Source organism: Cuculus canorus, chromosome 19 (assembly GCF_017976375.1).
Source record: "Cuculus canorus isolate bCucCan1 chromosome 19, bCucCan1.pri, whole genome shotgun sequence".
Taxonomy (NCBI): Eukaryota; Metazoa; Chordata; class Aves; order Cuculiformes; family Cuculidae; genus Cuculus; species Cuculus canorus.
In genome coordinates, this window is record NC_071419.1 from 9523973 (window position 1) to 9596061 (window position 72089).

The 72089-nt window shown below is 44.9% G+C and overlaps 1 protein-coding gene across 1 annotated transcript; it reads left to right on the forward strand.

The window, feature by feature from the left end:
* The first annotated feature begins 27513 nt into the window (after positions 1–27513).
* On the forward strand, positions 27514–41540 carry TNFSF15 (TNF superfamily member 15). Its single transcript, XM_009557070.2, has 4 exons — positions 27514–28160; positions 35777–35828; positions 36436–36483; positions 39370–41540. Exons 1-4 carry the CDS (start codon positions 27963–27965, stop codon positions 39789–39791), a joined length of 720 nt encoding a protein of 239 aa, XP_009555365.1. The 5' UTR covers positions 27514–27962; the 3' UTR covers positions 39792–41540.
* Positions 41541–72089: the final 30549 nt, after the last annotated feature.

The window sequence follows — 72089 nt, forward strand, 5'->3', positions numbered from 1 at the left end:
GCTACCTTCTCCCCCAGCTTCTCGGGGAGCATCATGCAACTGAGTGGCACCCCATCTCGAAAATGGAGCCAGACAGAAACTCTTTAGCAGAAGGGCACTGGGACACAACCACCTGCTTCCTCTTCTTAGGAGAAACTCTTGTAGGAGTTAAAGAAAGAAGAAAACTGTTTAGCAAGTTGAAAAGAATGATCTTTCAATGTGTCTGAGCTCAGGATGGATTTTGGTTGGGGTTTTCCAAGGAGTCCAAAACAGTAAATGTACAGCTTTCTTAGAAATTCACTGACATTTGAATAGCAGCATTTCAAAAATATCATAGTCCTGATCATTCTCAGCTCTGTGGCACTGACCTGAGGGCAGGGCTTCTTTTGGTGCTGGTGTCAGGGAATTGCACTGTTGGGTGCTAATGGTAAAACACCCTTGAGGGTAAGAGTGTGGCAAATCCCATCCTGGTGTGGAGCTGGGGACATCCAGGGATGATCATAGAATGCTTTAGGTTGGAAAAGACATTTAGAGGTCATCCAGTCCAGCTGCCTGGCAGGAATAGGAACATCTTTAACCAGATCAGTTTGCTCAAAGCCCTGTCCAACCTGATCTTTAACCTCTTGAGGGACAGGGGCTCCACTGCCTCACTGGGCAACCTGTGCCAGTGCATTACCACCCTCATTGTAAAAACATTCTTCCTTGTTTCCAGTCTGAATCTTTCCTCCTTTAGTTTAAAACCACTTCTCCTTGTCCTATCACAACAGGTCTTATTAAATGTCTGTCTTAGCTTTCCTGTAGCCCCTTTCAGTCCTGGAAGCTGCTCTAAGGTCTCCCTGGAGTCTTGTCTTCTCCAGGCTGAACAACAAGAGGGAATGGCCTCAAGCCTCAAGTCAGGGGAGGTTCAGGCTTGATATCAGGAAAAAGTTTTTCACAGAAAGGGTCATTGGGCACTGGAACAGGCTGCCCAGAGAGGGGGTGAGTCACCTTCCCTGGAAGTGTTTAAGGGATGGGTGGACGAGGTGCTGAGGGGCATGGTTTAGGGAGTGTTAGGAATGGTTGGACTTGATGACCAAGTGGGTCCCTTTCAACCTAGTGATTCTATGAGTCTATGATTTTATGATTCTTACACTATAAAGCAGGCAGTGGGGCTGGCCAGGCTCACCTGTAGGCAGATGTTTTCCCGGCCAATATTAAGGCTTACTTTTCCTTCCCATCCCTTACCAAATCTCACAGTATATTCTGCTGTTTGTTTCTGGTTTATCTCAGACCACGCTTTGACAGCAGGGGACAGCAAATGGACAACAGAGCTGTGCTCAGCATCCAGTCTAAATCCATATGCAGCACGTAAATACATCCTCTGCAAGCTCCCACAAGTCAAAGGCAACCATTTTAGGCTCTCTCCATGTTCACAAGCACTACTTGAGGTGTATCCTCCCCCTCAACGTCCTCCAAAAGCACTTGCACAAAATGAGCTACCCGCTATGAAAACATTTGCCAGCATCCTATCTGAGGTTTATGTTTCCTGATCCACAGTAAAACACACTTAACATTACTTTAGCTCTGCATCATCAGATAGATGTTACAAAAATACAGCAATGGCATCAACAGAAGAACTTATAACAATGACAGATAAATCTGTAGAAGGCACAGAAGCCTTTAAAAAGCATGTTTTCAATATTGGATATGTATGAAATATCCCAATGGGATATAGCCTCTGGGACTCGAGTGGTATAGGCAGGTCGTCTAGTATCATTGGTCAAAGCCCAAATAGAATCATAGAATTGTTTGAGTTGTAAGGGACCTTAAATATCATCTAGTTCCAACCTCCCTGCCATAGGCAAGGACACCTCTCACTAGATCAGGCTGCCCAAGGCCCATCCAACCTGGCCTTGAACACCTCCAGGGATGCAGCAGCCACCACTGCTCTGGGCAACCTGTGCCAGTGTCTCACGACTCTCATGGCGAAGAAATTCTTCCTTATGTCTAGGCTACATCTGTCCCTCTCCAGTTTATACCAAATGCAGAACTAATCCAGCATGGAAGCTTAGAGCAAAGATAGATTGGAGGCATTTTAACTGTACATCACATGTCAGATTACATGTGTCAACCACGAATAAAGAGATGTCTTCCTTGGAACAAATTACAATGAACAGTTTAGTAAAGAAGTTTAGTTCTGCTAGCGCCTACGGTTCTTCTTAAGCTGAAAGTTAAATCACAGTGCATTCCTCTGTTCGAAGTGTTGCTACTTAATTGTGATTTCTAATAATCAGTATATTTCAGTCTACTCAAAATTATATTTGACATATGGATCATCAGAAATTTTAGGACTCAGTATAATGAGAAATAAGGAATGGTCAAAAAAATCATAGACTCATAGAATGGTTTGGTTTGGAAGGGACCTTAAAGCCCATCTAGTTCCAACACCCTGCCATCGGCAGGGACACCTCCCACTGGATCCAGCTGCTCCAAGCCTCATCCAACCTGGCCTGGAACACCTCCAGGGATGGGGCAGCCACCACTGCTCTGGGCAACCTGGGCCAGGGCCTCCCCACCCTCACAAGAAAACATTTCTTCCTGATATGTCACCTCAATCTCTTCCCTTTCAGCTGAAAACCGTTCTCCTTTGACCGATCCCTGCACTTCCTGATCAAGAGCCCTTCCCCACATAAGCTAAACTTATACTGAAAAATATTTATCTGTATCAGAGAATGGAAAGTCTTTCATAGCCTCTTCTAATTATTTGCTAGAAAATTTTAAGAAAAAATAATCACAGGTCTTAAGTAATCGTAAGGACTGAAAAGACTCTCATCAACTTCCCCTGGAACTGCTCAATGTCCTAAACCTTCCAAACATTTATGCATTTATTCCTGCACTTCACTACAATGTTTCATCACCTTTCTTGCCCTTTGGTTTTCTTTTTATTACGAAAAAGGAAAAGCACCCCTCCTTTCACCGTTATCAGGCATCAAACACAGTTTTCCAGCTTCAAAAATCATTTTGATTCTTCTATCGTCTCATACAAAGTCCTCAGCCTCCCTGCGCTGGAGAGCTGCCACGGCACCATGTGGAACCATCCCAGCCCAGGCTGCGGCTGAACCTAGAAGAGCAGCTTTCCTTGCTGATTCTTGGCTGCGACACAAGCTCAGCGCATCATCGGTCTGTGACAAGCCATTAATGAAGTCATACATCTTAGTTTTCATTACACCCAAGCCTGGACATACCCAGGCCATGGCAAGGAGCGGAAAATCCCTAAGGCTGTGTCTTTCCCTTCCCCTGATGAGCCAGATGCCACCACCCAGAGAAACTCTTTGGGACCACTGGCGCTTCTATCATTGTTGTGGGTGGTGTCCACAGCAGGAAGAAAGGAGATTTTTGCACCCTGTCTCCCGTGCATGGCCCAGATGCAGTGGGTCAAATGAAGCAAAGCAAAAAATTACCAACTCAAGGTTCTAAAAGAGGCCCTGTAGGTTTCCAGATAAACCAAAGGAAAATCCAGGTTCTGATTCATACAGTGAATCACTTGGGTAAGAAATGGGAGGATATCACTCAAGGCAGACCACTGAGAAGTGATATTTATAGAGATTTTATCAGGCACCAGTGTGGCTGAAACCTATCACAACTCAACAGCAAGGCTTTCATGGCAACTTACACGCCACGCAGGAGAGGACCCTGCAAATATATCCAAAATGTCTTATCATCTCAGTGATGGAAAGAAGCCTTTGACCAAGTCTTGTGCAAGCAGAAGATGTATTTGGACTCAGGCAGTGGGGAACCCTATAGTCTCTGACATAGTAACATTTGACATAAGCAGGTGATACTTTGCTTAAAGCAAAAGGTGACTAGAAAATGAGTGTTCTTTGTAAGACATGACCCAGCAATCATTATGCAGTCTGCTAATAGGTCGGTTAAGTGTGTTCTCTCTTTTTCAGGCTTTATTCTGTGACAGAGGAGCCAATGATAATATCTTTGCAACTTTCTACGGAAAGCAGAAACGAGGGTGAGAAGCGCCAAAGGGAAGACCACAACCTCAGGAGCGAAAATGATACGTCTTAACATTTCCCACACTCCCCTTTTACATCTGGCTTCTTGCTGAGGATCGAAAAAAACAACTTACGTAATCTCCTAATAGCACAGTGACGTCCTCACGGTGCAGGTCTTGCTCATTGCTGCTTCACATGTGTTTAGACATGCCTGTAAGGTACAGCATTTGACTTCTGCTGCCTTCCACCACAATCACAGTGCCCTGAAACAGCTTCTCCCCTATGCAAAGGGCTTGAAACATTAAAGAATAAAGAATCTTGACCTTAATCAAATATGCACAAGAACAGCCAACAACCCACTTGACGTTGCTTTACGTTAATATTATCATTAACATCTGTACAAGATCCCAAGAACCTATTATGTTTCCCACCATAATTTCTTTCATTTGTGCTTAAATCTGTGCTGTGCCCATTAAGGGGCCCTGGACATGCCTCCTGCTGCCCTCGGCCACTTTATGCAACACACAGATTGTAGACTTTTTAATCAGAAAGATGACATTTGACCAGACACTACCAGATATTGCAAAATGGATGGGGTTTCGCCAGGGATCTGAATGACTCCAGGACTGGGCCCAGTCCAGAAAACAGGCTGACTTTGGCAGGAAGGGAAGATCAGCTTTTGGGAGAAAAACTTTAAGGAAAAAAAAAAAAAAAGGCTGAACATAGTTAAATAAATCACTTCACCTGGCCGTTGGGTTTAGATCCATCCTAGCCAGCATTACATAACTCAGCATGCCACCACACTGCACATACCAAAGAGGAGGGGAGAAAAGCAAGAGGATATTTTAGCTCTGGAGACACGGTTTCGCTACCTCTCCTGAATCCTAGTTGCCCCTGCTGAGCTCCCAGAAATGGTCAGCATTTTCCGTGCTTGCTTTTCTGCCAAAGGGACTTTGATTTCTTGGGAAATCTCAGATCTGGAAGCACTGAAGGAAGGACTCATCTTCCCCTGCCCCAGTGAACTCCCATCTCCTACAGCTGCTCTGTGCTGCTGGTGACAACCCATCCACACTTCATTCCTCATATCCTTCCAGGCCCTCGCTGCCATGTGCCTAGAAGGTGCCAGCTACACCTGGTACCTATGCTCCTGCAGCAGGGAAATCCATCTGCCATCTCACAGCCCACATGTTGAGTGAAGCTTCCTGGAGAAAGGCTGAGCGTGCTCTATGTATGTAGCTCAGTACGCACACAGTGAATGTCTCCCTTGCCCCAAAGGACATCAACAGGAGGCTGATCTACCCACTGCCTTCTCAGCAGCTCTGCCCAACGCACACTACCAAGGGCAGAGAAATCTCATTGGCCCCTGAAACTCCTCTGTGTGTTCCAATAGGTCTCTGCAGGGCTGCTTGCAAGATGTGCAGGCAGAGCTCTGCGAAACCCATGTTTCTGGTGACTCATGGCAGCTGCTGTTGCTTTTGCTTCTGCTTTCTCCATCTCTGCTCGTGGTCATTGTTTCAGAATTAGAAAAATGAAACAATGACGTATATAACATCGCGTATTGCTGCCCACCCTTCTGACCAGCGTTGCTTCTGTCTCGTCCTTGCTCCCTCTTAATGGCATGTGGCCATGTCTCCTCTTACACTGAGCAATTGTTAGCATCGCAGCTGTATCTCAAAAGACATAAAAACATCTCCCCAGAAAATCACAGATAAGGCAAATTAACGAGTATATAAACTTTTATGCAGTGATAAACAGAATTATGTGTCAAGAAAGCATTGGTCCCTTCTCACAGTTAAGCTATGCAAATCTGGAAGGAGTTAGCTCAGGAAAAGCAGGGATCTGACTACATAACTAGGGATTAGTTTTCACTTTGCATAATATCTGATGTGAACAACTTGATACTACAATGGTGCTATTTAAATTATTTTTTAAAATCCCCTCTTTAATTAATGAATCCTTGGCTGAAAGTTAAGGAATCATATTTGTACAGGCTGAACTAGATCTTTGGGCATCTCTAGCCCACCCCCCTGCTAAAAGCAAGACTATCACCAGTACTAGATCAGGTTGGCCATGGCTTTCTCTAGTCAAATCTAGACAGCTTCCCAGGGAAGGGATTCAGGCACCTCTCCCCTTTGCCAAAATAAACCATCCGAGCTCCTCCAGCCTCTCTTCACGGGTCATGCTGCCCAGGACCCTGGGCACCTTTGTAATCCCCGTGGAAAGTGGAGAAGGAGATGTTGATCTCTTTTCCCTGGTATCTGGTGATAAGACATGCAGAAATGGTTCAAAGCTGTGCAGAGGAGATTTGAACTGGGCATTAGGAAATATTTCTTTATACTTAGAAGAGTGGCCAAACACAGAGGCAGGCTTCCTAGAGAGGTGGATGATGCCCTTACTTCAACTTTTAGTAAGCCCTGAACTGGACCAGATGACCACTGTAGGTCTATTCCAACTGCAACAGTCTATTCTATTGTATTCTATTCTGCCACAACCGGACATCATATTCCAAGTGCAGTCTCATCCTCACCAAACCAGGGTGGAGTGTCTAATGCCCCTCAGTCTGCTGGCCACCTTCCTCTTAACTTCTAACAAGACATAAAGAAACTGTCTTGTTTCATCATCCACACCTACAATCCCACGCCCTAACTTGGCGTAATGAGGCCCAAGTCTATACTTCATCCAAAGCTGTAGAATATCTTCCATTTATTTCACTGGATTGCACTCAGGCACTCATATATTTCTGCCATTGCCACAAACTTGACCAAACTGCCAGCTGCCACATGAGTTTGACTTGGTCTTCCCTAGACATTAGGGTTTGCCCTTCCCTGGCCCAAATGAACAGTATCACCCTGTTGGGACTGTGGAGAACATTCTCTCTCACTGTATCCCTCTCAAGCATGGGAAGAAGTTTATTTTAAATCTCATTTTCCTTTGGCAGCTATGGAGCTCCCTGAGGCTGCAACGCCCACATCATTCCTCGGTGTCTTGTTTGTCAGAGAGATGCAGAGCAGTTTCTCTGCATGGAGGTGGCCTTCTTGGCTGCCTCTAGACATGGTGGAGGGGAGGAAACACTTTGCAAAGGGTGTGTTGAGGCAAGCAGTGGGACTTTCAGCCCATGTGGTCACATGCTTCCAGATTTTCACTCATTCTTTTTTTTTTCCCCAATTATGTCTTTACTCAAACCATATATAGAGACGGAAACAGGTATTTTTCATTGGAAATGTGAATAATGGTGCAAGACCATAAAGCTTTGCCATATTTCTGGAACCTTCCTCTCCTCCTAAGTAATTCTTCACCATGGCTGAAGACCTTTATGAATGAAACAGGGTTGAAAATAGGCTCTGCTCTATTAATAAGGAAAGAAAAATCACAATTTCTGTTACACATATCACTTAATCAGTTCTGTGATATGTATTAATCAGGGACCACATCATTAGCTTTGTCCCTAGAGCATTCCTCAAAATGACAAATATGAGCTAAGATCCATAGAAAAGAACATCACAACAAGTGATTGGGTTAATCCCACAAACATTCTGTTGGTTGCACCACATTCATACTAAATTTACTAAGATCCATAGAAAAGAACATCACAACAACGTAGACGTGACTGCACCATTGGGTTAATCTCACAACCATTCTGTTGATTGCACCAAATTCATTTGAAGTTTACTATGGGGCAGCTTAAAATTCTGCTTCTGTTTTTAGCACATCCCTTTTCTAAGTAAACAAGATAAATACAGACACTGCACAGGAATGACCAGTGGAATCGAGACAGAGTAGACAACTCTAGAAATATGCTTATAATACACTGTTTGTATTACAAAGCACACTCCTTTTCTCATGGAAACTGTCTCATGTTACGACAGCCATAAGGTTTTGCTTCATCACTGCTAAATTCAGATGACGTTTGGAATTTCAGATGTTTCACTTTATTTTCTTCCAGTGCAGAATGTAGAGCTGAAAACTTTTTCCTGAATAGAATTCCTTATTTTTTCTGAGATTTAACTGCAGAAGAGTCAAGGTGTTTCTTTATAATTTTGACAGAAAAAATCTTAATTACTGAGGTAGAGGCCACTGTGTGACAGTGAGACTCTTAACAGCATTTCAGCACCTATTTCACTGCCAGGGATCAAGCACAATTTCCAGAAACAACTAAATATGCCACATAAGAACTGTTCCAGATGAGTGTCACAGCATTAGCACCAAGGAGCAGCATCACATTAACATGGCTGGTTTCCCAATAATGTAAAATTACAGTACAAAACTGAATGGATCCTCTAGGAATGTTGTGGTGATTCCCTTCTCCCCAGTCATTATGACAGACAGCTTTAATTTTGTGTTACACGATCTGGAAAGGCTTCAAAAATATTTCCACCTTGCAGCTGCAACCCTAGAAAGTACAGAGATTAATCTAAACACCATTGACAGTACAGGTGAAAAAATTATTAGCATTTTAGAAATGCTTGCTACTGAAGAAATCTACCTTAACAATAGTAATAGCAATAGTAATAGTAGTTATAATAGTAATAACATTTTCTGATTAAATCCTCAAGTGCTTCACAAATAAGAAGCCCAGTTCCACAGCCCATATTTCACTACTGTAAATTCAAAGCCCAGACAAACAATCAACTGGCCAGTGCAGAACACACATTTTTAAGCTGTGTGTCAGTGCTCTGTCCTTTTCCTCCTCTCAAGGGCATTTTATGTAGTAACTGTAGCCAGCTCTTGAAGAAGCCTGTAATCATCTTTGAGCTATACATTTCATCGGTGTTTATGCCTTATGCTGCTTGCATTCTCCACACCTCTAGTAATCCTCACTGGGTTTTCCTGGAACACCTTCAACTGGGCATGCTGCTACAGAAATGCTAGAGACATACATACACGACAGCATTTTATAGTGTTATTTCAGATAGCCTTTTCCATGGGAGCTCAGTGAAAATCCTTTAAGACCACTCACTTAGCAGCCTTGAAAGACAAAATACTGCCTATTTATTTCTGAAAGTATTTTTCCAAAGCTGATGGACCCCTAAATGACCATACCCCTGTGTGGAGGTGAACTGTGCACCTCAAGTGCACAAGCCAGTGTTGGGCTGGCTGAGGAGCCACAGCCTTCCCAGGGAGGTGGTTGGGTCACCATCCCTGGAGGAGTTTAAAAAGTGGGTAGATGAAGAGCTTAGGGATGAGGTTTAGTAGTGGACAGGTACGGTCTTTTCCAACCTAGTGATTCTATGATTCCCAGCACAGGAGGGCTGCCCTCAGCTTCCAGGTTTGCAGCATAGCTGTCCCGTGGCACTTCAGCAAGAGGTGGTTCATGGTACGTCACTACACACTGTGGCTGCCTGGGATTGTGCAAGCTGTGGTGGTGATTTCAAGGAGCAAGATGACTTCCCTGCCATGAGAACAACCATTTCAATAAGAGCTAGTCTCCCTGTTTTTATTAGATGATTGCTAGACAGTTCAAACTCATGAATAGGAAAGGGATGGGTTAACTGGTACCCACAAGAATCCCTCTTTGTACCACAGTGTTGAGAGATGCAGTTGAGCAAAGACAGAACAGAGGTGCTGTAGCCTTCTGGATCATGGTTGTGGCAGCACAGTTTGAGAAAGGCACTGAGGAAAATGAAGTAACAAACCAGACTTAGACATGAGAGAATCCTTTCTACCTTGACTTATAAGTTTTCTGTCTACCAAAGGTGTCTGATTTCCATTAAAGACAGCAGTTACTCACTCCTTGTAATAATATCATTTTATTCCAAATGCTCTTTCGTTACTCATTCTAAAAACAAGTCCTAAATGATGCATCAAGGCAGACATTTTTCTCTTGAATCCCGAAGACTTTAGGTAGCTCCTGCAAAAGCCAAAGGGCTCGATGGTGAGACATCACACTGGTAGTTTGGGAGGACTGAAGGATAGAGGAAGGACATTCAGTGGTGTGAAAAAAAAAAAGCAAGGCAGTAGGGAGAAAAAGGGAAGGGAGAAGTTTGGGAAGACAGGGGTAACAATGTAACTCAAAAAAACTGGTGGGAAGTTCAATGAGAAAATTAAATAAGAGTAATCTGGTAGCCAAGACACGGAGGCAGGAATTGCTTTGTGGTTCTAACTCATTCCCTTCCTCTCAGGAGGTAAGGAAGTCTGCTCTGCTACAAGCTCAATGGAACAGGATAAAGGAAGTACAAAGCCATCTTTCATCCACTATCTGCTCTAAATGAATACATGCAGACAATTTATTCTATGAAGGCTGTCCAGCCCTCAACCTAACACTGCCAAGTTCATCACTAAGCCAGGTCCCTAAGCAACACATCCCCAGGTCTCTTACACACCTCCAGGGATGAGGACTTCACCACTTCCCTGGGCAGCCTGTTCCAATGCTTGACAGTCCTTTCAGGGATGGAATTTTAGTTCATATCCAATCTAAACCTCATCTGGCACAACTTCAGGCCATTTCATCTCATCCTATCCCTTGTTACTTGGGAAAACAGACCAGCACCCGCCTCACTACAACCTCCTTTCGGGGAGCTGCAGAGAGCAATGAAATCTCCCCTCAGACTCTTGTTTTCCAAACTAAACAGCCCCAGGTCCCCCAGATGTTCCTCAAGACACCTCCTCAGCTCAGTTGCCCTTCTCTTCCAACTCCTCAATGTCTTTCTTGTAGTGAGGAGCCCAAAACCGAGCATAAGATTCAAGGTGAGGCCTCACCAGTACTGAGAACGGGGGAAAAATCCCTTCTCTGCTCCTGCTGGCCACACCATTTCTATTACAAGCCAGGATGCTGTTGGCCTCCTGGGCCACTGGTGGCTCATGTTCAGCTACTGTTAACCAATACCTCCAGGTCCTTTTCCACTGGACAGCTTTCCAGTCACTCTTCCCCAAGCCTGGAGCATTGCACGGGGTTGTTGCAGCCCAAGCGCAGGAGCCAGCACTTGGCCTTGTTGAACCCCCTACACCTGGCCCATTGATCCAGCCTGTCCAGATCCCTCTGTAAAGCCTTCCTGCCCTCCAGCAGATCAACACTACTGCACAACTTGCTGTCACCTGCAAACTTGCTGAGGGTGCACTCGATCCCCTCATCCAGATCATGGATAAAGAGACTGCACAACACTGGCCTCAGCACTGAGCCCATTTTCTCAGCAAATGAGACAATTTAGGATGTTTTTCCTCACTTGTTATACTTCACACTTTCAGATAACGGGGAAAGTTTCTGGGAATGGCATGGCAGCCTGCACGGTATTTCTGCAAATAGAAGAGTTTTATTACACAGTACAGACAGATCTTAAAGCTTTCCACAATAATTCACCTTCCAGCAACTAAAGAGGAGAATTTAGTCAATAATAATAACAAATACTTGGGCATTAGTCCTTCAGCTACCATCAATACCATGCAACATGTACATGACAAAGAGACTAGAATACAGGGTAAAATTATTTTTAAGATTTGGGAGAAGCTGAGTTATTCTTGCTTGATCCACGTACAACAGCATAAGGGAGGGCATGATTTGTTCCACCTCTCTCATTCAAAGTTATTTGATAAGTCTTACCAACCCTTTCCAAGTACTTAAGACTGACCATGCAAACCAGCATTGCTCAGGTCCTCCAGCTATTTCTGCATGACTTGGTCCACATTCTTCCACACAGTAGCAATGAGACTTGAGGATAGAGAATAAGAGGCTAAGGAAAAGAGGCTACAATCCTTCTGCCAACATCTTCTTTTATTTGCCATTGCAGCTCTACAGCCCATTCACAGTCCACCTGTACAACCCTCCAGCTTCTCTGGACCTGTTCCCTTCCCACTGGTGGAGCTGCACCCACCACGCAGCTGAAAGGGAAACATATGGCCTTGAGAAGCCACTGCTGTGTCTGGAGGAGCAGGACATGCCTGGCTCTTGGATCCCCTCTGGAAGGCCATATCTCTGCTGTCCCATAAAACACCCAGAATACTTTACAGTATTGGTGTGTAAGTTATCTGATAGCTGTATGTAGCAAGGTGAAATTGGATGACGAACATATAATCTTTCTACCATGTTTCTTCCCTCACACTCCACAATATTGTGTCTAATAAATTGTTTTTCCTCCCAGCCTACAGCCTCACCCTTGCTTCTCTCTTTAGATTACCAAGTACAGACTTTGATTAATCAATGTAAAACCAGAAGAAATTTGTCTTTAATAAACAAATGGGGCAGAGTATCAGAAAATAGCCTTTCTCTGCAAGAGACACGCATGCTACTTGTGTCATATTCTCCTCCCCTCTGGAACGTTTCCTGCAAGCCAACTTACTTTACACCTGCAAGACTCCACATCTAGAATTATTCCTATTGTCAACAGTACTGTGTGAATTTATGGGGTTAAAATCCCCTCAGAGAAGCCAATAAAACATTCCAGAGGCTGGACATTTTGACATTATGGCATGACACCTACATCTATGTAAGCAACAATGACTTTAGATGAAAGTATAATACCAAGCTGATGTTTAACGTGGGAAATGAGAAGCACTTAGATAAGAGCTCTATCATTGGGTATGATTTTGTGATAAGGCTCAAATTATGTCATTTATCTGAGAAGCTATTTCTCAGCACTTTCCCCATATCATACGTTTAACATCAACCACTGTCCTTTGGTTTTGTCATATGGGGAGGAAAAAATAACAAGCAGTTACTGAATATTGCTTTTTTCAAGTAATTCTGTGATCCCAGTTTTTAAAAAATGTAATTTTTACTGCTTGATTTCTGAATAGATTAACCTGTAACTTCTTCTAGCAACTATAGCTCGGAGTTCAGTTCTACAAAAGTAATCATCTTTAGTTAGATCCCATCAATTTTATCAGGTAGTCAAAAGGCCAACGTTTTGATCGTGGCATAGTCACATCCGGAGAGATAGTGATCCTTCTAAGAACAACCGCTTATTCCAGTAACCCTATTATTTCATCCACGGAAGTGTCACCTCCGATGCGCACTGCATATCATTTCCACTCTTTCTCAGAGGTCATTGACTCACTGGTTTTGCTCACACAACAAGACTGGGAGACGAGGGCTGTTGCATCACTGTCCCAGGCTCACAGACATACTGGAGTGCACGATGGCTCTATCTCCCCATTTGCATGCCCACGCTTGCATGTCCCTGAGCATTCAGAGGATGGTGTGGTCCCAGCTATTGCTCTGTCCTGCAGTGCCGTCATGGACTGAGAGCACACCCACAGACCAGGAATGGTGCCTATAGCAGAGGGCACCTCATCCCACAAGTGAAATTCTGCCAAGGTCCCAGGAAAACAAGTTTCAGGAATTGACTCAGCTTCCTCGGCACTTGAGAAAGGCCCAATTATAAAGCAGCAAACTTCTGACCTGAAAAAGCAGCCAGAAACAGTAGCCTCACAGAGACTCCTACCTGAAGCCTGCCTCAGAGGCTGGGCTGTTCCAACAAGTCTCAGTCCTCACCCACTCGGGATGTAACTCAACTTATGAGCTGACAGAGTAATAACGCCTTTCAGTGAATTGCCTCATCAACCACACCCCGGCAGCCTTCACTTGTGCTGAGATGACTCCTCTCATGTTCTTCCTGCATCCCAAACAGGAAGGCTTCAGAGGTGCAACTTCATCCTAATTACAACATTACTTTTACCAAAACCTGTGCAGTATCAGAGCCCGCTTTATCTGGGCACCTTCAAGTGAGTTGTAAACCATTTCCTGATCTGCTTTTCCACCTCAGGCCACCTAAACATAGTGGCTAAGCAACTAACAAACTCCACCAGGTCCTTCTGCGCAGCCTGGCCATGAGATTTCACCATCACGTCTTCCTCAGATCTAGTCTTCCCAGACTGCTTTCTTGTCCTTCTGCTACATCTACCCACAAAGCAAGAAGTATTCACAGCTCAAACCTCTCTCCTGTCCAACTTAAGCTCTCTCCTCTTGTGATGGTAACCACGCTGGTCAGTCCATACCAGCATCAGGCCCATGTCGCCCATCTATGAAGTGTCCTGGGAGTCAGGCAGTGCCTTTGAGGTGTCCCATCTTATCATTATTCACTTTGGCAGGCTGCAGTGAGCTTTGGTGCAGACAATTTTCTCGTCCCTAGTCATTACTTGGGCAGTCAGCCCTCTGCACGTGCCATGAGGTTGTAAGAATGTGTTGTCAGGTTAATAGCTAGCCAGAGTCAGCTGCAGGCATACTCTTGCAGCTTGGTCTACTCTTCCAACCAATCATGGAGGCAACTAATTCCCAGTTTCCCAAATTATTCTGATTGTGAGTCTCAAAGCAAAATTTTACATCAAATTATGAATCTCAAAGCAAATAAAACCTCAAAGCAGTTGCGTTGGAAGACATGCGCGTAAACACTCAACTGCCCTAATAGGAGACATCCCTCCACACTTATCACCTCAAAAAAACAGGAGGAATTTCCCAGCTTCGCTCCCATCCAAATGGTGTATCTCAGGAATGCACTGTTTTTTCCTTTGGGAAAGCTACAGTTTAATTCATCTTTTTCAGACATCAGTCCAGGAAAAACAGGTCTAATCTGTCCAAGATTTCACAGATGTATGTATTGTCCCTGAAATCTGAATCTGTTCAGCACTAAATACATCAAAGCTTACGTGAGTGAAGGCTTGAGTCAGTCCTTCCCTGTTCACATCCGTGCCACTTCTGCATTTGAAGCCATGACAACTTATTTTGCGCAGCGTGAAAATAATATCCTCCTTCCCTCGCTCTGAGACTAGAGAAATTTCCTTTCTCTAGTCCCATCTCACTTCTTATTCTAGTACGAGGTGATGGTTTTCTTCACTCACCATAAATAGCATTTGTCCAGTGACAGCAGAGGTCCATGAGACCTTACATAGTGTCTCTTGGTTTGGTTTGCATGTCTGGTGTTCTGGGCTGAACCACCCTTATGAATCACAATGAAATTTATCATATATCAGTTCAACAGAGCAGCTTATACATTGCAGTTTCCAGGGACAAAAATCAAGGTCAACCTTTTATGAATAGTTGGAAAACAACCTTAACGTTGGCTGACAACAAGTTGCAAATCGTACACCAGCTCATACAGCCTAAATTTAAGGATAGTTTTGCAAAAGAGAAACATCATCGTCCATGAAATCAAAAGGCAGACCATGAGAGTTCATTGTGCCTCCAGCAGGAATTGAACATCCCATCTACTAAGCTGAGCTGCAAGGTTGTCGCTGAGGGACAGGATGCCACCCAGAGGGACCTTGACAAGCTTGTGAAAACTTCATAAGGTTCAACAAAGCGAAGTGCAAGGTCCTGTACCTGGGTCGGGGCAATCTTCAGTATTGATACAGGCTGGGGAATGAAGAGAGCAAGAGAAGGAGAAGGGTCTAAGGGTCCTGGTGGATGAGAAGCTGGACTTGAGCCAGCAGTGGTCGCTCACAGCCCAGAAGGTCAACCATATCCTGGGCCACACCAAAAGAACCATGGCCAGCAGGACAAAGGAGGTGATTCTGCCCCTCTGCTCCACTCTCATGAGACCCTACCTGGAGTCTTGTGTCCAGTTCTGGAATCCTCAGTACAGGAAAGACGTGGATCTGTTAGAGTGAGTCCAGAGGAGGCCACAAAAATGATCAAAGGCCTGGAACACCTCCAGTCTGAAGAGAGGCTGAGAGAGTTGGGATTGTTCAGCTTGGAGAAAAGAAGGCTCCAAGCAGACCTTATCAAAGCTTTTCAGTAATTAAAGGGGGCTCATTAAAAAGATTGGGGAAAACATTTTAGCAGGGCCTGTAGCAACAGGACAAAGGGTAACGGTTTTAAATTAAAAGAGAAGCTTAGAATAAATATCAGAAAGAAATTTTTTATGATGAGGGTGGGGAGGCCTTGGCCCAGGTTGCCCAGAACAGTGGTGGCTGCCCCAACCCTGGAGGTGTTCAAGGCCAGGCTGGATGGGGCTTGGAGCAACCAGATCCAGTAGATGTCCCTGCTCACTGAAGGGGGGATGGACTGAATTGACTTTCATAGTCCATTCCAAACCAAACCATTCTATAATTCTATGACCTCCTATATGCCTGGCAACACTCCTGGTGTTTATTAATCCCTTTCTAGTAAAAAGAGGAAGAGAGACAGAAAGCTTTGAAGCACAAAGAAATTCACTGTGCTTTCTTGTGCACCTAACAATTTAGTGTTTCTCATCTTTACAAAGCAATATTTGTGCTCCACTACCATGAAAGATTTTTTTTTCACTAACAAATAAGATTTTTTTTTCACAGGAAGAGAATCAATAAACTATAAGCAATTATCACACTGCAAAATAAACTATATATAGCCTGGAGAAGAGAAGACTCTGAGGAGACCTTAAAGCAACCCTCCAGTACCTGAAGGGGGCTACAAGAAAGCTGGGGAAGTTCTGTTCTAAAAGGCTTGTAGTGATAGGATGAGGGGGGAAGGGTATAAACTGGAGAGGGGCAGATTTAGACTAGAGAGAAAGAAGAATTTCTTCACTATGAGAGTGGTGAGGCACTGGCCCAGGTTGCCCAGGGAAGCTGTGGCTGCCCCATCCCTGGAGGTGTTCAAGGCCAGGTTGGATGGGCCTTGGGCAGCCTGAGCCAGTGGGAGGTGTCCCTGCCTATGGCAGGGGTGTTGGAACTGGATGGGCTTTAAGGTCCCTTCCAACTCAAACTATTCTATGATTCTATGATTCTATATGAGCTCAAGCCTGGCTGATATTAATGCCTGCATCTCATTTCAGTACCAAAATAATAAACTACGATTTCTTGTCTGTACTCCATACTCAACAAAAAAGTACCTATGGTGGCACTGTGTCAGTAGAAGTCCCTTTGTAATAATGAAACCACCATCAGATCTTGCAGACACATACACGGCCTCTAAGGTGGGGGGGCAAAACTTCAGAAACAGCCTCCAAAAATGCTTTGTACAATCTCTGTGCAGTTTTAAGCCTGAAATGCATATTTAGAAATGTGAAACTGATCTTGGAGACATTTCCCAGGCTGTTTCCACCTATGGTTGTGCAATCCCTCAAACCTGCCAGGCTGTACAGGCCATATTAGGCACCACAGCAAAACTTCTGTCTCGCTTGGAACTGAACCGCCTTCCCTCTCTCTCCAGGCTCCCAAGCCCACGTTGGCTCGTTGGGGAAAGGAATTCCCATTGTACAGAGGCAGCACTTCAGAATGTCAAGACATGCTTGACCTACCTGAAACTGCTGTGCTTGGGAAAAAGCCTCCCTTAGTGCCTGAAGAAGGGGACTGATAATCAGTCACCTTGCCCAGGCACACTGTGGGAGAGTGCCCATTGTTAAGATGCAGTGATCCAGCATGTTTAGGCGTCATGTCAGTGCATTTGGGCTCCTGCACACCTGGGAAAAGGCCCTGCTATTACCTGAGAGTGAAATTTGCCTTCGCTCACCTCATAACAGCTGAAAGTACCTGGCGTGTGGCCCAAGTGGGGTGGTCCTGTAAATCATAGAAGTTGCCAGAAATAAAACATTCAAATTATGGCTAAAATGAATATCAAAACACCAAAACTAAAGTATCTGACAAAAGTCAATTATCTTGGATTTTATAAGGAAGTGATCTTACTGAAGGCCCTTTAAGCTGTCCTGGATTGCAGCTGGCTGGGATCAGCATCACCCTCTGAGTTGGGATGCTGCTCAGGAGTAGTGTACAATATCGTTTGCTAACACAGCAATTGAAAAGGCCAAAGCAAAGCTGACCCCTTGAGATCTGCCCATTGCCTGTTGAGCAATGCCAGTGCATTCCTTGCATGTGAATATTCTGACCAATCTCAATGGGGAAACTTTTAGGCTAGCCTCTCTACGTGTCTCTATCTACCTCTCGATCTATCTGTACACTTAAATATGTGTATATATGTTTGTAACTGTGCTTATTCATATTCCTTTATGCTCAAATATTGATTTAAATGTTGGATGGGGCCTTGGGCAGCCTGATTTAGTGGGATGTTCCTGCCTATCGCAGGGGGATTCGAACTAGGTGATCTTTAAGGTCCCTTCCAACACAAATTATTCTATGTATCTCTGTATACACATATATCTATATATTTCTATACTTGTATACCCACTTATTACACCATGCATTAAATAAGAGTGAACCTTGCCGTTGTCGAACTTTTAATTAAGTCACCCTTTTGATTATAATAGATTCTACACAATCACCTTGATAAGCATTAAACTGGTTTATGATTAAGTGTTGCTAAAGATCCAACCATTTGATTTACCTTAAACTATCAATGGCTACTAAATCATACGTAAAGTATTTCCATCCATGACACCACCTGGAACCCTGAAATAGCTCATCATAAATCACATTTTTCAGACAGCGGTTTGAAGGTCACATCCTGAAGAACAGACTCACAGAACCTTTAGCAAACTGATTCTCCAGCCTCCCTTGAAGAGCTTTTATTTCTTAATCCCTAACTTCATTTGAGGTAGGGTAAGAGTTTTGTGTGGGCAAGCAAGTTCTTCAGAACTGCAGCCAACAGAAAGGGTGTGTTGGAGGGAGAGGAAGAGCGATACAAATGAGTCTCCCACATCAAGAGCGTGAGACAGCTGCCAGCAACCCGCTTGGGGATACTCTTCCACAACCCACCTAGGGAAACTGTAGTGGCATTATTTAAATGACCGGGTTTCTGGAAAGGACAGGTAAGCAGGTTGAAAGGCTCACATCAGGAAATGTGTAACTAATACTGATCAGAAGAAGGAAGTAGAGCGTGGCCTCCTCCAGTGTCGGCACTCATCCTGTACTGGTCATAAGGGTGTATCTGCACCACTCTGCAGTTGTAGCGTTGGACCTGGCACAATAACTCTATTTATTTTCCCCCATTGGAGCAGTAATAACTTGCCAGTACCAGGAAGCGACACTGGAATCATTTTCAGAAGTGGTGCTGCCTGCTGCCTGCAGCTGGAGGTCTACCATGAAAGCATTTCCACCAGCATGTCCCAAATCTCCCCAGCCCTTGTGCGGATGTACGGGAGAAACACATACAATACTTCCCTAAAACATTCTCTCAAATTTAGCAATCTGAGTCCCAAGGACTTCCTGTGGCACAGGAATTCTGAGTATTTAGATCCCACCGAGAACTTCTATTTTATGCACATAATTAGTATGTGGTCGAACCCAGGCAAATTTTCAAATTTTTAGTGTCCACATTGTCCTACAGAAAGGAGTTCTACAGCTTAAACGAGGGGCAGGGATGGGGGCTGAGGGATGAGGTTGATTTTTTTCTTTTTTTACCTCACTCTTGCTGGTTTAGATTTTCAGTAAGTGCTAAAACCCATTCCAGCATTGATTTAAACGGTCCAGGTGATGATGTGCAAGTTTCCGTGATGTTCACAGAATCCAGCATGAACCAAGCTGTAGATATTCACATGAGTAATATCACTCATAAAATTCTGGTCTGCTGAAGACTGGGCATCCTACCCAAAACCAGAGAGGAGGACCTCACTGGGTTCTTTTCTTGTACAGTTATTATATACAGTTTCTCCATCCAAAGTGCTTTCTTGGTATCATGATGCTCACTAACAACTTTTATATGGTGCCAGACCACAGGTCAACGCATTTCAAAACTTGCAGAAGGTCAGCTGCTTTTCCTGGGCAAGCTGCTGGTTTTGACAGACTCCTTCCAACCTCCTGGCACTGAGACACACGCAGGTGGTTTTCCGGTGATCTCCTCTCCATCAAGCATAAAAAGAAGCACTGTAGTCCCTGAGCCCCAGTGAGCCCATACTACCTTCCAGCTGAGTTCCTATCACCTCTCTATCAGGGCCCTGAGGTGGTTGAGCTGTGCTGAATGCAAGTCCTGCCTCCAAGGTCCATCCTAAGCAGCGATGGTTCCATCATATGTCTAATATAAGTCTCTAATTGCTTCTCTCACGTGTACCCCAGGGCAGCAGGGTCTGCCTCCCTGGTTGGGAAGGAGAGCTCTGAGATAAGTGTGAGTAAGGGGTACTGGCTATGTGTTTATTTATTCATCCGTTGGGAAATAGTCCATAAAGACTCTGCCAAAGAAAGCCATAGAATCACTAGGGAATAGGCATGTAAAATGAAATATTTTAAAACAGAAATGTGGGAGGAGATGTGTAAAGGAGGAATAAACACATCCCACTGTTCATTTCAAGAGAAAATGAGGGTCAAATCAGCCCCAGGAAACCACCAGCACATGCAAAGCCATTAATTACTCTCAGATGCAGAAGCTAAAGGTCACTATCCTACCACATGCATGAAAGGACATGGAATCCTAAGGTCAGTTTGTGCTGGCTTCTCTTTCCTGTCTCTGCCCTGATCCAGGGCCTGATGCCTGGGATGAGTTTAAGCATGACCATACTGACGTACGCAATGTGATAAAATATCCCATGTAGAGTGATCCTTCCTTTTCATCTCAGATAATGATCTGTTTTCTGAAGCATCAGATTTAAGAGCCTGTGCTTAATCATCTCTGCACTTACCCACCTCGAGGGCTCTATCTTTGCAGAGTTATTCTCTCTGTGGCTCCACAGCCATCTCGCCGTTTGCTGAACCATTGAGCCAAGTCTGACGTCAGAATCTTTTCCTTTGTAAATAGGTTTTTCAGCACTGGAGAAAGGCTGCGGCTGAATCAGAAATACAGTGGAAAAGGTCTGAATCTGATGCAAACCTTCCATCATGAATTTCCTTAGAGCACATCTAGAAGAGACCTCCCTAAATTCCTGCTTCATCATCAACTACTCGTTCTCATTGTATTTTTCTTGAAATTACCTGGGTTTTGCTTCCTAATTTTTCTCTCCTGCGAAAATGTTCCTGCGTGCTTCAGTGATGCCCGTATGATTTGGGAGAGCAGGAGCACGGGCGGAACTGGCAGCCTGGCTCTGCTCAGCTCTGGCTCCGTTCATCTGGCTGGCATGCAGCTATGCCACCTGGCACACCAGCAGTGTCCTGCTCCACCGTTTCAGCCACGCCTGGAGCTATTTTGGGAGACACCCTGTTTATAGGAGCATTGTCTGAGGAAACTCGGGGCAACCCTGCGGGAACAGAAGACAACTCCTACCCACCAGTTTCTTACAGAATGCAATTCATGTATCAGTAGCAGCCTAAAACTTGAAGCCCTGTGTCGATGGTGAAACAAGGATAACTCAAAAACATGCCTTGGCAGAGTGAGCCTCAAGGGTTTGAGGGCGTATTAAGGCAATACAGGCCAAGACTTTGAACTAAGACTATGTCACCACTGCCCTCTTTGGGAAAATCCAGAGTCTGGAGCAAGTGAGCTACAAGGTCCTCTGCCCTCATTGCTGACACTTGAGTTCTGGGCTGCATTATTCCCAGAGAAGGCAACAAGAAAAGGAAAGTTCAGCTATGCCCAGCTGCGACATATGAAAGGAAGATAATGAAAAGGTCATTTTTCCCCTAATCCATGCCATACAATCCTTTCCACAAAATAACAGGAATTGCACTGTACAATCAGATTTTCTTCATTTGTTTGCATTTGCCACTTAAAAATATGCATCACTCACACGATGTCCTCTATCCTCAGCAATGTCTAAACGTTCACACAACAATAGCCACCTGTGGTTTGCTCCTGACTGACTAACAGGTACATAGAGCAGGGAGGCTGGGGCAGATCAGAGTCAAGAGCTCTGCTTCATCAGATCATTTGCTAGGGACCGTTAACAGCAAGGAGAAAAGCAAAGCCCTGGTTTATGAAGGGAATATTTTCAGAACCAGGTTCCTTCTATGCACTGAAACAGAAGGGGAAATGTCCAGCTAACATGACCCTGACAGTACAAATGTATTCTTGCAACACTTGACCAAGATGCCACTCCAGCAACAAGTGGGAGTACGCAACGTCTCTGTAAGTACATCTTGTACTCACTTTAGGAGAAAAACCTTACACATCTGACCTGATTATATTATTTTCCTGCTGGTACTGTCTGTTCCCGAAACATCCTCATGAATGAGAAGCAGGCTTTCCACTCTGAACTGACTTTGCAGTCATGCACAAGTACATTGTGTACCTGAATAACACTGGGAAAGTCCATCCCTAACTCATGGGCACAGGTTTAACTCTCTGGTTTCAACTTATCTATACCAATGTGGTCAGAAGAAGAGCATCTACCCCACAGTGTCTCTTCTACAACTTTGTCTGGAGTTTGGCTATAAATACTGTTCTCAACTCTGTGATCAACTGGGCCTGGACTACTGCAAAAGTAAATGGCAAATGATCTTTTTGTTTGACCAAGCAATGTTTTCCACTGTTTTTTATCATGAGCTTTCCTCTGTATCTCTGACTATTTTCTGCTCCTGGAAAAATCGTTGGGAGAAAAAGTACAAGGAAAAGCAGAGAGTTATGTTCAGGAAGGTACGAAACAGTAAAAGGGTCTCAGACGACCAGATATTCATTTCCAAGAGGATAAACCACCTTGTGCTGCTGAGTTGCAATGACCCCTAAGTAAGTACTGGAAGCAAAATACCTTGGTAAAACAGAGAGAGTTCTCCTAGATAAGAACTAGGAAGCACTGCACTTGACCTTTTCTGGCTTCAAGAGAGATTTGAAGAGAGACTAAGCAGCTTTTAGTCTCTAGAAGACTAAGTGCTTCTCCCTTGTTGGGTTGGTTCTCCCCTGTGCCACACTGCAACCTTATCCCTCAGTCATCTAAAAGCTGTCCATGTAACTCACTCGTGTTCTCCAGTCTTGAGCAAGCGAGGTAGTCTCATGGTGAAAAAACTATCCACAGAACAGAGAAGTTTTTCCAGTGTCTACATGCCACAGGAACCACACCAGATTTCTGTCTCTTTGCTCAATACATTGCTTCAAAGTTGTTCTAGGAGATGTTGTGCCCTTACACTCCCCTGCTTTGCCCCAGTGCACTCAATATAAGAAGTCTGGTACAGCATCCTGCCTATTATTTGCCTTTCTCTCCTTGAAGTAAAGGCAGAGGGGTGACAAAAGGCTACTTGGGTACCAGAAGAGACCAAGTGTCTGGTCTGCTCGTGTCCTACCATGGGTATTGCTGTTGGAAAAAAATCCCTTGGCAGCAGCAGTAAGAGGTGAAGCAGTTCAGCACAGCAACAAATATGCTGCCCAGTGCAACCACTTTAAATTCAATAAATCCCAGGCTGCCTATGTCATGCTGAGAAACAAAGTGGTTTGCATACACAAGGAGACAGACCAGGATTTGTCCTGGAGGGCTCTCCCAGAGTCCTGGCATGGCTCATCTCCAATCCTGCAGCCATGGGCTGGAGCCAAGGCCACAGAGGCAGCATCCCCTTGGGCCATGACATTCCAGCAGCTTCTGACACCATGTAGGTACCGCCCAGCTGATCATCTCACTTAATGTGCGGGGGAGGGAAATGTGCTTAGAGGACATGCCATAGAGCAGAAAGATGATTACAGCAGCAGAGAGGTGGGAGGTCATGACAGGGACAGAGACGCTGAAGGTGGAGAGCCATCCTGCACCCTCCCACTCCTTTGCATCATATGTCATATCCTGGCAAAAGGCAGATCTAGGAGCTGGTTCCCATCTCCCATCTGGTGACAAACCCTGTCTAACTGGGTAACATTTCACAATAGCGACCGGTTAGGTCCTACTTCTGCTTATTGATGGTCAGGAGTCATGTCAGAGTACTGACTGACCTGAGAAGCCCCACAACCAGCAGCGCTTGAGCTTATTGGATGCTCACACATCAATTTTGGTGTAGTAGAAATTTCCACACCGATAGCACTGCCTGCTTTCACTTTTCCCCTTCCCCGGCTTTGGCCATGGGTTGGCAGAAGCAGGTGTTGCCCACTGCTCCCCATGCAGCCCCAATGCTCAGCCGCAATGAGCCAAGTGCCAGATGCAGGATGCTCACAGCAAAGCACAATGGGGGAATGACCATGGAGTACATGTCAGCAACCAAGAGCCAAGGCATCAAGGCAGCAGCAGCAAGAGGGATGGATGAAATGCCAACCTGGGAAGTCATGACTGGTGCTGAGAATGCTCAGCACCCGCTCAAGCCTATTCATACTGCATCTCTGTACACACAATGTCTCCGGTGGGAGACATCAGACAACCTAGTGAATCACCAAGCGGCAAGGATATGACAAGATCAAGAGGAACAAATATTATGTGCTGATTCTCCGTCTCCTCTCAGCTGAAGGATGCTCAGTGCTTTGTTTTTCTAAGCAGAATTTCCCAGGATTTAGCTGGAAATGGTGCAGATAAAATATTAACCATTCTGAACACACTGAAAAAGTAGCACTTTGAAGACTCTTAGAAAATGTGTGAAATGGTCTCTGAATGCTCAACTACTCTCTCTCCGTGGTCACTGCAAGCTTAAAAACTAACACTGCCATTACCCAATGTAGACAAGGAATGAATAAAGATGCAATATGCTAAGTATCTTCCATGATGAAGGCAAAAATACCTGCAACACCATCCTTGTGTATACTGCTTGATCCTTGCTACGTGGATGATTCAGTTTATTTGTCCTTAGAAAAAAGGTCCTCATACATATCATGTACCAGCATGCAGAAAGAACAAAAAGCACTACAGAAAGAAGAGGAAACTCAGCAAAACAGAGGTGACATGTCCCAGTGCCAAGCTGTTTCTTTCTCCTCTCATGGATGCCTAATTCCTTTTAAGCACTTCTTCTCTTTAAAGAAGATCTCTAAGTCTCATTATTTAATTCTGCAGTAAAACATCTCCCCTCTCTAAAGCTGTATTGACAAACCCTGTAGATTTCTCTAATTGGTAGAGACTAGTCAAGAATCACAGGCTGGGACATGTCTGACTGAGCAGGAGAATTTACCCAGCAGTCCAGGCTGAAAACTCAGCTGGGGGCAAACAGGGAGCAGCAGGAGAAATGTGAAGAGCACCATGGCAGCAGCCAAGCAGGACTGCCCCTGCCCACACTGCCTGCACAGGCTCAGCTCCCTCCATAGCAAAAATGAGACTGTCATGGTCCCTGAAGGTCACCAATTCCCTGTCCTACAGCCAGGGAATGGATGGGAAACACTCCAGGCAGGAGCACACGTGCAGGGTGGTACAGCCAAGGGTGGCCAGGCAGCAGGAACCCAGCTCTGGCAAAAGAGATTTGCAGATGTGGGTTTATTCTGGCTGGTCTAAAGCTGTCTTGGCTGAGCCGTCTTGGGCAACTCACCTCTTGGCAAATAAAAGGCACACCATGTGCCAGATGCATTTATGCTCCGGAATTTCTCCTTCCTTTCGGGGGATTTTTAAGAACAAATTCACAGCTTGACTTTATGAGCCAGTTGCAGACCATGAACCTGTTCCTATTTCATCTTAGGAGCCCAATCCTTGCTCTCCAAGGCTCCAGCTATTCCTCCTCTTCAAACCCAAAGTTTTCAGGTCATGCACCGCTGCAAAAGTCTCAAGCCAATAAAAGCTTATAGGAGCTGTTTTAACTCAGATGTGGCTCTGCTGGAATTCCTTGGAAAATAAAGAAAATAAATCCCAGAAAATTAACTTTGACACTGATGACTTCGATATCAATTTCAGTTTTTTAGTATTCTGTCCTAGAATAAGTAACTGGGACCACAGGCAGCAGGAAAAAAAATCACATCTCTACGCAGCAGTTCCACAGAAATAGGAGTTCTCTTTCTCGTCATCTTAGCAGCACCTTCCCACCCATTCTGGTTTTCAAATTTATAATAAATGAGGCCGCCTGCCCTGGAATTAGTGCTGTAAAATCAGGGAGCAGTCCTTGTACTCAAGGTTTTACAGCCTGAAGGAAAACAAACAATAAATTAAAGATGGAAACAAATTCGGTCTCTAGTGTAAGGTCACAAAGGAATTACGTGGCTTGGCTCAGATTGGAGCACACGTCTTCTGGTTCTTTACCAGCTGACTTGCCCCGTCTCCCTAAACCATACTGAGTTTTACTACTTTTTGTTTTCAAAATTAGAATCATAGAATTTGTGTTGGAAGGGACCTTAAAGATTATCCAGTTCCAACACCCCTGCCATGGATCCAACATCCCACTGGATCAGGCTGCCCAAGGCCCATCCAACCTGGCCTTGAACACCTCCAGGGATGGGGCAGCCACAACTTCCCTGGGCAGCCTGGGCCAGGGCCTCACCACTCTTGTCATGAAGAAATTCTCCCTTATGTCCAGTCTAAATCTGCCCCTCTCCAGTTTATACCCATTGCCCCTCGTCCTATCACCACAAGCCTTTGTGAACAGCCCCTCCCCAGCTTTCTTGTAGCCCCTTCAGGTACTGGAAGGTCACTATAAGATCTCCTGGGAGCCTTCTCTTCTCCAGCCTGAACAACCCCAACTCTCTCAGCCTGTTCTCATATGGGAGGTGCTCCAGCCCTCGGATCATCTCTGTAGCTTTCTCTGGACCTGTTCTAACAGTTCCATCTGCTTGTTACGTTGAGGATTCTAGAACTGGACACAGTACTCCAGATGAGGTCTCCCAAGAGAGGAATAGAGGGGCAGAATCCCCTCCTCACCCTGCTGGCCACGCTGCTTTTTATGCAGCCCAGGACACGGTTGGTCTTCTGGGCTGCAAGCACTCGTTGCCGGCTCACATCAAGCTTCTCATCAACCAACTATCAGTCAATCTCTTTCCCTGACCAGTCTGCTGGCATGAATCCCCGGTCCCACAGCTGACAGCCTGTCATTCTCACTCAGGAAATTATACATCCTGCTCAGAACAAGACTTTTCCTTTCTGGTGTATCAAGAGCTGAATCAGACTACTGTAATAGGAAGATTTCTAGCAGTGCCATCAACACACAAGTCACAAGCGCCAGCTGAATTTTTGTTGGGAGGTGGGAGCTGCAGACAGACTGGGACCTGAGAAAATACTATTCTTTCTTTGACATTATTTTGTAATAACACAAATCTGAACTAGTTCTCATGGGGAGGCGGGGGAATCCAAAGCTTGTTGCTCTCTCAATAAAAATTAAGTAACTTTCCACCCTGTTTCTCTTCCCAGGGAAAAAGAAGAAGTTTCTGCACATCAGTGTGTGTGCATGTATAAATGAAAGAAAGTTTCAGTTTTGATGAGAACCGTGTTTTCCCAGGAAAAAAAAATCCCAATTTCAACAATCTGGATAAGTCTACATGGCAACTTCTCCACTGATGGCTCCATCCAAGCGCTGCCTAAACCCTGCCAATGCCAGTGGATGGAAGGTGGGCTGCTGCTGTGTGGCAGGGAGAAGGGAACCTCTTCCAGGTGGACCTCAGCTGCCGTCTGAGCTCATTTCTTATAAGTGAGCAGCTCTTGTGTTGTCAATGGGTAGAAGGTCCTTTTAATCAGAGGTAACAGCTATCAATAATGTAAGATTACATAAATTCTTCCCAAGTGGAATAGGGAGTCACAGCTTTTCCAGGTAATGATAACAGGCTCCCGTGAAAGCACAATAAAAGCAAGTTCAGAGAAGATAAACCCCACAGCAGCTAACAACCACCTTGCTTTAGGCCTGATCCCCATACTCTTTGCTGCAAAAGATTGAGCAACCTGCAGCCTGCTGTGAATTCTGCTAAAATGTAGGAATGAAGCAACGTTTCAGTGAATCAGACCCCTTCTTCGGGGTCATTTGCGATACCCTCACCTTCCCTAAAAGACTTCCCTTTTCTCTCTGGGCTCTGCTGAAACTGCTGGGCTCTGGGGCACCACACGCCACCCGCTCGTCTCTGCTGCTTGCTCTCATTCTTTCCCTGCTTCTCACTTTCACTCCCATTGGTTTCACGTTCCCTTTGCCACGCAGAAAAGCTTTCAAGCTTATCCAGCCCAGCAGCAGGGTTTATCCTGGTTCCACCCACTGGGACTTTCCTAGCTTCCTTCTGCACAGCAAAGGGAAAAAAAGCCAGACAGAGGCAGCAGCAGGCACCCTAGGGAGCTCGGGAGCTGCGGTGCTCTTTCCCTGAGCTAGGTTTCTATTGTAGGCGGTGCATTCCTTGGGAGGGAGGGTGTGTGTGTGTGTCGGTGACTTCCCACACTCGGGACAGCTCTTATTTAATGGGGGTCTCTATGCAGGGCAGACACAAGAAGAGATTTTGCCCTTGCCAGTTCCCATCCAGGAACAGCAGCAGCTTACACATCAGGTACCGGCATGGAACGCATCACCGAGATAACCCTGGAGGAGACAGCTCTTGGGACCAACCAAGTTTCCAGGATGCACCTCAAAGGGGATTTGAGGAGGATACGATGTGCAGTGGTGCTGTGCCTGCTCTCGGTGCTGGTCCTGGCACTACTCACTGCCTATCTGCTCGTTGGGAACCTCAGAGCCCCCAGCTCCTGCGCCGGCCAGGTAAGGAACTGACAGCCGATTTCTGTCCTGCCACTTTGCGCGGAAGAGAGTTCTGCATCCCTCATCTCCAGGGTTGTATTTGTTTGCTTTTTTCATTCTTTTTATGAGTTTCTCATGTTTAAGGGAATGCGAGAAACTTATTGTTGCATTCTTTCTTCCTTACGCAAAGCAAATCTGCCTGGAATAAATCTTATTATTGTTCGGCCTTTTTAAGTAACGGTTTCTGTTCCCCGGTCTTAATTTCACTATGGTCACAGTACGACGCTCCTCTTTAAAACTTTTATGGATATGCCACAGGAAATGCTTAAGAAAAATAGCTTGTTGATGGAAACCAGTGTTTATCCACTGATTTAACACAGATTTTGTCACTATGGCTCATATTTCTCCTTTCTTTTGGGTTAACTCTGAGACTTACCCTCCCAGTGTCCTGTTTCAGCAAATATCTGCTGACCACACTGCTGATGTTGGTGGGTCAGTACCAATCATCCATCATGGGGCAGACAGCTACATCTCTCATATATTATTAATGCAAATTCTTGCAGAGATACCATTTGGGATGATTATGAGATCTGACTCTAAATTTTGCATCCCATTTTTTTTAGTCCTCATCAAAACTTTCCCTAGATCCAGGTATCTGCTCAGCTCTTCTCCTTCGACAGACAGCTAAAATCACTTTGCAATACAAGCTTCTTGGTGTGACTGCTTCTAGTGCCCTTCTATGCCATCCCACTCCTTGTGCCAGACTGCAAATGCCTGTTTTCACTGTAGGTTACAAATTCAGCAGGACTGCCCCATGCTAGAAAGATGCAGATATGCATATAGGTCTGAAGAATTAAGGTTTTAATTTCAGCTTTAAGTCTGAAATTTCCCAACTATTTAGCCGGCTTGTTACATGTTCGCTTCGAAAGAGCAAAAGAAAGCAGTGGTAGTAAGTGGCCTTGAAGGCAGATTGTTAACCTTGCACACATTTAGCCTATAGATGTTTAGAGTGTGAGAGCTGTACCCACGTCTGTGTGCATGCACACTATTGGCTGCCCAAAGGCATGCTAGCCCTGATTTAACCCCAAGCCATACACAAGTGATGCTGGCCTTCTGGGTGCGGCATCTTCTGCGTTCAGCATCCTCTCTGTTATGTGGTTATACCTTCATATACAGCTGAAAGGAATTCAAATAGCCTTGTACAATATCTCAGGCAGTTAAATCCGTGGATTTCTTGCACACGTGAAAGTGCATGTTACCGTGCTGACCCTGCTAGTGCTATTTTGACCAGCTAGAGCAGGTGCGCATGGAGTGAAGAGGCTCTTTTGACAGTCTTGGCTGCATTGTTCTTTGTTGGTGTCCATGAGATTGTACAGAGTTCAGTTCTCAAAACAATCTTAGAGTGAAATAATAATAAAATGTTAGTTTGTTTGAGCAGACTAGTGTCTTCCCGGCTATTGATCCTGTTGGCAGAGTTAGCAGAGAAAAGTATTTTCATGAGTGGGCTTGGATTCTTAAGAGGAAAAGCAAAATGTAAGCCATTAGATTTGCTCTAGTGTGGGCTACACTAGTGTGTATTTCCGAGCATGTGCACTGAAATATTAGAGCATAGTACTCCCACAATGATGTAATGAGGTGATTACTTGACTTACAGCCTCTGTGAGTCCCAGTGAGGAAGAGAGAAATCATTGGGCTGGCGGGCTGCCCGCTGCCTCCGTGCCAAGCCGGGTGGGTGGAGCGCCCAGCTACAGTTCAGCTGAATCTTGCATTTTTTGAATACTTCATTCACTCTGCTGGTGACTGACTCTGTCGCCAGTGTTGTCCTGCAACAGAGCACAGATGAGTGCTGGTGTAGCTTTCTGTTAGTACTCCAAAGAGTCATGTCCTGGGCTGAGCTCAGGCGCTCACTTCTGCCGCTCAGCAGTGCTGTAGGCTCGTTCAGTCCATTGGAACATTTCTGGGCATAAAGACTCTTGGGAAAACATCTTTTTGCATTTCCTTCTGCATTCAAAGTGCTGGAACTGGATTGCTAAAGGCTGCCTTCCTCATGTGCCCAAACTTTCAGCCAGTTGTTGTTCAGGAGAAGAGAAGGCTTTGAGGGGACATTACAGTGACCTTCCAGTACCTGAAGGGCTACAAGAAAGCTGGAGAGGGACTGTTCACAAAGGCTTGTAGTGATAGGACGTGGGGAAATGGATATAAACTGGAGAGGGGCAGATTTAGACTAGATATAAGGAAGAATTTCTTCACTCTGAGAGTGGTGAGGCCCTGGAACATGTTGCCCAGGGAAGCTGTGGCATGGAGGTGTTCAAGGCCAGGTTGGATGGGCCTTGGGCAGCCTGATCCAGTGGGAGGTGTCCCTGCCCATGGCAGGGGGATTTGAACTAGATGATCTTTAAGGTCCCTTCCAACCCAAATTAGTCTATGAATCTATGAAATGATAGCCTGTATCAGGATTATTTTGCAACAAGATGCATGCGCCAGAGCTCTCTGTGGCCCTAGTTTTGGGGCACGGATTCCCTTGGCATATTGGGAGCAAGTGGGCAGACCCAAGATTGCCCCAAGTACGTATTCACTTGCTGACCCTTTCACCAGCAAGCCCACGGGAGGAGTTGTCTCGTTGCCCCAGGACCAGAGCTCAGCTCACACATGCCAGATCATCAACTTCTCACACACTGGGGACAGCCCTGGGAGGGAGGAGGGACTTGGCAGCTAAGCAGGTGAGAAGCAGATGTAGTAAATTCCTGAGCCTGTCCTTCCTGGAGCAAAGAGGAGGAGAAGGGCAGCTGGGGAAGGATTATGCAAGAGGGGTGTGCCTCTTCAATTTGCCTGCGGGGTGAGGCAGTTTGTTAACCTCTCCTTCTGCGTACACGTGGTGTCACATTCTGCCTCTGAAGGGACGCAAACTGACCTTTTCCTCTGGAAATGTTCCTGCCAGGAAAAAGCAGGGCAAATTATGTCATTGGAGCAACATGTGTAAACCATCCGTTCTCCCTCTCTCATGGTGTAACGTGTCTTGTGTGAATAATTCAAGTCTGATGATGATTTCCCTGGACATCTTCCAGGCTCACTACTCTGTTTCCCTTTTGGAATTAGAAATCACTTTCTTTTGTGCTTCAAGGCAGAGGAAGGTGAGGAACTAGGGTTCTTTAGGCAATAACACATGGCTTGTGTTATTAGCGGGAAATCTATAAAGGGCTCTAGTGGAGCTCTTCCAGAGGATGGCCAAGAGTGCTGCACATCCTTCCCCAAAAACAGAGCCAAGTTTCAGTATGTGTGTGCAAATTTACCAAGGGAATGGCACAGCAGTCAGAAGAGCACGTCTGGCTACGTTAGCAACCCACTCAGCTAGCCCAATACAGCAGAGCATCAAGTCCTGTGGCCTGGAGATGTTGGTTCCTGGGCTTATTTTCATGGCATCTTTGGCATGGCTAGGCCATAAACACCATAAAGGGAAATTCTGAAACCTATCCAAAGGATTGCACTTGGACCTGTGTGCCCTGTCAGCTTTGTGATGGAGATGGGAACTGCTACAGTACAGGAGGAGCTTGGAAGTCCTAGCAGCTCCACCTGGATCCTACCCAAAAGGATGAAGCCAGGAAGCTAGCAGCAAAGCTTCAATACAGACTGCTAGAACATGCAGAGCCAGAACCTTGGCCAGCCCAAATGGGAAAGGAAACCTGAAATGGGTTCCTGATCTGTAGGGATGCAGAAATGCCTGGGAACATTGCACCTAGGCCCTGGTGTGTGGGATTCCCCTTCCAAAAGCCAGCAGCAGTAAAACTCCTGATTGGAGATTGCTGCTTAGTACATGTGGTTCTCACAGGCAAAGAGGCCAGGTAGCACATGTCCTGTGTACGTGCTTAAACTGTGCACTATAATCCAGCCTAAATACTTCCACTGAGGCCAGTTTTTACTGGCACAGGGCAGACCCCTACCAAAAATGTCTAGCCCTGACCACACAGCCTGTCTGGAACTAGCAGAACTGTGGATGTATGTACTGCAGAGCCCTTGCCTGTAAAAGAGCCTGTGCTAAAAATGGAGTGGATGGAGGTGCTGGAGTAATTTTGCTTATTAATCTCTCTGCCTGTAGTGCCAAACTGCTTTTCCCATGCAGTTTTCCATCTGATATCTCTGGCCCTTCCTGGAGGTGCAAGAGGCAAAGCATGTGAACAGGGGATGTTCAGCCTTTCTTTTTGGCTCTAGTGGTGTGTGGAAATAAATGCAGTGGGGCTTTTGGACACTCTTGGTATGAAAGAAATACAGAAGTGTTTTGCATACCACAGTCTTCAGGGTAAGTCTTCAGCTATCCAAGATAGCACGTCAGCTATATTGTGGGATTTTCAGCATCCCTCAGTGCTTGTTACAGACTATCCACAATAACCAAAGGGAAAACTGAAGCCCTGCTGTGAATTTTTCAGAATAACAGCTAAGTAAGAAAGGAAAAGAGAGAAAAACACCAATTGCATAATTGATCTCTCTATTGCCTCATACTGCTTAGCTCTCTCACCACCTCATCTGCACCATCTACGTACAACATCTGTGCCTATTCAGGACAAATATTACTAATACCTGGCCATTAGGTAGCACTGACTAGTGCTAAAATATCTACAATAGGTTATAGATTTGCATCCTTGTTAAACAGCACAATTGAAAAAAGCCTCCTACCTTTACCAAGCAAGACAATAATTTCACACCTTGCAGACTCTGCTCCTTGTGTGCCTGCCTCTAAAGGGCACCACACTGCCCTTTAGTATCTATGAACGCAGATCCCGCACCTCAGTTTCCATCTGGCCTTCTTTGGAAACAAATTAGATTACATATAAAGCTTCTTCCCAGTACTTCACCAGGGAGGTGATTCCGCCCCTCTATTCCTCTCTTGTGAGACCTCATCTGGAGCATTGTGCCCAGTTCTGGAATCCTCAACATAAGGAGGATATGGAACTATTAGAATGGGTCCAGAGGAGACTACAAGGATGATCCGAGGGCTGGAGCACCTCCTATCCGAGGACAGGCTGAGAAAGTTGGGGTTGTTCAGCCTGGAGAAGAGAAGGCTCCCAGGAGACCTTATAGTGACCTTCCAGTACCCAAAGAGGCTACAAGAAAACTGGAGAGGGACTGTTTACTAAGACTTGTGGTGATAGGACGAGGGGCAATGGGTATAAACTGGAGAGGAGCAGATTTAGACTGGACATAAGGAAGAATTTATTCACCATGAGAGTGGTGAGGCCCTTCCCACACCCAGGGAAGCTGTGGCTGCCCCATCCCTGGAGATGTTCAAGGCCAGGTTGGATGGGCCTTGGGCAGCCTGATCCACTGGGAGGTGTCCCTGCCCATGGCAGGGGTTGGAACTGGATACTCTTTAAGGTCCCTTCCAACCGAAACTATTCTATGATTCTATGATCTGTAGTCAAAACCATTTTGTTACATTTTATAATTCTCCTTGCTATCCTTCCCACTTTCCCATCACCTCTGTTTGTACCAGAACATCTGAGTTTCTATGAAGTACTTTAGGAGAAGTTAGGCTTTAAATATGTAAACAGTCTCACTGAAGTTACAGGATTAAATGTAGGTTTGAGATTCATTTGTAGTTCATTGCAGTACTCAGTATCGTTACAAAATATGTCACTTGATAAATACGTAGGAAGTGTCACATAAACAATGATGTAAAATATACTCGCATGCATATACATCTGGCTAAAAGCAAGGGACAGTGTGGGAGGGAAATCCTCCACATGGATCTGGTGCTTCCCACCAGGGGAAGGACAAATCCACCTGGCTGTAACTCTGCGTCACATCCAAAGTACAGTCATGTTTAGACATCACAGCAAGCAGATGAGGCCTTGGAGAAAGTTATCAGTCTTAATGAGGGCTCAGACATCTCGCTGACAGTGCAACACCATCCCTCTCTGTCAGCCACACGCTGAGCTCTCACACCACCTTCTTTTCGAGATGGCATTGCCTGCAGAGAGGCAGACTCCCGTGGCTGAGCTATCTATGTGTGTGCAGGTGGGGAAGGGACAAAAAGGAAGAATTTTTCCTGCAGTTTTGCTTCTCCATTTTTTTTTTTCCAACACGTTGGAGCCACTATTTTAGAAATGATGGTTTTCCACGGGAACACACTGATGTTTACTGTTAGTAACACTAAAATATCATAGAATCATATCTTTGGGCTTACTGGAGCACCTAGCAGTCCCCTAAGCCAGGCAGCCTGACTCCTCCACACACACTCTCCCTCCCCCAGCTACTATTTCCTACTTCTCTTCCAGTATCTGAAGTTGCGTGAGGCAACCACCATGAGAGAGCTTCAGCTTCCATGTGTTAATACCATTTCAGCCTGTTTATTAAGCAACGTGCATCAAATCCTTAGCTGCCAGCTCTTCAGAGTTTAGTCTCTTCAATATATTTATTGTAGCTGTCTATAGAACACACCATACCACACCAACTTACTTCTGACAAACCTTGTGCAAAAGAGGTTCTCGACAGCCCTGATAGTCAGCCCTGAGCTGGCCACATAACCCAGTTTGTCTGCTTTCTGCAACTACATTGGTGGCTTAGAACCCTGAGGAAAACATAAAAGATGCTCCTCACACCCCAGGGAGGTCAGATCCAGTCAGCATCCCACAGCATCCTCCAGTTAGGACCCATGGTACTTTGCAGGCTGCTGTAGGAGGACAAGAATCCTCTGGCCATGCCCAAGTGTCATTCAGAATGACAAGCCATTAAATAGACGTAGGTGTGTGGCAGGCAGACAGCAGCTTCTCTTTGAACTGCTTGATCTAAACATCAGAACAGCTTGGCACGGCCCAGGGCCATGCAAAGACATGTTGGCACAGAGATGTGTTATAAGCGCTGGTGTTCAGCTCTAGAACAAAACATAAGAGGCAAGCAAAGACGCATCACCTTGCCTTCCCTTGGAGGAAAGTCATCAAGCCAGAACTCACTGTCCGCCAGCTACAATTTCTGACCTGCTCAGCTCCCTCCCATCTTCCAGTAAGGCAACCCCAAATTCAAGATGGACCCAAGCAACAGACTAACTGTCTGAAATAACACAGATGCAAAAAGAAAGGGAGATGAAATGGTAGCTCTGTAGCTCATACACCTCAGTTTGTCTGTTCGCTGGCATTATCAATTCACTGATGACCTGCAAAGGCTCAGACCTGCTGAGTCCTGAAATAGGGAAGAATCATTCACTTTGCTCTGTTTGCTCTGCACAAATTGAGGGGCAGGATCATCTCGAAGCAGCAGAGGATCTCCAGCAGTGCTGGATGGAGGCACTGTCACAAAGGAGGGTTAGGGATGGCTAATACACACCGGCCACTCTGCATCCTCCCTCAGTTATGCCAAGGACTTGCCCAGCCTCTGAACAAGACTGGAGTTTAACTTCACCACCACAGGATCCTAAGTGCTATCCCTGGCTTCTTTTCGAGACTCAGGCAGGTCAAACAAACAACAGAAAACCCTTGTAATGAAGCAAAACCCTGTCAGGGCTTGTCCTTTGACATAAAAACTCTAGCTGAGGTTGATATTATTACTGTAGGATATTCCATTTTCTGGGACAGTGAAAACCAAGCCCTCTGCGGAAGTACTGTACGCCCCAGAGCCTTGAGCTAACTGCATGCAAACCTCTCCTGCAGGTCACAGAAGAGAGGACCTCTCGCTTTCTGAAGCAACGGGCAGCAGCTTCTGGTAGGTTTGCCAATTCTTTCCCCCGTCCTGAACCTCTTTGTTTACAGAGTATTTGCAATCACTTCTGCAGCGCCCTGCTGCCAGACACCTCCCTGCTGCCAGACACCTCCCTACCTGCCCTCTGATCTCATACCCAAATCCATCCTAAGTCAAAAAGCTGGGGCAGAGACAAATCTGGGTGACAAGATGCAGGGAACCAACTGAGGCAAGCGTTAGTGCGAGCATTTCTAACTCCAGGGCTGTGCAAGCTTGCTCTTTCTAGTGCATGCACAGACCTCCTCAGCAGCTTTCTGAGATCAGTATAAATCCCTAAACATGCAAAAGCGTGGATTTGAGAGCCCACGCATGCCAAACCACACCTCCATTCACCCTCCAGCACTTTAAGACACCACCATGATGTGCCCTGTCTGACAAGCTTGGGCATTCGCAAACGGATTTTATTGCTTCAACAGAGTCAATAAACAATGACAACAAATAACTCCTGACTCAAACACATGCAGAAATGGAAACGATGCACACTATTCCTCGTTGGCATCATCGCTCACATATCATTGTCTTGAATAGCAGTAAGCATCCTTACATACTTCTTTTCCTTGTTTCCCCCCAGGTACAGATATGCTTTCAAGCGCAGAAAAGCCAAGAGCACACCTGACAGGTAATGAGTGTTCAAAAATGAAGTGTTTCCCATGGGTATGACAGCAGATAGAGCAGTGCAACAATCTCAGTTAATATGGAGCCAATACAATCGAGTGTGGCAGGAAACATGGGGAAAATAATCATCAGCTTTGCCTTGTTGACCATGACAGATTTACCGCAGCCCGTGTTTGCAGAAACCCTACAAGTTCAGCAATGTGCCACAAAATGAACCCAAAAGCTGCCAAGCAAGAGGAACTCTACAGCAAGGGACTAAACCAAAAGGGATTTGGGGAAAGGAGAAGTAATTTCACATGGAAGGGATGCCAAAAATTTATAGTGGATAAGAATGTTGAAGGAACTGTAGCAATTAATGCCTTACTAAAAGCAGATTTTATTTACTTCACGGGTCAGCATAATAGCCATATTTTTCAGAAAGTATAGCTCTATAGTTATAGTAATAAGTAAATGATCAGTATGAAGTTCACTTGCTGCTAGAAATACGGCACTGTATTCAAAGGCACTTGAAAATGCATTTTTACTCTTGACCGGTATTGAAAGCATGGGGAAAATTAATTAACTTGAAAATAGCATCAATAGAGTGAGCTTTATCCTAACATGGAGGTCATTGCGGTAGAACTTAGAGTTGCCTAATTCTAGAAGTTATGAAATCATGTACTTCATTTGAGATGCCTTTTAGTTCCAAAAAAAATTGAAGAATTGAGTGTCATTGACATTTTAAATGCGTCATTGTACAAAGAAAGGAGTATTTCCCATGCAACTTCTCTTCAATATTCCTCTCACGTTCAGAAAATGGAAAAGAGCCCAGGACATTTTCTGGAAATACTCTGACACTTCCCATGTCAAAAAAGATTTTGTCTGCTACCAACCAAACTCTGAGGGGGATTATGTACTCCAAGCTCTTATAAACCTTAGAGCAAACCAAATGCTGCTTTAGTTTTTACCAGGACTCAGACCAGGTCCTAGACACCCAAGAGGTAGAGAAGGTTGAAGGCAGACAATAAGTACTTTCATTTTCTTTTATTCCCCTCTCTCTGCATCAGGCAAAGCTCCATGGGCTCCAGGACTCATTGTCCTTATGATGTAGCTATAAGTTAGTGGGGTTTGCTATCACAATCTCTATATATTGTTAACACTCAGAAATTCTCCTCATGTACTTGGTCTCCTGTGGAAAGATCAGAAAGATTTGGTACAAAGAGGTAGGCTGAAAAAAAAGCCCTTGTTGTGTTGTTCTAGTCCAAGAATATGCAAGAAATTGCAGTCCTAACACCTTCTTAGTTCCTTATAGATTATTTATTGCTAGAAAAGAGAGGGAAACGGATGCTACTGGGAGCTGAGCAAATTAGTTTTTCTGAATTTCATTTCACCCAGTATAAACCTAATAGTCATTGCCAAAAGAATTTCAAAGCTTTCCCTGCCCTGCATGTTGTTTGACTCCCTGCTCACGCACACACACCCCTTCCCCAAATACTCAATCAAAATCAACTTTAAACATTAACTCAAGCTCATTAGGAAGATCTCATTTCCTAGAAATCCGTCACCTCAGACTTTCTTAGCATGTAACAACTTTCCAGGTTCATTCTAACACCTAGCAGGATCTTAATAGTTTTTATCCTCTTCCTTTTCAATGCCTCAGCTGCTGTGATAACACAATCATTTTATGTGACAGTCAGTAAAGAGCAGAGAAAACTCTTTTTTCTGCTCTGCAGAAAAATGGGTAAGTGGTAGGGCTTATTCTCCTGGCTGTTGTGCAAGAAAGATTCAGCTGGTAGAGGAGGGGTGAAGGGAATAGAGCAGCAGTTCCCTGTTTCTTCCCCTGCAGCCTGAGGAGCATCCTCAGCCTGGATCAGGTTAACCTTGGGCTCTGGATTAGAGCTCTGCTTGTAACCAGCTGACCACAAGACTGGGAAAAACCTTGGAGGAAAGCTAAGACTAACACCAAGCTTAGTGTTTTGTTCTAGCAAAGCTTTTTGAAAAAAAATGAAGATAAAAATGATGTCGAATACAACATGTTGCTTGAATTTGGGTCTCTTGAAGCACGATGGGGTCTTCTGAGTTTTTGGTAAAATCAATTGACCTTGGTAAACCAAAGGCAACTCTACTAAAAAGGATGTCATTTCCAACACTTAGGAAGAAATGCTTGTCCTAAGGGTTAACAAACCATAGATGATCTTTAAGGTCCCCTCCAATCCAAACTACTCCATGATTCTATCCTTCAGAGGCAACTTGGCAGGAGGAGGAGTTTGGGTGGCTCAGTGCTTGGTAAAGGTTCATGCTGATCATTGTGAAACTTTCATATGCGCAGCAGTGTCTAAGAGACATAATTCCAGTCCACCACTACTGAAGAAAATGATGCTTTAGTTTTTTTTACTGCTACCCCAAACCACTAGGTTCAGGCATGGTACCCTTATGTACAATTGCCCTAGCACTGGTTTTGCTCAAGGACAAGGATTTTACTCTAAATAAGTAAGATCGCACCCCAGACCTACAGATGGCTTTACCCTTCATTGCTCCACAGCACCATGAGACTCAGCCTTTAGATGACATTGTCATTGTTTGAGATCTGGCCCCAAACCAACACACCCATTCACAGCACGTTCCTTCAGGCAAGCTGCACTGGCTGAGATCCTCCAAAAGTATCCTTGGTTTTCACTCCTAGTTGTTCAGACCTAGACATCTATGGACAACCTCCAAAACTATCACTGGACAGTTGGCCTGCAGCCAATTCACCTCCATTTTCAAGCTGTGAAATAAGAACATTTCTGCCCTAGTGTTTTGATTGCCCTATTTAAATTGTTTCCCCTTTGGGGTGGAGATCTTGATTTACATTCAGTTGCATATACCTGGCTTCAGCAAACTAACTTGTCTTTTCTTCTTCCTCGCACAGTGAAGAGACAAGATCTCGTCAACACCATGGGAAACCATCTGCCCATTCTGCAGTGGGAAGACAAGCGAGGCTTGGCCTTCACCAAGAACAACCTGAGTTATTCCAGCAGCGCACTGGTGATACCTGTGTCTGGAGACTACTACGTCTACGCTCAGGTCACTTTCCGAGGGACCACCGAAAGTAAAACAAATTCTGTCACCGAGATCATCACCAAAGTCACTGACAGTTACCCTGAGCCCACCCAGCTGCTGACCGGCATAAAGACCCTCAATGAAAAGGGAAACAACTGGTTCCAGCCCATTTATCTGGGCGCCGTAGTCTCCTTAGAAGTAGGAGACAAGCTCATGGTCAACGTTAGTGACATCAGGCTGGTGGATTACACCAAGGAGCATAAAACCTTCTTCGGTGCGTTTTTACTGTAGGTCCTTGGCAGCAGCTGGTGGGGGAGTCCCTTCAGGGTCCTGGTGTGACCTCGCTGGATCTTGGCTTTGTGGGTGTGCGTCAGGGTGCGATCTCTGTGCTGTTCTCCTCTTTCTCTACTGTCACTGCCCTGCGGTTCCCTGCAGCCTTAAATTAAGGGGTAGGGAAAGCTAAAACCACAGGCTGAATTGAAACAAACAACAAAAAAACAAACCAAAGGAAAAAAAGGCAAAACCAAAAAAAAAAAAAACAGAAAGATGAAATTCAAATTGGAGGGAAAAAATATTTTTGAAAGCAAAAACTGAGAGCTCTTCAAAACTTTATAAGCTAGGGAAGAACAGTTTATGGCTGTGGGTGGGAATATTGAATAATGCAGCTGTGCTACATCACCAATTCTACCTCCAGCACCCAATTTCCTCAACTCAAAAAGGTGTTTTGAACTTTTTCCAGCACTTCCAGTTTAGGTTTGCATGACCCTGCTTCAGATTCTTGGTTCTAAAATATAATAACTTTTCTCCATTTCCTTACAAATAGATTTGCTCAGTACTTTACACTAACATCAAGATCAGATTAATCATTAACTGCTTAATTAAGCCCTTTCAACTTCCCTGTAAAGTAGATTAACATTATATCTTGTGTTTTGCAGAAGCCACTTGAAATTTTTTTCCCCAAGGAATTGTTTACAGTTCTCTGAGTCACTGTGCAACCTCGAAACTTCATAAACAATTTCTAGGGAATGCAGGCAAACACTTTCTGTTTCAACATGCAAGTGGAATCTCCCAGCCAGGCCCTAACATAAGAAAATCAGAAAAGACAAGGCAGAGAGAGAGATACAGCAAAATTTTCCACCCTTTTTTAAACCAACCACTGAAATTTTGAGAGAAAAATCTCTGCAATATGTTGGTTTCCATTAGGTTTAATACAAAGCAAGTGCAACTAAAGAAATCTTGGTGCTTTCTAGGGAAAGGTTCTTCACCCACAGGGTAGTGGAGCCCTGGAACAGCTCCCCTGGAAAGCAGTCATGGCTCCAAGCCTGATAATTCCAGAAGCATTTGGCCAACACAATATGATGTGAATTTTGGGGTTGTCCTGTGCAGGGACAGGAGTTGGACTCAAGGGTCCTTGTGGGTCCCTTCCAACTCAGGACATTCTGTGTTTCTATGATTCTTTAAATACATCACTAACAATGACTCAAGTCATGTTCTTGTAGATTCGGACTTTACATTCTTACTGCGAGGAGGTCTCACACCTGAGCACCTACCACCCAGCCATTCTCAACAATCAGGCTTAACTCTTTGCAACTTCTTCTCTTTCCTGCCTCACCTCACTGGATTTCCTCCAGTTTCCACTTCTTGGCCAGAAGTCACAGCAAGGCCTGATTGCTCTAAGTGCCTGATTGACACTGTAAGTGTCAGGGACTGTAGCACTGAGGGTGAAGGATTATAGCTGAAGAGCTCAAGTGGACAAAGAAGTCCTCTGGTGGAGACAGCCTAGCTACAAAAGACCGTGTTTGATATTCCAGCCCAACCAATGATGAGACTAGCCTGCTTTGTCCACAGTGAGCCTCTTCCTAGCAGGAGACAATTTATTGCTATGTAAAGATCTACTTGGTCGGGCAAGGAGAAGTCAGAGCCCAGAAAAAGGCCAAGGCAGATTGGCCATGAAGGGAGGAGTAGAGCAGAGCAGGAGGTGGGAGATCCGGGCAACACCAAGATCTCTGTCTCTTCCGCATTAAACCTAACTTAAACCTAGCAAGTCTTCCATGTCTTCTATCTCAGAAAAGAATGCTTTTTGGCCACTCTTCCCCATTCTGCAGTGCCTGGGTCTTATAGTCTCAGTCCTTCCCTATTTTTTCTGCACTGAAGCAGCATTAGAAACATAGCAAAAGCTAGGAGATTGCCATCATGCCCTGCTTTCTTTCCTCAGTGGACTTCTGTCTTGGTTTCAGATTTTCCTTGAATCTAGTCATTGTGTGCTGGTTCACTATACAACACTGTATTTCTAGGAGACCTTGCCAATGTCCCTGCATCAAAACCTCATTACAGTTTGGCTTCCCACCTTTTCTTTGACTTGTCCTTCTTTTTCCCATGTCCACATCTCATCTGTCCCCTTGATCCCTTTCTCTCACAGGCACCTTCCTGCCTTCTTGCCCTGTCCATTAGGTATAAGGACACATCTTTATCCAAATCTGATTTTCTACATGCAGCTTCTCTCTTACAATTGTCCCAGCGTGCAGAGAAAACTTGCCTCTGGCAATAGGTTAGAATGACAGAAAGCAAAGGTAATAATCCTGTTAGAAAGTGCAAACACTCTTGGCCAAAACATCCTCTTTATGTCTTTATTAGCTAGATTTGCTTCCATCTTTGAGTCGTTACTCCTATGTTTCCTTCACCTTTTCTTTTAAGCTGAAACTGGCTGAGATGGGAGGATTTATTCCCCATGCATCCATCCTTCAGTACCTTCCATGCAACCTGGCCTTGTTACTCCTCAGGAAAGGTACCTGATCATTCAGCTTCTTGGCAGGGCTGTTCTTACTGCTCAGAAACCCACCACACCATGGTAAAATCTGATGAAATCTTACTCTTTTGGCAGTTCAAGAGAAAGTTATTCTCTAGGGAAACTGAAGGACTTTCCATATCTCACATTTTCTAAGGTGTTGTCTCAACAACCCACATCAAGTCCTTCTGAGCTTCTGGTCCCTTTGTGTGCCCAAAATAGGATATGAACTCATGAAAACATAAAATTTGCAGCTGTTGCAGAGCATCACTTAAAGCACTTTAGGTGATTAGCACACAAAACAGGGTGGGAAATCTCATAAAGGGAAAACTTAAAAGTGACCTGTCCAGGACAGTTGATTCCCAGCAGCCAGGTAGGAAAGCTTCTGTGAACTGTTATATAGGATGAATTTAGTTTATCCTTGGAAAAAATAGGAGTGCAAATTCTAGCTGTTCTGAGAAAGTAATGGAAATCCAAAAATCTCTTTATTTCTGCAAATGCAATGATGTTGCATTCGCCTGAGGCCATAATGCAATCCTGATAGGAAGTTTCCATAAAAAAACTGGATCTAAGGCCATCATCACTTAATGCCTGATGGTAAATATGAAGTCTGGAGGAAAGGAGTGGTGGATGCTGTATCTGGCATACAATAAAATAGCCTTCTATGGGATATTTATGTACATAGGCATATATTCATCTACATTCCATAGAAGTTCTAGGAAACCCATTGGCTATAACGAGTCTTTTTGACCGGAAGGCGCATAATTTGTGTGCATCATACACCAACGCTAAATTTCACCAGCAAAAACTTGCCTGCTGCAGCTCCATCACAGATGTGACTCTCTCGATCCATTATTCATGGCACAAAACTATTTGGTTTAGTCCAGTTAGAGCAAGCTTTTGCACCTCATTACACACATTTAGCACACTTGCACATTTTATATGACATAAACTAATATATCTGACATTACTTGTTTTGAAGTGGTGCAGGCATGTTAATCCACACATCCACCCTAGTGGAAATTCTCTCTTTCTCCCCTTTCTGCCCTCCTCTCAGTGCTAATAATGTTTCTGTGACAGTGACCAGCAAATATAATAAGTATGCAGGGGCTGGATCTGACCCTGTTATATATCAGATATTCATCCACAAAAGTCAACAGCGTGAAGTCAGAACAAAGCCACTTAAGCGAAACAGAGGTGAAGCTTAAAGTATCTCAAGTAGACTGAACCTGAGCTGCGGAGTCTCAGATTTTTCCAAAGGCTAAATAAGTACAGCAGCATTCTCAGAACTTTGCATTTATTGAATTAGAAGTTTTCTTTAATGGGAATTGTCTCTGAAGAGGTGAAGACGCATACGCATCACCATTTCAATTGAATGAGAAAATGATGGAATCTAGCAATGTGAACAAATGACCTTTCAGCCTGTGGTCAAACTGAGAATGTGTTTTGTTTTAGGTGGATTTGAAACTAAAACAGTTATTTAAAAAAAATACCAAGCTGGAGAAAAAGGGTGAAATAGGAACCTTATGCCAAATAAGTGGAAAAGATACGATTTCAGGCTTTGACATTTAGGGAAAAAAAAAAAAAAATCAAGCATTTCTCAGAAGAAAACCATTGAAAGAAAGAATAGACTTTTCTTTTTTTTCAATATGAAGTCTGATCAAGTATTTTAGTTCTTGGGAATTCTCTTCTTCCCTAATATCTTTGATCCTCAAAAACTAACACTAAATACAACCCAAATCCGTAAAAGGGTTCACTTCCTACTTCCTTTACCTTAAAAGCTAAGCATTGGTAAATAACCATTAACTATCTCTCCCTATACATGCAGAAGTAAATCAAAATCAAGCTGTAAAGATCTCAGCTCTGATCTTACCAACATAAGCTTGTGCTGTACTTAGTCTCGAGCATGTGGCTAAGGGGATATCATTGTAAAATCAAGTTCAGTTTTCCTGTTTGGTCTATGGGAGGAGTAAAATTGATATTACTCAAGCTAAAAGTGGATTAAGAAGTTTTACTCAGCTACACCATTATAGGAGCAACCTCCAAATCAAAGAGCGCTTACATGGCCCATGTCCAGTACACATATGTTGGCAGGATTAGGGTCTAGAGGTGTAAAACTGAAGGTCACATTCCTTAGCAAAACATAACCTGAAAGACAACAAGGATGCTGCTGAGACAGTTTGGGGTGCAAGAGTTCAGTGGATATTGGGATGAGCAGAATCCTACCAGGCCATATTGAATGGCAGCACAGACAAAATGGAATGGATTAAAGTATTCACTTGCCATTTTCGACGTGGATAACTCAGAATTTTGAGGGAATCTCATTTTTCACCTCTGCATGGTATAAACTGACTACACTGCATTTTGTCATATTACTCTCCTTGAGTGGCCCATCATTTCAGATGAGAAATGGGAAAAAAATTCATTCTTTAGAAGAATCAGAATGTGTCAAGAACTTTTGCCCAGATCTGGGTGTCAGACACCAGTATAGCATTTTGCTATTGTAATGTATTTTCATATATGTGGTTGTATATTGTCTTGTGCCTCAGTACTGATGCGCGCCTTTACCAGTAGAACTGACTTAGCTTCTTGTTTCCAAGTTTCATGAAAATAAAAATGCAAGTTAACTAATGTAACAGCTTCTGATCCTGATGCCCTTCCAAAAACACTAACCAAATAGCACAATTAATGATCAGCTAATACAGCCAAAGGATGCTGATACATAAGAGACCTAGTTTGTTGTGTGTTAATGTGTGAATAATTGTTATTTATGCACAGTCATTAGGCTTTCCCCTGGGACTTAACTTGCATTTGAACAGGTTGCCCAGGGAAGTTGTGTCTGCCCCATCCCTGGAGGTGTTCAAGGCCAGGTTGGGTGCGCCTTGAGCAGCCTGATCTAGCGGGAGGTGTCCCTGCCCATGGCAGGGGGGTTGGAATTGGATGGTCTTTAAGGTCCCTTCCAACCCAAACTATTCTGTGATTTCAAAAGGCAAAATGTAAAGGTTGAGCAGATCTCCTTTTTCAACCTGGAGCAACAGGTTCCCTCTTTTTATTATTTTTAAGGACTTTATTTTTCAAAATGAACTATGGAAAAAACAGTGCTTTATAAGAAATGGCACTGTAGCTGTAGTCTCAGCCCACCGAGTCAGGGAGTGATGAATCGAGTGTTTCCAAACACTCTGCTCCTGGCTGCCAGGTACAACTCACCTAGGGAATTTTGGCCAGATGAGAGTCAAAGTCCTGTTGGAAGCAACAGATCTCTAGGCATCTTAGCCTTATTCTCCATTGAGCTTTGCTGTCCTTTTACCTTCAGTAAAATAGCAGCATCCACTAGATATGTATTTCTTATCTGGTGTGGTATCTTCAATTTCTCTGCTGCTGAGAAAGCAAATTATTTTGTTCCACTAGCAGAACTCAGAAACTTTCCCCCATTGGACATATTGTTTTGTGCTTCTACAATTCCTCTTACTTTCCTGGCTTGAACTCAGAGTATCACATTTAAATTGCTTCAAAACAGGTTTCTGGATAAGGGCTTTATGCTCTGGATCCAGGAAGGTCCTCTGATGGAGGACATATGTTTAGACTGGCTTCCATCTACTTGCAGATACCCAAGATGCTTCCTTAGGCTGCAGGTGGCAGCCCCTGTAGATCAGCCAAGAGCTAATTAGATTGTAGGAATCGGATCACTTTTATCTATAACACAGAAAAGACTTATATATTTTTTTTAAGCCCACTAGCTACCTCAAGTTTAAAAGAGCAAAAGCAAATTACATTATTATTTTCCTTTTTAACTTGAACTAAGCCAAATGCACTTGTTTTATTGCTATTTTACTCTGTGCTCTGAACATATAGGTTAACAGCTTGAGTCAACACTGGCACATGTAGTCCATCTACCCAAGCACTGTGCTTCATTTTGCCTACCTTTAATCTATTCTTAATAAGTATCTAGACTTCCTCTCCAGCAAAGTGGAGGAAGCGATGCACATTTCTGAACGGCTGCACATGCTAGGGGAGGTGGCAATAATAGAGGTGATTTTCTCCCAGGGCTGCAGAGGGATATATATATATAGTATTTTTGTAGCTAAACGCAAGTAAGATGGTAATAGCACTGCACTCACTTTCTCAAAAGTCTGAGAAAGTATAATACATGGCCATGTATCTTGAGGGAAGGGAGAACATCACTGTCATATGATGAAGTTGTTACTCATGAAATTCCTCCTACACAGTAGGACACTACCCGTGAGACATTAACACTCCCAGTTCTCATCCGTTGGCCAAGATGCCCAACCATAGCTGGATCTGCTACTTGCCAGCTTCACTCCTGCATGAAGACCCCCTTCCCAAGCTGGGGACAAGCTCAATGTCACAAGCAATGCATTCAGCTCTTGGGAAGAACTTTGCGTCCTCTCTGATAAGGTACGGAGGCTTTGTTTCCTAAGCATCTTGCAGGATGGAGCACAAGCTGAGATGAAGTGGAAGTGATCTACATTCACACGAAAGTCCTATGCTATAAAAATTTCAGCTCACAGAGGGGCAGCTGAATAAGGGCTGCGTTTTCTAACCCACTTGGCATCCGTCAAACTCTCAAAGGGAACGAGAACTCCACTGCTCAGTTGCTTCCAGAGACCTGGTGCCAAAGCCAAGTATGAATCTCTTCAATAGTGCAAAAAGAGGAGACAAGTTTGTCAACCGTAACTGTTCCAAATTCATTTTGCCTTGCAAGTATTATTGCTAAAGCCTTCGGAACAGCATGAAAGACATTGCCTTAGAAGTTATAGCCTGGTTTATTAAGCACCATAAGTGAGGAGTGTTTGGATGTTTTGCCAAGTTATGAACTAAACTGGCTTTCCAGACACTCATTCTTGCACAAATCAAGCTACGGTCTTTCATTGATTGTAGATATTTATACTAAAATGTCAAAAAAGCACTGAAAATGTTTGCTGTATATTTATTTGTTCTGTACATACAAATGCCTTAGTTTTATGTAGCAGATTGTAAAAATTATAAAGTTCAGATCTATTATATTTAACAGCTGTTTCTTTTAGAAAAGAGCTTTGACGCCTCCTGACAATAACATTTATAACAAGTTCTTCAAAACGATTTGTGTCTTAAAGTGAAAAATATAAGCATTTAATTTGATTCATGTTTAATCCTGAGTTGGTTTTTATGTTAAGCACCCACCAAGCACTCGTATTTACAGTTGGGAGGGGAGGTGCTTACCCATGCCAGAGTGTTTGAAGTGAACTGTGCATTGCCTGTTATACAAAAAACCCTACACATACAAGAAAACACACATCATTATTCTTAACATTTCAAGGACAGTGAGATTCAGCCCTATTTACCTCATGGCAAGATTCAGACTTTTCCATGAGCCTGTATTTTAGGGTCTTTATTCAAGGAATCTTGCCCCAGCAACACAGGACTGAGTATTGAGACTGTGACTTTCAGTTCCACATATTTTTTTGTCTCTAGACAGAGCTAGCCAAATCTTACCTTCATTTTAAGGAAGTCTTAAAACACCCCCTCCCCCAAATAAAATAATAATAAAGAATCCTAAAGACAATGCACCTTGCTTTGGAATTTAAAATTCCCATTTAACTGCTTTCTGCTCAAGAATAATAAGATTACTTAGTAAAACCCCATTGCTTTTCTGAGATTTCTGTAGACTTTCAGAACATTTGAGCAGAAAAACATTTCTGATTCAGAAAAATAGGACTTTGGGTGGATTAATCAAATGCCCAAGTCTTACAATAGGATCCATTTGACCAGCCCCATCAACTGCTATTTCTGTAAAAAACAGAGCGGAGGGAGGAGAATAATTTCATTTTCTACAGTAGCAATTGTTGTGGGTTCCAGCTAAAATCACCAGGGTGGCTCCAACCCGCAGTCTACAAGTCGAGTGTTACTCTGGCGTCTTCTAAAGTCTAACAGAGACGGAGCAACTCCCAGGGGACATCTTTCTTTCTATAATTCCAGAATGCCTAGAAATATTTCAGTGCAGCTGAGGTTAAACAGTAGAAATCACATCCTGAACTTCATTTCTGAGCTGATCGTGTGCCTGTTGGAGGGGGCAGCTCTGCTTCTGACCCCTAGAAGGGGCAGCTCAGGCTTTCCCCAGAATCGGAGCCTGAAGCTGGCTGCTGAACCAGTCCTGGCTATTCTCCTGCAGCAATCGACATGCTAGCAGCAAATACATCTTTCTCCCCTTCTCTCCCTGTTTTATTTGATGAGAATGAACTCATTAGATAAACATAAGAGCACTGCACTATACACCAGGAAGGAAGAGTTTCATCACTCCCAGCTGATGGCTGCAAAGGCACACCAATATCTCCCCAAGTTTTGGGTTCATCTTTACAAACAGGATACAGAAGCACATTCCTGCATGCAGAAACCAAAGTGGAAGAGATCTATTAAGACATAATCGAGCAACTAGCTGCCAGGGCACGCTTATCTGTGAAATCACACCAAATGATGCTTCCCTTCTTCTCATCACCGCCTGAAAGCAAAGGATGAAAAACAACATGCTTTCAAAGACATGGTTAGCAGCAAGGCTGCCCATGCCCTAGCCCTTCAGCAAGATGACTTCATTTTTTTTTTGAGAAAAGGAAGCGGGACATCTGTATGTAAATCAGGGGAATCTCTGGAACAAAAGCAAAATCTGAAAGGACTTTTTGCTATAGCAGTGGGACTGTTCCTTTTTGCTGAATTCTGTGGTGAGAAGGTGGGAAAGACATTACAGCATACAGAAAGCTCCAAATCTGTGTACAAATCCCCAGGTCCACTAAAATTCGGCAGTCCCTAGTGGTTGCTGCCACTGCCTTATTCATGGTGGCATCTCATTAGTTCATCTTCAGTAGTCATCCCTTTAATAGAGGAGGTGAAGCAAAGGTGATTGAAATGGACCTTTTCTTCACTCAGCAGCTGCAACTAATTCTCATGTAGGCTAAAAGCATAGGACCAAACTCTTGCATATCCCACTACTCCTGACCCTCCGCAGCCATCAACCAGACTTTGATACTCATTCATTAAGCATGTTCCAACCTTATTTCTTATTCCAGCTTCTCAATCACAGCCAGAATTTCAAGGCAGTATTTATGAACCTTTTCAAAGTCCAATGCGTAACCGCAAGCCATTTTTTTGGCAAGAATAGCTAACTACGGCAGAATTTTCTTGCCTCCGTGGGGCACTCTGTGGTCACTTCAGCTTGTACAAGCCTTCAGGTTGTAACCACAGCAATGAAAACACAGTCCTTTAAAGAGTTATTACTTCATTTGTTCCTGTGGAGAGTTCCTAAGACATAGCTGAGCAAAGCTCCACTATTTTTAGGGCAACCAGGTTGGGTGAATAGTGCTGCCACAGTTGCCATGAGGAATCTTATTGTCATTTATTCCCAGAAAAGCTTTACTGCATCACAGGGTGAATCTTCTAAGTGATAAGGGAAATTCTCACACTTTGCCAGCAACTGCTGTGTATTTCCTGGAAAACAGAGGAAGGCATGCACGCTGCGAGCATGGCCACGGCCACAACAGCAGTGCCACCAGCACCCTGCAGACAGGCAGGACTCTATTCTCTCATGTGTTCTGTAGCCCAACTCAGATCACCAAACACCAGAGCAAGGTAAAGGGGTCACCAGGCAAGATTCTCCAAGCCTAGAGTTTCTGAGCTAGGTCATTTTTCCACCCACTCTCTAAGCGTGTACCTTGCCAGGGTGCAAAGCTTCAAATGCTAAAGCTGTCTCAGTCTCAAATTTGATGGGTTTACGCCCATCTTCTCGTGCGCTAAGCAGCTGATCAATAACTTCCCATGTTGGGGCTGTGGCATCTCAAGGTAGTGTCTGCTCTCAACTCCCTCTTCTATCCCTTCTGAAGGAAATGCATCCCATTCCAAAGGTTCCTCTCCTTCCACACAGGATGCCTTTCCCTTTATGACAGCAGATACAAATCAGACTATTTTACCTTCACCGTACATTAAGACCTGGCTGATGTCAGACCTGGCAGAAACAAATCACAGCTCGTTCATTTAGGTTTGAGTTTACACAGCTTAGAAATCAGAACACTAACAACCACAGCTTGTGCTTCACAAAACACTCACCTAGTCCTCAGAAGTGCTCCCATAGCCTTCATTGACCTCAGGAATAGCCACCCCAGTGCCTGGGAATCACTCAGCACTCAGGGAAAGCCACAGGAGATGAGAAAGCAACTCTCTGCCACTCAGAGGTGAAAAAAACGCCAAGAATATTTTAATCTTGATTACAAGTACAGTACTGGCAACGTGCAGTGCACTTCAGTCAGCTCAGGGCTCCTCTCCAAAAACACCCGTTGGGTAAAATAAGGGGTTTGTGGGAAAGCAGCATCCAGAGAGGTTCTCAAAAAGGTTTTTGCACTCAAAAGCAAGATTGGTTTACAGTATCCCTGGGGACAGACAGGGTCCACTTAGTGCTGGTTCTTCTAGCACAAGGATGTCTCGCTGAAGGGCCAAATTCACACTCCAAAGGGGTTCTCAGAGCCCCCAAACCTTCCTCCAAGGTTTCATAGAATCATAGAATAGTTTGGGTTGGAAGGGATCTTAAAGATCACCTAGTTTCAACCCCTCTGCAATGAGCAGGGACACCTCCCACTGGATCGGGCTGCCCAAGACCCCATCCAACCTGGCCTTGAACACCTCCAGGGATGGGGCAGCCACAACTTCTCTGGGCAACCTGTGCCAGTGTCTCACCACTCTCATGGTGAGGAAATTCTTCCTAATGTCTAGTCTTAAATCTGCCCCTCTCTAGTTTATACCCATTCTCTCTCGTCTTATCACCACAAAAAGTTATGAATAGCCCCTCTCCAGCTTTCTTGTAGGCCTCTTTCATGCACTACAAGGTTGCTATAAGACCTTCCAGTTTGTACCACTAGCAAGGGATTCCTCTGTGCTAGAACTTTCTACGTGACGGGAGCTGCAGGAGCCAGGAGGATTGGTAAGCCCACAGTGAGCACTGGAATGAACACATCGGAATAAGACCCCGGAAAGAACCGTTTCACAGACCCGCCTCATCTCTCCCCTGGTCAGCAGAGGAAGGAAGCACATGCCAAGGGAGCAGACAGGAACCCCAGGTGCTCTACCCAGGCTCCCAGAGGGTGCGTTCTGTCCCCTTCAGCCAAAGGGTACAAAGAAACCATGGCTCCCAACAGGTCCTTTTGGACTGATACAAGCTATGCTGCCCACCAGAAATCCAGAAAGAGCATTCTACCAGTAAACCAAAGACTGAAAACTCTTTTAAACATACAGAACATCCTAAAACAGCAGATCAATGATCCACTGAGGCCAGTTCTTGAACAACAGCAGCAGAAGATGATGCTCAGTGGCAACACAGGCATGTTTCATTTCCCTCCAGTCTTTTTCCATCCATGCATCTGCCACTCACTGCAATGATTTCAGAGGGTATATCCATACTTATTCCCTTCAGCATTAAACTCATGAATAACAGGTCCACGAACAGACTAATCACTTTCTAAAGTATTCGGGTTATTTGTTCTTTCGGTTTCCTGTGGCAGATTCCTTAAATTCTTTGCACACTGCATAACAGCATTCTTGCCCGTTTCAACCTGAAGATGAGACCAACCCTTGAGCCTGGGGCTGAAACACTCACCTGGAGCACAGGAAAGGAGAGAGAGAGATCATCGTAGTCTGTGACAGGTTCTCCTTTTTGGCCAAAGCTTTGGAACACGACAGATGTGTGTCAACATTCATGTTTCGAGTTGTTCAGCAACCTGTACCACATAAAAGAAACCTCATCAGGAGCCACAGTCGCACCCGCTCTCCATCACACACGGCCAGCCTGGGTGTCCTCTTGGCTCCGAGAACCGTCCTGAGGGCACAGGAATGAACATAGACCCTAATCACCCAGCGACAGTTTGGCTCACTGCACTGTGTGAGGCCATCCTCCAGTGAGCAGAGCGCTCCCTACCAGTGCCCCGGGTCAAAAGAGCTACTAAAACATCTTTACTCAAAGAGGTCAGGAGTAAGGGCCAGCATCAGCTAGTTTCTAGACTAAAAAGAACTGTGACTGAGCAAATGTTATTTATTTTCATCCTGCCATCTTCCCCATCCCTACACATCATTGATCTCTCACCTGCAAGACAGAGAGAAAATGGAAGTGAGCCAGGACATCACTGGCCTGTCACTATTTTCCCCTTTAAGGGCTTTTTCATCTGGCTCTTCAGCAAAAACTACAATCATAGAATAGTTTGGGTTGGAAGGGACCTTAAAGCCCACCAGTTCCAACTCCCTGCCATGGGCAGGGACACCTCCCACTGGCTCAGGCTGCCCAAGGCCCATCCAACCTGGCCTTGAACACCTCCAGGGATGGGGCAGCCACAGCTTCCCTGGGCAACCTGGGCCAGGGCCTCACCACTCTCATGGTGAAGAATTCCTCCTTATGTCCAGTCTAAATCTGCCCCTCTCCAGTCTATACCCATTGCCCCTCGTCCTATCACCACAAGTCTTTGGAAACAGCGCTTCTCCAGCTTTCCTGTAGCCCCTTCAGGTCCTGGAAGTTCTCTATAAGGTCTCCTGGGAGCCTTCTCTCCTCCAGGCTGAACAACCCCAACTCTCTCAGCCTGGCCTCGTACGGGAGGTGCTCCAGCACATCTCATTTTCTTTCTCCTTGGCACAGGCAGTCACAGAGCCCACCCTGGACAGCTGGGAGCCCACCCTCCAGTTCTCCAAGAGCCAATGCTCCAGGGATTAGGGGGAGCGGGACAGAAGTCTTCTGGCTGCCACAGCCCAACCTCCCTACACAGCAGGGACAGACAAGGCATGGCAGAAATCAGACCAACAGGCTCAGAAAGTAGGAAGACATCTCCTGACTCATACTGTAGTTATCACTACCAATTAATTATGTGGGTAAGGACCAGAGAGCCTTTGGCTGAAGCAGCAAAGCACTAACTCAACTTGGAGTCACATGCAACAGGAAGAATCGCATAAACATTTGACTAAACTATTGCATTGCTTGAATAAAGGAGCCAGAACTGACCAAGTAGCTTTAAAACATCAAAACAAAAAAAGACCATAAGCAGTCAGGCTCTCTCAGCTCCCCTTACAACCACCGTAAGTAACAAATTATGCCCCAGTTTCCCTCCTTACCTTCAGAGATGAGCACCTCCAGACGTCTGAGCCCCACTACACACCAAAACACCTCCTGCAGACCCCCACAGCTCCCAACCTGCAACAACCCACCCCCAACAAAACCACCTTCTTTCCCCAGCCCCTTTTCATCTTCCTCTCCAAGGCACACACCTGCAAGCCCACGGCAGTGCTAATGAAGTTAATTAGCTCTCGTTAACAGCTTCTTAACCAAAGCAGCTGTTAAGCATCCTGTCAGCCCTCCTGCAGGTGCCCTGGGAGAACTTCCTTAACTCTACACAGGATCTATTTGGGCTTCTCTATATTGCACCCTCTTCTTCAGCAATGTGTAACAGTCAACAAAACAGCACCAAAGTGCTTAAGCACTGCCTTGGTTCTTTCCATCTTCTGAGATGTCCAGGATCCCTCTCTCCTACCGCATAAGCCCAGGCTCCAAGCCATGGGCAGGTTCCCATGCCTCTAATTATTTTTCTGCTTGCATGTTTGCTCTGATTTGGCTGTGGTGAAGAAGAACCTGCCATTAGACTTCTGCACCCTCCTTGCAAATGATGATTTTATCCACATAAACACGCGTCAAGTCTCTCCCTTCGCAAGGGAGGTCCATGCTCTCAACAAATATATTTACAACTTACATCAGAGAACATATTACTTGTAATTTACTCTTTTTCTCTGTCTTTGCAGCTCTCCCTTTATGTATCCAATGATTTAAAGCAGCACCCTGTAAGACAGCCAAATTCCAATGTCTAGTACATGACAAATGGAATTAGTTATTCAAGAACGACTTCCAAACACCACCGTGTGCTTTGATGCAGACACACAAAATATTACTTGTTTTCTTAGGAATAACTGATGTATTCCCAGAAAATCAGGACTTTTCCTGGCTGTTTAGTGAGAGGAGGTACTGATCTAACTGAACTCAACTGGTTGACCTCAAAAGAGCATCCAATGCTCCTTAGTGTATTTATCCTCCTATCATTCTTATGATGTAGGGGAAGTCCATTTTAGCAAAGGGGAGCCATGGAGATATTAAATGAGTCATTTGGGGTAACGCAGGAAATTTGTGGTGAGGAAAGAAAAGGGAATCAGATGGGTCTTCTAAGGTCCCCTACTTGTCCTCTAACCTCTTCCGTGTCCCCCAGCACCCGGTGGGGAGGTGTTGGTCAGGAGGTAGTGAGAGTCCCTGCCTGTGTGGCCGGTTCCCAGAGCCAGTGTGGAGTTCCCCCTCCCACACAGGCTGAGTCAGTGGTGGACACTGCTGTCATCTTCTCTGCAGCACAAACTGCACATCCAACTCCAGCCACCACAAAGCATCGCTTGACTGAGAAGCAGGGGCAGGCAGGTGAAGGAGCCCAGGAAAACCGAGCCGAGCCTCCTCCAGGGCCAGCACAGAGCCTGGACCTTCCCTCGGTTTCCCTGAGAGTTAATGACCAGCACTGGAAACACATTTGGAAATATGGAGTGGGAAATCTCCAGCCCACCTCCCAGGTCCTTGGATGGGGCTGGGACCAGCTGGCCGTGCAGCATGCACAGGCTTTACCCTATATACCCTTGAAATTCCCTCTTGCCATTGGAAAATACTCTCTCTGGGGCAAACATGCTGCTCTCAGGAAAGCTATTGTGCATGTCCCCATGCTTCTGCCCCATTTTTGGCTGTCTCTACAGGGAAATTGAGGGCTATGTTGGCAGTGTTTCTCCTCTGGAGGAAGGAATCCACCCGCTGCTGAATCATTGCACTGGGGGTGAGGAAGAGGGAAGAGAACAAATGAGTTTACAAAAGTAATTTTTTGTAGCCACTAAATTCTCAGTCTAGAGGGTTTTACTTTGGATTAATACGGGCTGTCTCTGCTTTAGGATTAAGGCTATTGATCCTATACTTGATTACTGTCATCTGTCTTTGTTTCTGGACTTATTATCATTCACGCAGGGCGAAAGTCTCTAATTAGGGACAGCAATTTACAGACTTACACCAGAGAGTCACCAGCAAGGAAGCCATCAGCCTGCCAGCTGGCTGCAACACCTTCAGGCCAGCTGAAGTTAACAGGGAGCACCGCTCCACCAGAGTCCTCAGGTCAGGGGGCGTGGAGCCAGCAGCCACCCAAAACCTGCAAGAGGGTGAGCCTTTCAGACGTCAAGACTTCCCTAACATTCCACTCAGACTCCCACAAAACCCCTGGAGTCACAGGGGGAGCAATAAATCCCAGTAGCAGTTTCTTAGAGTAATAAATATCCGTCCCAACTTCCAGATTTGTTGTGATGCAAGTGAACTTTAAAGAAGCATTTATTATCTAGCAAAGCGGGTGATTTACTTTTAACAATCCGCTTTTCCTCCTGGTTATCCATTGCCAGTCCCCGGGGCTGAGCTGGGAGTAGCACAGAGCCAAGGAGACATCAGACCATGTTGCTGTACCATGGCAGGGCCTCCAAGGAGAAAATTACTGGCATGACCCATCATCAACAACTGTTGTAACAAGTACGAGAGATGTGTGCCAGTGAATAATTACCAGGGACTGTACAAGAAAGCCGTGTGAAGTCCCTAAAATAACATTCCCATGAGTATTATAAGGGACTGCACATCAGCCTTCCTTACTTGGACAGGGCAGGCAGCCAGAGCCTGCTCGGCCATTGCACGGAGAGATGGATCTATCCTGCATCTCATGCAGCCCCACTGGTGTCAAGGAGGTTTTCACACTGGTGCAGGAGAGTTCGAATCAACCCATAGCTGCCCTCACCCGACCCAGTGGGAAATGCAAACTCCAAATGTTGTTGCTCTGTCCTGAGCATCCAGATACCCCATTTGAGAAAACCATGGTGGTTTTGGAGACAGTGTTTGTTCCTAGTTGAACTTCACCTACATGCAATCTAAAGGATGACTGGATTACACCCTCGGACACATTAATTGGACAAAGTTTCTAGGACAAGGAGTGCAGTCACATGGAGAAAAATCATCTCCTGTAAATATTTTGAGCCAAGTGAAGACTTGGCAGCTTCTGAACTCAAGGGATCTGGGAGAAGAGCTGAACTAGCACCTCATCTTCTGCGATCTGCTAAACTAAACAGAAAAATCTGCATTTAAATATGTTTGCTCATAAACACCACAGTCCCATGACTGGGAGAGCAGCCCCTGCAACGGGAGCCCCTGCAGCAGCTCTGCTCTTGGTACACCACAGCCAGAGAAAACATCTGCCTTCCTCAAGCACCATCAGAGAGAGAAGAGGGAAAATCTTTACATAGAAACCTGACTTCAGGGTTGGGACTTGTGGCAGAACAGACTTACCTCCTAGCCCTAGGAGTTTTACGCAGACTATGCTATGAATTTTCCAAATAATGGGTTGGGTTTTATTTATAGTAAGCCTCAGAATTAAGTGTCTGATTTATTTTTCTTGCTGATCTTCTTTCATTTGTCCAATCTCTCTTAAAATAGAAACTACCTGAACAATGTTTGACAGAACCATAAATTCTGCACCTATTCAGTACGATATTAAGGTTGTTATTCTTTTGGGAGCTTTGAGCGTTGCACTGAAGATCTATTTTTGGGAAGATTTGCATCAGAACAGGCTGTCCAAAGCAGTGAGTAAAGCCTGGATGTCTGCTGGATGGATGCCTGCACAACTGGACTATGCAAAAAGCCATCTGCTCTTTAGCATCTGCCCTGACCACTGCACTGCCACTGCCATGGCACTGCATCACTGGCAGTGGGGGGAGATGCCAACCTGACCGACAGCAAAGGTCCTGTCCACTGAAGGCTGCTCCGAGGAGAACAATGCTGAGCCTCAACAGTAGAAATGACATGCAAAAAGTGGCAGGTGATTGGCAGGCTCAGCAGAACACTGACCATGCTGGAAGAAACGTGAGGACGTGGGAAAGATTCCCATTTTCCACCTGGTTTTAGCCTGAACTGATCAAGTGTTCACATCAAAAAGTTCCTATAAATGATCTGTCCTTAAGCACATCCTTGCTGTCAATTTTGTCCTCAAATGGGTTTTTAAAGGACAAAATATTTCTAGGCATGCGTCCCTAGGATGTTTGGGTTTGACTCAGAGTGACTAAATAAACAAAGATTACTGAGTAAATGCACAAAACAAGGACATGAAAACATCGGGGCCAGCACCACCGTGTCTGCTAAACCTAAAGTGCCACATCCACATGTTTTTTAACACCTTCAGGGGTGGAAACTCCACCACTGCCCTGGGCAAACAGAGCACCCAGTGGGCAGAAGCTGGGAGCTGAGGCACAGAGAGATTAAACTCGCTTCTGCTCTACAAAATAAACGTACATCAAAAACAGGGGGTGAGCCTGAGTTCATACCTCTCCTTCAAGGCCATTGTCCCTGAACAAACTGGGATTTGCATTTTGGTGTGTTTGTTTTGGGGTGTCTTAGGGTTTATCTTTCGGTTCCTTGAGATGGGCAACTTCATTCAGCTATAATTCAATCAGCAGTCACATCAAACTTTCAAAATGCACCCTGATTCTTGTGATACCTCTCACCGTGGAACTGAATCACAGAACAGGGGGAAAGCCTGATTTCTATAATTTCGCATCAACCAAAAAGCAAGAGGATCTGGAAACCTGTGTGGTGGCATGGACGTTGGAGTCACTTGCTTACCTGAGCAGAGCACTGGAGAGCTGAGGGCAGAGCTCGCTATGAGCTTCTCACTACTTGCAAAGGGTGAGGACCCGCCAAGCACCTGCAGTCAGATCCTGGATTGCCCATCCTGGTGAAATCTGCAGCTGGAGTTACAGAGCAGCTTTTCCTCCTGGGAAGTCACCTCTGAATCTCCCTGACATGCTCAAGGCTGGCTCTGCGCTATTTCAGTCAAACCTGACATTTCAGAGTTTGAGGCTTGGGAAAGTTTGAGGCTGAGAGAGTTGGGGTTGTTCAGCCTGAAGAAGGGAAGGCTCTGAGGAAACCTTAGAGCAGCTTCCAGTACTGAAAGAAGCTCCAGGAGAGCTGGGGAGGGGCTCTGGATCAGGGAGTGCAGGGATAGGATGAGGGAGAACAGTTTTCAGCTGAAAGAGGGGATATTGAGACGAGATGTTGGGAAGAAATGTTTTGCTGTGAGGGTGGGGAGGCCCTGGCCCAGGTTGCCCAGAGCAGTGGTGGCTGCTCCATCCCTGGAGGTGTTCAAGGTCAGGTTGGATGGGGTTTGGAGCCCATGATCCAGTGGGAGGTGAGGTGTCCCTGCCCATGGCAGGGAGTGGAACTGGATAGACTTTGAGGTCCTTTCCATCCCAAACCATTCCCTGATTCTATGAGAATGCAATATTCACCTATAGGCCCTGAAAACCTCACTGTGCTGGTGGTGTGGAATCTCAGGTCCTTTCCCCATCTCTACAAGTACTGTGCAACCTCCATGAGTCCATCTCACAGGGAGGACTTTGAAGAATGCGGGTGAAAAGAATCTCAAATATAAGCTTCTTTCTGTATTCACTCCTTGGGTAAAAGTCCTCACAGCTTTGAAATTTAAACCTTCAAATATGCAGAATTGTTAGGGAAGGAGGGAATGACAGGCTAAATTTGTACAAAGTTAGTTTTTGCCTAAGCAAGTTTAATGATGGGGAGTTTGATTTCAAGTCTACCACACCCAAACCCAGAAACTCCACATCATGACAATTTCTGACATTTGGTTTTTCTACCTTAAAGTGAGGTGAAAACAAAAAATACAGATATTTAATTAATAAAAACACCCAAGACTTCTTTTCTTTGAAAAAGTTGAAAGAGAAACTTCTGTAATTTCTAAAGAAAATTTCCTTTCCAATGGTGATATTTCAGAATGCCTCCCACACAAACGTCTTTCATCTAAATTCCCTTATCTTAAAATCAGAAGTTTTCCTCTAAACGTGGATACTCCCGTGAAAAATACCTAATTCAACGTATCACAAGGTCTCATTAGGATTATTGTTCTACGTGAAAAGATTTTATTCAACCTAGAGTTCAACATTAGATCCTGAACCCTTTTTAAAGGCTTTCTTTTAATAAACGTTTTCAAACTGCTACACAGAAGCACTTAACATGCCACAGAGAAATACAATTCATAATTATAATGGATTTAATACCATCAAAATGTGTTGTATTTGGTACCACACCATCTAGTTCATACTGAAAGACAGTGAACAAACCTTGCAAATCTCAAAGGAAAAGGTGTTACGTCATGGAGGAGGCAATTGTTAGCCTGTGCATATTTTTGCCACTGAGAAGATGCCAGAATGTGACTCACTTCATTTGTTAGAGGAAGACGTTTACAACTGAGAGCCCTGAACACATGAAAAATGAAATGAGAAAACGAGAAAGAACTGAGAAATGCATCAGCAGACAAATGAAAACTAATGACTTTGAATTTTACGAGGTAGTTTCCCCCAGAAGAGCTTTTAGTTAGATCATCAAAAGGCTGAAAAAGAAAACACCCCAACTTTTGGAAAGGCAAAGATCTCCAATGAATAGACAGAAAGAAAAACCACCTACAAAATCATCTGTTTTACTCTTTCAACTTGTTTTGCATTAAGCACCGTACCAACTTGCAACTGTAAAGATATCACAGGTTAAAATCGGGGTTAAAACAAGGAGGCAAGCATCACCTAAACCTGACAATTGGATTGATTCCAACTTTAGCAAATTATTAAGGATGCTATAAAGCTGGGAGCATTTCCCTCTGCTTTTTAAATAGCGATGTTAATATCTGCTTTGACCTTTAACAAAGAACATTGCCAGCAGCCTGCTAACCTGCAGGGACCACCAAGTGTCACAACCAGACTTACCTTCTTGCTTTTACTATGTTCATTTGAAGCCTGCAAGATAGAGCTACTCCCTGCACTGAAGCCTCTACACAGCCATAAATTATTCCCTTGTCTCATATTGCATTTACCCAACTTAATTGCCTTTGGCTTACAAAGGACATGTCTCTCCTTTCATTATTCCTGGCTAAGTTTTCTTGCTCAGTGTGCTGCTGGGAGATGTTTCTGTGGAAACATTCACGCAGGAAGAGGAACCTTAGGGGAAACCTGGGATGTTTGGGGTTTTTTTGCTATTTATTCTTATCTCATCAATGAAATGGAGCAGGATGGTGTATTTATAGTGCTTGAACATAACAGAACGTCTCAGATGATTTTCATTAGGTGGTTTGCCTACCAGCCATGCAGAAGTCTGCAGACTCCTCCAGCCACTGATGGGTGTCACATGAAGTCACAGAATCATAGAATCACTAGGTTGGAAAAGACCACTAGGATCATCGAGTCCAACCATTCCTATCAACCTAAACCATGTCTCTGAGCACCTCATCTACCAGTCTTTTAAATACCTCCAGGGATGGTGACTCCACACTTTGCTGGGCAGCCTCTGCCAGTGCACAATAACCCTTTCTGTGATTTTTTTTTTTTTTTTCTGATATCCAGCCTGACCCTCCCCTGGTGCAGCTTGAGGCCATTCCCCCTTGTCCTGTCCCCTGTCACTTGGGAGAAGAGCCCAGCTCCCTCCTCTCCACAACCTCCTTTCAGGTAGTTGTAGAGAGCAATAAGGTCTCCCCTCAGCCTCCTCTTCTCCAGGCTAAACAACCCCAGCTCTCTCAGCCACTCCTCGTAAGACTTGTTCTCCAGCCCCTTCACCAGCTTTGTTGCTCTTCTCAATGCTGCATGTCAAATCTGTGGCACCTCTGGAGACATCTGGTTTTAAGAAGCTAAAGCCCTAACCCTTGTTTACCTTGTGCCACATTTACAGGGCATGGTGATCTCCTTCAGTAATCACTTGAGACTTGTTCACAGCCTAAGAAGCCCAAAACATAAGAAACAACCAAACCAGAGCAAAGCAGATGGTCACAGAACTCATCCATGACAAAGCGGGATTAGCAATGAGGGCTGTGACTTGCAGGTTTAGTTTCCAGGGCTACTTTCCAGTTCTTCAAACCTTTATAACATCCCTTGCGCTGCCTTTCTGCAGCTGGTCCTGAGCTCCACCATCTTCAGCAGTGAGCCATGCTACTTAAAGCTGATGGTCGTCATGAAAAAGCAGTGCAAAGGCCTCCCAAGGAGATCTGAGAGAGATGAGTCAGAGCATGCAGCTTTATTGCTTCAGGAATGTTGCAAAATATGAGCAGCTTTGGCCTAGAGTGAGGCAGCAGGAAGTAAGGAAACCACATGGCTACATGGAAACATGACAATCTGTAACACCAATATCTCTCCCTCAGGATTGTAGAAAACCAACAGAAATGTTTTCTTGACCAGGAGAAGCCAAAACCACTTTCCAACAGCCCTTCCGGAAGAGTTCGCTACGCTGCATTAAAGGAGTGATGCAAACTGGCTGTTCCACTGGCAGCGCTTAAAAGTAAACAGGAGGATCTTGACTGTAGTTTAGGTCTAAAAGGAGCAAAGTGAAGATTCACTCCCTACCGTGTCTTGTCCAAGAGACAAAAAATCATTGCAACAAAACCGTGTCTGCCAAGAGACTGGGATATGCCTCTCAATGTCGTACTGCTTGTGCTTTTGAGACTGCTGAAGGATACCAGCACCAGAACCACCTGCTCTCCAGTCCTGCAGAAATGACCCCTGAGTGCACAGGGGTATGACAGCCCCCAAAGCCTGTTGTCATTCTATTTCTACTGAGGGGTTCCTTGTCAGACACAGAACAGAGTTTTCAAGGAATGGAGTACTTGGTCAGTCCTATCTAATTCTTAGGGAGGTTGGACTGAGTTGAATCTCCTAGCTGTGGAGTTCACGTTGCCCAACAAAGCTAACCAAATGAGCCATGGTCTTCTGCAGGTATCAAATTGCCTTTCATTTCTTGTAGATACCATCAAGTGATCAGCAGAGCTTCTTACCTTTGGATCCAGTTGCTCCAAGCCCTGTCCAGCCTGGCCTTGGACGCCTCCAGGGATGGCCTGGAGGCCTATAGTGATGGGTAATGGCCAGTTTGACCTCCATCAGTTCTAGGAAGAGACTGGTTTTCCCTCAAGAACTCCCATTCTGTTAAAGCTGGGTGGGAGTAGGTGTCCCAGTGTCCTAATTACTGAGAAACCTAATTCAATTTCCAATTAAAATGCCAAGAAAATCAATTATTTCCCCTCTTGGTCTCACCCATCTTCAAAATGACCAGCTCGCACTGCCAGCTGCTGAGTATTCTCCTGCAGATGTGATTTTGGAGACACACTTACCTGCTTCAGAAATGAAATAAAAACAGCATCATTTATGCATTTCTTATTTAAATGAGCCCACTCTAAATACTGCTGCGTAGGTAGCAGCAAGCACACCCTGCCCTGTGGGCCATCCTGTTTCCTCACCAATATAAACTGTTTCAGACAACTGCACACACAAACCTTAAAATGAAACACCCCCCATTAAACAGGATAATATTTACAGTCAATAGACAGTGTAGCCTCTCCCTTCCTGTTGTAAATATCCCACAGAGGGATTAATCCTTCCTCAGAAATCGTACAACCAGTTGCAGAGTTATTGGCACCTCTCCCACCTCCTCAAAAACAAGGAACTCTTGACATAGCTTGAGTCATCTTCCTAGTAGTTCTTTTGAAGTCTGTACTCATCAGCTTCCAGGTGAGTGGACTTCTGATTTTCAGCTAACATGACTTTGACCTCTCCACTTTTGGGCAAATCAAGTGGCTTGCAGAGGAGGAAAATAGCTGGCTGTAATTTAGTGGAAGCCTTACTTGACTCCAACCAGCACAGCTGATCATAGAGTCATAGAATTGTTTGGGCTGAAAGGGACCTTAAAGGTAATCCAGTTCCAAACCCCTGCCACGGGCAGGGACACCTCCCACTGGCTCAGGCTGCCCAAGGCCCATCCAACCTGGCCTGGAACACCTCCAGGGATGGGGCAGCCACAGCTTCCCTGGGCAACCTGGGCCAGGGCCTCACCACTCTCGTGGTGAAGAAATTCTCCCTTATGTCCAGTCTAAATCTGCCCCTCTCCAGTTTATACCCATTGCCCCTCGTCCTATCCCCACAAGCCTTTGTGAACAGTCCCTCCCCAGCTTTCTTGTAGTCCCTTCAGGTATTGGAAGGTCGCTATAAGGTCTCTTCTGAGCCTTCTCTTCTCCAGGCTGAACAACCCCAACCTGTCCTCAGATGGGAGGCACTCCCGCCCTTGGATCATCCTTGTAGCCTCCTCTGGACCCGTCCCAACAGCTCCATCTCCTTCTTATGTTAAGGATTCGAGACCTGGACACAATACTCCAGATGAGGTCTCCCAAGAGAGGAATAAAGGGGCAGAATACCCTCCTTTTCCTTGCTGGCCACGCTGCTTTGGATGCAGCCCAGGACACGGATGGCCTTTTGGGCTGCAAGTGCACATTGCCAGCTTATGTCCAGCTTCTCATCTCATCTCATCAACCAGCACTCTGGTTACATATATGATCAGGGCACAGCAAACCCAAAGTATTTGCCTGGATTTGTTTTAATAGAATATTTTATTCGGTTTAATATTCTCTGGAATTTAGCAGTATTATTCAGCATTTAAGAGTAATACTAAATAATATAATAATAACAATTATATAACTATAACTATAAATATAAATAAATATAAGTAATATGAATATAAATAATAAGTAATACAAAACCAGCAACCCACTAAACAACAAAATGAGATTACTTGTTGAGCTGAAAATCAGTTTTTAGCACAAAATCTCCTTTCTGAGAACTCACCTATTAAATAATATCATTTTATGGCCCATGTGACCATTCTGGATATGCACTTATAAGTGAGGGCAGGGGCAAAAGACCACAATCAAAGCAACGGCACTGTCTTGGTGCTTGACCAGGAGCTGCACTTCATGCTTCGCAGATGCAAGGCAGGTCAGGTCAGGTCAAAAATTATCTTTAAAATAGCATATTTACAATGAAAAAGGCATCACTCAGTACCTATATTCTTTTGTTTTTCAGATGAAAAATTGTGTTTTTACTTGCTTCCTAGCAAGACTTGGTTTTGTCGAAAAGAAAGGAAACCATAGTCAAACAAAAGGAAGCACTAAGAGAGTGAAATGAGGTTTTGCAGCGCATTGAGCCACCTGACCTTAAACACCCACCTGAGCAGAATCAGACCAGGAATTGAGATCTAAACCAGGTTTGAAACCAAAAATCACACCGTTGTGTGTGTGTCCTGTTCAAAAAATAAGGATGGATGGGCAGATGGACATACCTTCGCTTAGTAACATATAGCCCTGCCTTCCCCAAGTTGGGCATTCCCAACAGCCTCTTACAGGAAGCTAAATGCCCTTACAATTCTCCAGAGCAATTGCACAGAAATGAAACACATGGGCCATGTCCATCAGGGTCAAGTAAAAGCAACCACACAACTGAAATTAGACACAGCACATCTATGAAGACAAAGTTGAGGTGAGAATATAAATTTGAATACTGTTCTCAGTGAACTCCTATCAATGATTCAATGAAAAAGAGTAAAAGAAACAAAGACCAGAAACAGGGATTCAGGTCAGCAATCCAAAGGCTGCTCATATCCATAACCTAAATCAGGATCAGAGAGGTGGCAATTTTAAAAACTACATTGTAGAAGCAAGAATTTCTCAAAACAGGTTTGTGTCAACTCATCCCTAGTGTTGACTCGTGCTAAGTAAGCATTTTCCCTTGGCTTGGCCTGGCTCTTGCTTTACTGCTATTACGCATGAGGCAACAGCTTGAATCACTTCCAGACACAATTACAGAAAGCTATGTATAATGAAACTTCTACCAACACCAAAGCAAAGAGTTTAGTTTTTGTTGTACTTGCAGTGACTTGAAGTTCTTTACTGAAACTTAGAGAAGGGAGAGTGATAGCTAGAAGAAACTTCTGATCAACTTGAACGTGTTCCTACTCAGCATGGAAAAATGCTTGTGTCCTACTCCAGAGCACACTGAATAAAGTTCACCATTCTGAAGTAAATAGGCTTTTCTTATAGGACAAACTTATGCTTTTCCTTCTTATAGGAGAACTTATAGCAGCATTCCAGTACCTGAAGGGGTCATACAAGAAAGCTGGGGAGGGACTTCTTACAAGGGACTGCAAAGACAGGATGAGGAGGAATGTCTTTAAATCGGAAGAGGGAAGATATAGATTAGATGTTAAGAAGAAATTCTTCATGGTGAGGATGGGGAGGCCCTGGCCCAGGTTGCCCAGGGGAGTGGTGGCTGCCCCATCCCTAGAGGTGTTCAGGGCCAGTTTGGATGGGGCTTGCAGCAACCAGATCTAGTGGGAGGTGTCCCTGCCCATGGCAGCGGGGTGGAACTGGATCATCTTTAATGTGTCTTCCAACCCAAACCATCCTACGATTCTATTATTCTATGATAAATCTATAGCTCAGCAGTTTATATGATCTCATCAGGATTTCCATTTATTCTTGCCTGCATGAGGTCCCATCGTCTGCTTGACTCCACAATGTTAGCAGAGCTCTGCAGTACTGCTTTAGTCTGCCATGTTTGAGGTGAAGACCTCTCAGAAGACCAGTACCTGCAGTTTTCCCACCCCAAGCTGAGAGATTTTGTGGTTTCTTTAATGTTAATTATATCACAATTAACAGTAGGTTGGGGGTTTCACACACATAGTAATCAAAAAAGGATGCCATTTTTTGGGAGCAGAGGATTTCTGCCCTTCGGATCTAACATCAATTAGTCTGTGGCATAGATCTCATTTTAAATTCAGTGCCAAAGGCAGATTTTATTTTCATAAAGTTATTAATTAAAATTGCATAGATTTCAAATATCCTATGATGCTATAATGGTGAACTACAACAAATGAGCATTTAAAATGTACAGCATTATACGTGTACCTTAATTGTTCCAGCTTCATTAGACACTTACACTGTGCTTTTAAAGGGGTAAAGATTTCCAATGGCAGAAGGAAGGCCTGAAACAATGCTATAGTCTCTTATGAAGTTATTGGACTTTGAAAACCCAATGGATTAAATGCTTATTTAGAATTGTTTTCTTTGTTCAACTTCTGCTGCTTTTCAATCTTGCAACTATGAATTCCATCCTGCTGAAGAATTTCAAAGTAATCTGCCTTTCTTCTGTAGAAATATGTAGGTAGCCAGGGTAGCCAGAAACCAGGAGCATTCTGCACGCAGAATGAGAAATTCACTCAAAAGGAGTCGAACACTCACCCCAGGATGGAGCGGGTAGAGGACCACTGGCTCATGGACTCGATTCCTTGGGGCATTGCCTCGTGTCTCTTCCTCCCTGTGTTGGTTATGGGCTCGAGCTCAGTTCTGCTTTGGAATAAAGGTGGAAAATCACATTCTTTGTACTCCTTAGGGAACTTTTCTATTGTTAAATGAAAAGAAGCGCAAAATAACTGAGCATATGTCTTGTATCAATTCTTTTGTCATTGGGACAGCTGTTCCTGTTTCAGTCCTGTAGTAAAAAGGATGCCAAGATCCACTCAATTGTTGTTCTCTAAATACTTTACAAGTGCCAATAAAAAGCTTTACAGATCCTTCCTTGGGGTTCCCTTTGTAAATAAGCGACTGGGAGGAATTCAGACACGGGATCAGCAGCAGTGGGAAACCCCACATCAGGTGAACTCCTGTGGCAATTCCCCAGCAGAGAGGAGATGCAGGAAGGAAGGAAGAACACGTACCTTTGGGCTGATAGGAAACCAGGTCTACCTTCCTAGAAATGCTTTCCGCAGAGGGGCATAAGGTGGAAGGGGCAGAGGGGAGACAGGGCGAGGGGGAAGGACAGATGGATAGGGTGAACAGAGAAGCCTGCGTTGGGGAAAGCACTGGCAATGATGTAATCCAAAAGCTGCCTTGCCCCTTACCTTGCCCCATATGCAATGGCATTGAAAGGAACAGTGGCGACATTCCTTTCAAATCAAGCAGTCACTTAAATCCCCAGGACTGAGCTTGCAGGAGAAAGCTCATGAGAAATCTTAGATTCTTGCCCATAAGTGAAAAAAAACCACAGACTTGTTTAGGGAAGGAGGGTGGGAATCAGATAAGCAACGAGTGGTAAAGTGAATATGCAGAGACAAATATTTGCAGCTTCTCACACAGGAAAAACAGAGGAAAATCTGAAGGAAAATGATGCATTTAAAACGAGGAGGTTTTCTTGTGTATCATTTAAATTATTTTCACAATACATAACATGCTGAAGTGGTGTCCTCTGAAGTGATAAGTCAGAAATTGCATGTTTTGCTTCTTCTGCCTTTGAGAAACTATGGACAGCAGTATTTATCAGGGTCTGAGCCTCTGTTTATTGTCATGTGGAATCAGGATCCATTATCAAAGGTGATGCAGAGATTGGATAACGCTGAAAGGATGCAAAATCAGTGCCTTCCAAACCAGAGTCATTAAAGACAGCGTGGCACTGGGTCAGAGCCACAGCCCCTCTGTCTAGGATAATCCCTTTCACCACACTGAAGCCAAGGACCCAGATTTCTGTGTGGGATGAGAAGACCTGGTTGTGACTCCTCTCAGCCAGACCCAGCTTCTCCTGCCCCCTTTGCCCTAACTACACAATCATCTCCACAGAACAAGCCTCACATCTTCGAAGCAAAAGATGCCACAGGAAAAAAAATGGGGAGACCAAGGACATCTCTGAGTCCCGAGATGACTTGTGCAGATCTCTCAGTAAGACCACGTTTTTCAGACCCATTTAGTGCCTTAATCCTGAAAACAGGGTGCTTCTAGGTACTGATGTCTGTGCTGATGTTGGATACGTGACAACAGCTTGCATCACTGTTATGGTCAAACATCCACAGCTACACAGTGTGGGAAGCCAGGGTTTGCAGGCCCTGTAGCCACGTGCCTGCTGGTCACTGGATTCCCCAAGCAGCAGGCACGTGAGCTGGTCCTTTGCTGAGGATTCATGCCAAAACACCTCCAGCTAGCAAAGTTCAGGCTCCAGAGCTGTCCGCCTGACCGGTGAATGAAGTACCATGTCATCCTTGAAGGAAACACCATCAAAAATCTTCCAGTAAATATTGAATTAATAAGAACTTCCCAACAAAAAACTCCAGTTTCTTTCCTTATCACTCAAAATAACTGCATGGTCTCTGGCCTTTTAAATTAACAATTGGTAGCAGAAGAACGTATGCATCAGCTGTTGGTCAAAGACCCCTCAAGTTTCCAATGAACAAACAGCCTTGCTGGAAACACAATCCTGGGAAATGAGGCCGACACAGAAAGGTCATCTGTCTGTGCTGACCACAGAACAAAGCAAAGCTGGACAGCTGTGAGTCTATGATACAGATAGAGGTCATGGCATGATCTTATCTACTCTCCTGTTAATCTCTCCAGATACAGGCTGGGTTTACAGCTGAGGTGGGAAGACTTTAACAGATATCCAGCTGCTGCGGTGTTTCTGAGTAATAAAAGCTGCAATTCTACGTGTCACAGAGCATCTGGACACAACAAAGATTTCCCTGAAGTACGTTAGGAAAGAAGGAAACATAGAACGACAGAAGTGATAATTCTTGTAATGGGATCGTTACTGTAACAAGATTGCAAAACAACCCATCTGGTTTTTAACCTTTAATCCTAGCTGAAGGAGGAGGACAGACCATGAAGTCTGCCTGCAGCCACGCATGTTCTGGAGTTGTGTTAAGGCCCTGCCATCTGCAAAGAGACATGCCAGAAGATCCAGGGCTGGCCATGGTCCATTCTCCCTCAGTACAAGGGTTCCCAGTCTGATGTCTAAATCATAACAGCCTGGAGCGAGAGGAGGGCAAATTGCTAATGCCTGACACAATACTGAATTGCCAGCAGCAGGCAGCTACCAGCTTCTTCTCTATGGGGATGGAAACACGAGGAGACCAGAAAGGTCCTCAGGTTTTGGTGTGATTCATTTCCAGGATGGAGGCATCACCAAGCCTTGGCTTGGAAGCATCAAAAAGACCCAGAAGCATCCTGAAGTCTGGCAGCCACAGCCGTGTTAGACAGTCACCTCAGACCGGGAAAACTTGAGTGTGTTTAACAGACACCAAGTCTTATAAAATAACTGGTATTGGACGTGGTCCATGGATTGACAAGGGAGTGAATTTCCCAGGCCTGCCCAGGCAGGACAGACTGAGTGCAAGTGAGGAAGTGCTTTATCACCTCTCAGGATCTGGGGGAACACCAAGAGAATGGCACTGACCCTGTCACTGGCATCTCCAAGAGGCATTGGCAGCAACATTGGCAGGACATGCACTGGGAAGGTCCCAGTTGACTGGAGATTAGCAAATGGGACACCCACCTACAAGAAGGGCTGGAAGGAGGATCTGGGGAACTACAGTCTTGTTAGCCTGACCTCAGTGCTAGGAAAGGTAATGGAGCAGATCATCTTGAGTGCCATCACGCATGTGGATATCCAGGTGGTAAGGCTCAGTCAGCATGGGTTTAGGAAAGAAAGGTCTCACTTAACTAACCTTATCTCCTCCTGTGATAAGGTGACCTGCTCAGAAGATGAGGGAAAGGCTGTGGATATTATTTACATTGACTTTGGTAAACCATTTGGCACACCCTTTGGCACTGTTTCCCACAGCATTCTCCCTGAGAGGCTGACAACTCATGGCTTGGATGGGCATAACTCAGTAAAAAACTGGCTGGATAACTGAGCCCAGAGAGTTGTGGTGAACGGAGCTAAATGTAGTTGGCAGCCAGTCACAAGCGTTGTCCCCAGGGCTCAGTGCTGAGGCCAGTTCTGTTCAGTCCTTCTATCCATTATCTGGACAAGGGGACCAAGTGCGCCCTCAGCAAGCTTGCACGTGACACCAGGTTGTGCAAGAGTGCTGATCTGCTGGAGGGAATGAAGGATCTACAGAGGAATCTGGCCAGGCTGGATCTCTGGGCTGATACCAATGGATGGGGTTCAACAAGGCAAAAGTACCAGTTTCTGCACTTGGGCCACAAAAACTCCATGCAACGCTCCCAGCCTGGGAAAGAGTGGCTGCAAAGCTGCCTGGTGGGAAAGAACCTGGGGGTGTTGCTCGACAGCATCTGAACTTGAGCAAGCATTTACTCAGGTGGCCAAGGCGGCCAACAGCATCCTGGCTTGGATCAACCATGGTGTGGCCAGCAGGAGCAGAGAGGGGATTGTTGCCCTGCGCTTGGTGCTGGTGAGGCTGCACCTTGAATCCTGGGTTCAGCTTTGGGCCCCTCACTACAAGAAAGATGTTGAGGGGCTGGAGCATGTCCAGAGAAGGGAACGGAGCTGGTGAAGGGGCTGGAGCCCAGGGGTTCCAGGAGCAGCTGAGAGAACTGGGGATGTTGAGGGGAGACCTCATCACTCTCTACAGCTCCTGGAAAGGAGGTTGTGGTGAGGTAGGTGCTGGTCTATTCTCCCAAGTGACAGGACAAGAAGAAATGGTTTCAAGCTGCACCGGGGGGGTTTAGATTAGGGAAAATTTCTTCACTGAAAAAGGGTAATCGAACACTGGAACAAGTTGCCCAGGGAAGCGGTGGAGTCACTTCCCCTGGAGGGATTTAAAAAGCACAGAAGTAGTGCTTTGGAACATGGGTTAGTGGTGAACTTGGCAGTGTTAGGCTGTTTGGACTTGATCTTAAAGGTCATTTCCAATTCTGTGATTCTGAGGTGTTCAGACCCCTTTTAACTTTAGCAAGGGGATGCTTTGTTCCCCTTCTTCTACATTTCAAAGAGTTAACTCTGGTCTGGACCCTGCTAGTCACTACTCAGCCATGTTTACATAGTTGTCCCTGAGACATCAACATCATCTCTGATATTTCCACTGATATTAGCCCTCCGCAGCTCTGAGCATTCCCACCATTTGGTCCTAAATCTCTTCAGTTCCAAGGAAACTGAAGAATGTTAAGGCACAACTGCTGGAAACAATATTCCCTACTTGGCTGAACTCAATTACAACATCCTCTAGGAGATCAGAACAAACCTAACAAGAGCAGCATGCAATACTTTCTGCTTTCCTAACGCTGAAAACAAAGATAGATTCTCTACTGCACAAGCCAAGGAAAAGCCGTGGCCTCTTAAGGCCAGACTCCAAGATACTGCAGGTGATTATAGAATGTAAAAACAATGGTGTTTTCAGAATACCATTTTAAAAGTGCTTATGGAACATGCTTAACTCCTTACGTCTCCCTTGAAAATCCCAAGCACAGCGTTTCTAACTTACTCTTTGCTGCACCATCCTGCTCCCAGCAAATAGGCTGTCAGCTCACAGCATCAGGACCACTGCTGCAACGTGAGCTGTCCTCCCAGGTGAGTTCATGCTCCAGGAAAAACTGAGCTGGTGATTCCACAGGCTGCCAAAGCACGAGTCACATATTCACACCATGTCACTCTTGTGGTAACAACAAGAACGTCAAACGAGAAGTGGTCGGTCACTGGTGACTGGAAGGAGACTCTGGGCAGCATGCTGGAACCTGAGCAGCACACCTCAGGCAACAGCGTGGGGTACGGCATGGCTTATAGAGTCCCAGGTACAGCTTCCTGTGACTTCAGCTCTGGAATTATAGGACAAAGACTGGAGTTTGTTTAATTGACAGTGGGATTCAGAGCAGGCAAGATGGAACACGCACAAGGCTCCCATTCTCTGACACCAAAAATGCAGCAGCTCCGAAGAGATTCAAGATTTCATTTCGATTTTCCTAAATGTTTGTACGAAGATAAGGATAGAAATAGACAACAACTTTTAGCAATGCCTACAACTTCATGTAACCCATTTGCTGAATGGAGCGGTCCCTTTGACAGCTGGACTTGATGATCTTAGAGATCTTTTCCAGAGTTAATGA

Bases quoted from the DNA above. Each gene is read 5' to 3' on its own strand.
- TNFSF15 (XM_009557070.2), top strand. From the start codon at position 27,963: ATGGAACGCATCACCGAGATAACCCTGGAGGAGACAGCTCTTGGGACC. The intron at 35,829-36,435 runs GTAGGTTTGCCA...GTTTCCCCCCAG, and splicing joins GCAACGGGCAGCAGCTTCTG to GTACAGATATGCTTTCAAGC. The intron at 36,484-39,369 runs GTAATGAGTGTT...TTCCTCGCACAG, and splicing joins GCCAAGAGCACACCTGACAG to TGAAGAGACAAGATCTCGTC.